Source organism: Malania oleifera, chromosome 3 (assembly GCF_029873635.1).
Source record: "Malania oleifera isolate guangnan ecotype guangnan chromosome 3, ASM2987363v1, whole genome shotgun sequence".
Taxonomy (NCBI): domain Eukaryota; kingdom Viridiplantae; phylum Streptophyta; class Magnoliopsida; order Santalales; family Ximeniaceae; genus Malania; species Malania oleifera.
In genome coordinates, this window is record NC_080419.1 from 45,683,204 (window position 1) to 45,743,655 (window position 60,452).

Genomic DNA, 60,452 nt, shown 5'->3' on the forward strand with positions numbered 1-60,452 from the left:
AATGTCCTCATTGACTTATACAAGGTGCTCAATCACAAATCAATAATTTTGAGTATAAGCACAATGGTCCTCCTTATCCAACACTGTTTTGAAAGAGGGTTTTCTTGAGGGCATTATGCTGAGGTTTCTAGTGACTTCCAAATTTTCTGTGTTAGTTGACTAATGAGGGTGTTAGGGTGAGCATTGATGCATGGCCGAGGTTACTCCAGAGTGACTTGCAGGTCCGGATGTTTCCTCAATCTTCATGCATCCTATGTTTCAGATAACGGTGGTGACATCTTAATTCTGTATCATTACACCTTTTAGGTGGACTTACTTTTTTATTTAAAACTAGATTGGACAACATTTGCTATATTTTATTAATTTTTTTTAAATTAAAATCTTCTGGATAATTTCTCCCCAAATTGGTAAAAAAGTAAAATCTTAAAATATATATATATATATATATATATATATATATATATATTTCATGATTTGTTTGTTTGCCTAGAAGACAATTTTATGAAAGCCATGCTGGAACCTTGCAGCAATTTATTTACAGCTAGTTTTAGTTTTAGACTCTCGTCCTTTTCTGTGTTTCTCCACATAACAATGACAAAACAGGGCACGGATATTAAAAGCCTCAAATTTGTTTTCACGCGCATTTTTTTTCATGTTTACTTAATTATTCCATTGACAAAACAGGGCACGAATATTCTAGCTATTGTTTCATTTTTCTTTTACTGGGAGCGAAGGGTTTTCTGCCTTCTATTGATATTAACCTTTCTCATAATAACAATAATGTATTTGACAGAAGTGCGGGAGGGTAAATGACCAGATTGAGCTACTGAAGCAGAAGCTCCGTATGATTTACCAAGGGGAGGTCTTTAATGGGAAGCCTACCAAGACAGCTCGGTCTCACGGAAGGAAATTTCAAGTCACCATCAAGCAGGAGACCTCAAGAATACTGGTACTCAAATCACATGAATTAATTATATATCTTGGCTAAATAACTGCATGCTTTTTAGTTCTCAAGCATGATAAGGCTTTAGACACTGACATGTGTTGTCAAGCTAATTTATTTTAGCTTACTTGTAATCGGCAGGGCAATCTGGGATGGGCCTATATGCAGCAAACAAACTATGTGGCAGCCGAAGTGGTATATCGCAAAGCCCAGATGATAGACCCTGATGCCAACAAGGCCTGCAACTTGGGCCTGTGTCTGATCAAGCAAGCTCGATACCCCGAGGCGCAATCTATTCTCGAGGACATATTGCAAGGTAAGATTTGTGGCTCCAATGACCCGAAGTCAAGGAACCGTGCCCAAGAGCTGCTACAAAAACTAGAGCCGTGGCAATCTGCAGTCCCATTACCATCAATACCTTCTGGAGTCAGTTTAGAAGATGCTTTTATTGAGGGGCTGGACCGGTTGATCAAACAATGGACCCCCTATAGATCAAGGAGACTTCCCATCTTCGAAGAGATCTCTCCCTTCAGGAATCAGTTGGCTTGTTAATTAAGCTATGTGTTAGGGGTGACATTGTAATGGGGGTTAAATGGAGAAGAGAGTTGGCTTTACATGTATTCTTGAGGGATTTGTAAATGAATGTAAATTACTTGTGTTATGGCTTGTATGGTTATTCTCTTGAATAAAATAAGTAATCTTATTTATCATTGAATATGATTGTCTCTTGCATTTATGATCTATTGGTCTCTATATTAATATTTCATGATTATGAGTGGTTGCCGAGACTTATGTAGTGTTCATGTTTGCACGTTTGAACGTATAATTATTGGCCGACTCTGTTAAGGGTGAGCCTCGACAAGTGCCATGCGGCCCCTTAGTTGAGTCTAATATGGGGGTCCATGATAGTTGATATCAGAGCACAGTGGGTGTGAGCACCATGAGCGGCAAGCTGAGAACTTCAAAGTCTGCAAAGACAGAACGCGTTCAGGCGCTGGAGGCTGGAGTGACAGAACTTGAAACCTTGGAGATGAAATTCTTCGAACTCCAAGCATTTGTGACAAAATTGTCAAAAGAGATAAGCGTGCCAATAGAGCTTGAGGCCGCTCGAGAAAACACTAAAGGAAAACTCTATAGGGTATCTAAGCTTGAGATGAGAATTGCGAAACTTGATAAATTCATTCCACGTATAAAATCCCTAGAGAAAAGATTAATAGAACTTGAGGCCTCCTTACGAGAATTAACTGATAATTTTTATTTGCTTGCAGAAAATGTCAAAGAATCTATTAGCACTATGAAAGAGGATTGGAAGGAGGTGGGTAAGCTTCGGAGCCTAACGGACCAATTTCAAAATGACTTAGAGGAGGTTAGTACTAAGTTAAACGCAGCGGCCCAGATGTCTCAAAGGCCAATAATCGATACCTATGGTGGAACTCGAATTAGAGTGCCTAAACCTAAATGTTATAGGGGCGCTCAAGATGCAAAGGAGTTAAACAACTTCGTCTTCCACTTGGAACGCTACTTCAAGTGCTCAAGGATTGATCTAGAGGAGGACCGAGTTAACCTTGTCGCGGTATATCTTACTAAAGATGCTAAGTTATGGTGGAGAACCAAATGTGTAGACATGCAAAACAATAGGTATACCATCAGTACTTGGGAAGGGTTGAAAGAGGCCTTGAAGACACAGTTTTATCTAGGAAATAATTGACCGCCACTTGCTTGTTTTTTGTGCATGGGACCCCATCCCGTAGCAGAATGTCCAGAGCGAAAGGTCTTGAATGCCTTGAAAACATTCCAAGAGAGAACAAAAGTCATGAACACAGATTTGGGAGAAAAGAGGAGTACGGTGGGCACCCTGAGGCTTTTTAGGAGTTCCTAAGACCCTAAGTAGCAAAAGGTATGGGGGGGAATACTTGCAGATTTTGTGAAATTATGTTTCCTTATTGGATGTGTTAATTTTTCATTAATTTTATGAAATATGTTGCTACTAATCGTGTTTTGTTGAGATGGTGATAGAGGAACAACCAAAATCTGTGACACTTTTGATGGCTCCTAGGATGGACATTTGCTTAAAAGCCTACAAACTCACAAAGACCTATGTAAACAAAGAGCGATGACCATGATAGTTTGAAGCTAAAGACCTGGTAGTTAGAGAAGTACTACCCAGAAGACTTCTAAGATAATATGAAAGGCCAATCCATTCACTACTACTTCCTAGCAGTGATTTAAAGCAACCCCATGTCAATGAAGAAGATCAATGTTGTAGACTTTTGGAGTTTGATCCCTGTTTTGATTCTGACAAAGCACATGTATCTTATGTGTGTGCCTAGTGTTTTGAATAGATTTATAATTCAGAATATACACACAAAAGAGGAATATGGAAGCCAGAAAGCTCACATCAACTGACATTTTCCACGAAAGACAAAAGAGTAAAGAAGAAGACATTTGTTTTGTAATTGTATTGTATTTATTTTTTATTATTTGGTTTGTAATAATGCATGCATTTGCATGATATGACTTGAATGCTCAAATGATAATAGACTAACCTTAGGGCACCTAGAGTTTAACCAAAAACCCTTTTTCATAAAAACTAAAATCAAACAAGGTTTCGGAACAGTTTTATGTAACTTCGATTGATCGACGTCGGGTTTTTAGGCTTAACTCAAAAGTCTCGGTCGACCGAACCCTTTAGTACAAATCAGCTTGGTCAACCGAACCAACCCTAAGTCAAAGTTTGACGGTCTCGGTTGACCAAACCCTTGGGAGTGTAAATGCCAACGGTCGATTGAATCGTTTATAAGTCAACTTTTTGACTTTGGATGGTCCATCATTCTGTTTTGAACGTGTCTTCCTCGGTCCACCGAACCAACACGTGTCTGACACCCAATGTAACGACCCGAAAAATAATGATATTTAAATATTAAGAGAGAGGGAAATGGAAATAGAAACAGAAGGAGGCAGCAGGCTTCGTTGACGACATTGCATTTTGGAAAGAATAACCCAAAAGATTTTCCACAGGTCCTCGTCGACGAAGCTACGCCTCGTCAACGAGAAAATACCAAGAATGATTTTTGAGACAGTCTGAAATTCGTCGACAAGGGAGGAAGTTCGTCGACCAAATTATTGAAGGAGTCGTCGACAAGGTGACGTGTCTTGTCGACAAGGTGACGTGTCTTGTCGACGAATCTGGCCCTATAAATAGTGAAAAACCCAAATTTTAGACAAATTTTCAGCGCAAAATTCTTCTCTCTCTCTCCTACTACTCCCTCCTCTTCTCTCTTCGATTTCGGGCCCATTTCTCGCCAGATCAAAGATCTGAGGCCACCACGACGCCCCTAGCGAAGTTCTCTACAAGTCTGCTGGAGCTGATTGTTAGAAAAGTTGATTTGGATTTCGTCCCAATCTCAGGATAAGACATTTTATTCAGTATTTGTCTTTCTCTCAGTTATAGGAAATGCAACACACGAAAAAATACTAATGTTTTGTTCTGAGGGATGTGGTTTTTAGGTTATTGAGTGGAGAGCCCTGCGGGTGTTGGACTACAGTACAGTAAAGGCTTTTCAGAGATAAGGTAAGGGAAATATGCTATGTTAGGAGATTTATTTATGTTATTAGAAATTTATATATATGAATATGCATGAATACCAGATATTATACAGAATGTGAATTTTCAAAGTATGTGTGGCTTGAGTACATGTTATTGATATGCAGTTTTACAGTATTTCAAGTTATACAGCTATAGATAGATAATTGCAGATTTTATACAAACAGAATATGTACACATATACAGTTTTATTCGGGTGATTACATAGATATATATATATATATATATATATATATATTAGTATACATATATTTATTCAGAATAGTATATATAGTGTATATAGAAAGTTATGTTTTCCTAAATGCCATAACACTTAGATTATATAGAAAGAAAGTACAGATTGACTATACAGAAAGAAAGTACAGACAGATTACACATGTTATAGCATCAAGATGTTACAGATATTACAATATTTACAGTACAACAATATAGTGTTATGGTTATTTTGGAAATATAATGAAAACAGTATAAAGAGTATCGTACATATATATATATAGTATCAGATCCCTGTAGAAAGATTACAGACAGATACAGTACAGACACAGAATATTGAGCACGGTACCGTTGCTAGATATAGATAGAGTGCAACCACATATCTCAGATAGTGTGTGGGTACCGTCAGCCGTGCTTGGAGAGTATGCAGTTCCCCAATTCATTGGGTTGAGGGGGCCGATTTGACAAGGTAGCAGCCAGTCCCGAGCTTAGGAGCGTATGCAGTTCGGCTGGGCTAGAGTAGTGTAGAGTATACTGACTTATTTGGAGGGCCGACCAGATTAAGTCCCGCCTACGGGTTGTACAACCCTGTTATAAGGGGTTAAATCATGACATACAGAGTCCTAGAGAAATAACACAGTTATGTATGTGTATACAACTTTACAGCTTTTATTGTATATAGTATGATGTAGCACTATGAATGATAGAAAGTTCAGATGATACAAATGTTTTAAGTTATTATACATGTGTTGTACATAATTGCTAGATTATACAGTTTTTAAATATTATTATTATAATTTTATGACTTGGTCGCCACACCCTAATAATAGTATATTTCCACTTACTGAACGTCGACTCACCCCATTACATTACCATTTTTCAGGTGAGACAGCTGGGCAAGCAGATAAGGCTCACAAGTAGAGAATATATTGATTATCCTAGTTCAGAGGGTACGTTTTGTGTAGGGTTTTGTATTTTTGGGTTGTTGACATTGGAGAGAAAGAGAGATATATTATGTAGCTATGGTTGAAAATATTGAATTCTGGTATTGTATATACATGTACATGTGGTTATGTGATTTATGTTTTTCCACTGCATAGGGATGCCCATTACATGCAAGTATTAGAGTAATTTATTATTATAAAAAAAATGGTGAAAATTTTGAGAATGTTACACCTAACTACTTGGTCGACCGAACCTTGTAGTTCATTTTTACCACGGTCGACTGAACCTAAAGGAATGGTCGACCGAACTTGCAGTTCAAATTATCCATGGTCAACCGAACTCAATGATAAGGTGACCGAATCTTTAATATGGTCGACCAAACCTCTCGGGTTAGAAATTTTTTAAAGGCTAAAATGTCATAAATTTTTTAATTAAACTTTTCCAAAATACCAAGCGTGTCCCCAACGATCATTATTTTTGGAAAATCTATAAATATCCCCTCCATAACTCAGATTAGCAACTTTGATTAGCCTAAATTTTCTCTCAAACCCCTTGTTAATCAAAGTTCCCCCAAATCATTTTTATTATCAAAATCATTCTTTTGGGGCAAAATATTTTATACAAATCTCTCCAACTCTCTTTCATGCATCTACTTTAAAATCATTTTTGAGGAGGGTATTTTATTTAGGACATTTTATTTGTATATACTTTCACTTAGCACTTAATCTTTAAAAAATAATTTTGAGAGTATTGATTAGGTTTTCTCCCGATTATTTCTTCGATAAATATTTTTAGGAGAAAATTATTTGCAGCACAAATATTTTCTTGAGTTTAAATTCCTAGATTCTCCAAATATTCTTCATTTACAAAAATATTTATAGGAGAACAATATTACTCATTTTTCATATATTTTATTTGTGCAAAATTATTTGATAGTTGTAACGACCTGAAATTTCATACCATTTTTTTCTTTAAATATAGACTATAAATTACCTTACTCTGATACCCCTGTAATGACTAGTGGAAAATACCTATGTAGCGGAAAATACAAAACTGTACAACCATATACACAATACCAGAATTCAGTATCTCCCCAAAATATACATACATAGTTACACATCATCCCAGCATCTTCTACCCAAAAACTCCTGAATGCTACTCAAAAATACAATCCCCTGATAACATTTACCCTATAGACATGGTAGTGTAGACGACTTCTCTACCTGCGAGTTTGATCTACTCGTCTAGTTGGATCACCTGAAAAATATTAAATTATTGGGATGAGACAACTCTCAATAAAAAGAAATATGCTATTACTAGTATGTGACAACTAAGTTTACATAAATAATTTACTAATAAATAACTGAACTGAGATATCATATAAAATATAATATTGTGTAACTCACACCTATGTGGCTTAAAATACATCTGTAATATCTGAGTTTTCTATTTAATGATACTATTAGTATTATAATATATCGGCTATACTATATTAATCCTCAGTCTGACCTTACTGTAATCCCTCCAAAGGCTCGGTATTGGCATCTCCCTCGTCAAACTAACCACCTTTACCCCAAATACTATGGAGGCTGCAATCCCTCCAAGGCACGGTTGACGGAAATCCACACACTATCAAAGATATGTGGTTGCACTTTGATCAGAAATAGCTACGGTATCGTACTCTGCTAACTGAATCTGACTAAAATAATTTATCAGGGTCTAATACTATATAATACTAATATATATTATCTTACTGTTTCATCATGATTCCAAAATAACCATAACACTATAAATCTAATCTGTAAATACAGTAATATCTGATTGAAATAACTGTATATCTGATCTATATTATCTGACTGAATAAACTATAATATCTAAGTGTTATGGTTTTGTAATTCTGAAAATCATGGTGTTTTGTAAATACTATAAAATATCTATCTGTAAAATATCTGTCTGTATAATATTTATCTGTAAAATGTTTTTCTGTAAAATATTTGTCTGTATAACATCTATCTGTATATACACTGTAATTTATAATTCTATAAAATCTGGTAAAACATATTTCTGTGCCAAAAAAAACTGTAAATCATGGTATTTTGAAAAATTGTATAAACTCTGTACTGAACAAATATCTACTCAGACCACACAATTAATAAAAGTCATGTTCTGAAATTTGTAAAACTGTATAATTTATACCCTTTATCTTAATAAATAAATACTATAATTTATTGATAAAATTTCTGAATTTACTAGCATAGCATATTTCTCTTACCTAGCAAACTAAGTTTGTTTGCTAACTTGCTAACTTACGCCCATGGCGTTCATAATTTCATATTCTTGAAATTATATACACACACACACACTCGCACACGCACACACACGCACGCACATATATATATATATATATATATATATATATATATATATTTCCCTGTCAATCAACTAAATTTCCCTGAATAGTTTCATGCTCACATTTCCTAAATCATAAACTACTTATCATTTAACTGGGTCCTTGAGGAAAAACACCCACTGAAAACCTAGCTTGCTTGCTGTGTATATACCAACCCTGAATTATACAACATCCCAATTTCTTAATTTAACCTCAGAAATACATTCACATCGAAACTTATACCTTCAATAATTAAATAATCAACCCAAAACACTCAAATAACACTCTTACCTCAATATTGGGATGGTGCCCTAAAACCCCCAAATTGAAATTCTACTCCGCCTATGTTGTAGAGAATCTTCCCAAGAATCCCATGGTGGTTCCTGATCATTGAAATAAGGCTTATTGGAGTAAAAATTGTAGAGAGAAAGGAGAGGGGTCGTGGGTTCTGAAGAGAGAGAGAGAGAGAGAGAGAGAGAGAGTTTGATTTATTTTAAAAAATATAAAGTTCTCGGTTCTTTATAAGTTTCAGCACTAGCAAGAAAACCGTCGCCAATTTTCTTCTAGCTTACCCAAAAATCCATTTTTCCATTTTCTTTTATTATTATAATTTCTGGGTCACTATATTCTCCCCTCCTTATAAAATTTCGTCCTCGAAATTTACTATTTGTGCTATACACCATCCCCTGAGGAAAAATTGACTACTTATTTTATTAATTACCCTCATTTATGGTGGAGGAATATCATGATTACATATACAGTTCTGGGAGATTACAAATATATATATATATATATATATAAAAGAAAATTCTCCCAAAACCTATATATATATATATAAAATAAAATTCTCCCAAAACCCAAAAAAACTACCTATCTTATGACCTAATATACAACTTGTACATACATGATTCTGCTCCACATAAAATAAAACCAAACTACATAAACTGAATTTAACTTACTTGAATTGCTATTGTTCTTTCTGTCTAATACTGGTCCCCACTGAATAGATATGGGTATCTCTGTCGTATTTCCTCCTCTAACTCTTATGAGACCTCCTAAACCGCATGGTTTCTCCATAGGACTTTTATTAGTGGAATGCTCTTAGTATGCAACTCCTGTGTTTTTCTATCTAAGATCTACACTAGCGTCTCTTCATATGCTAGTGTATCTCTGAGCTTTATTTCTTCATAACTGATTACATGAGAGGTATCCGGGAAGTATTTCCTTAGCATGGAAACATGTATTACGTCATGAATTCTAAATAACGCTAGTGGTAAAGTTAGCCTGTTGGCAATTGGACCCACTCTCTTAAGTATTAAACCTAGGGTTCTACTTACCCTTCCTCCCAAATCTCATAGCCCCTCTCAGCAGTGCTACCTTCAAAAACATCTGATCTTCTACTTCAAATTCTAGTTTTCAGTAATGAGTATCTGCGTAGCTTTTCTACCAACTCTGAGTTGCACTGATTGTATCTTTAATAAGTCAGACTTTATCATACGCCTGCTACACTAATTCTAGTCCTAAAACTCACCTCTCACTCATTTCATCCCAATACAATGGAAAACTGCACCTCCTACCATACAATGCCTCGTAAGGTGTCATCCCAATGCTGGCCTAATAGCTATTATTATACGCAAACTCAACCAGCAGCATATACTGGGTCCAACTACGCCTGAAATCTAGCACACACGCTCGAAGCATATCCTCAAGTATCTGGATCATCCTCTCTATCTGTCCATCACTCTAAGGATGAAAATCGATGTTGAATGATAATTAAGACCCCAACGCCTTATGTAAACTCCTACAAAACCGTGATATGAAACGTGGGTTTTGGTTTGAAACTATAGATACTGGCATTCCATAAGGTCAAACTATCTCTTGAATATATATATTTGCCAGTTTGTTTAGAGGGTAGCTGATTTTAATAGGTTAGAAGTGGGTAGTCTTCGTCATCTGGTTTACAATGACCCAAATAGCACTCTGGCCATGTAGCACTGGCGATAATCTTATAACGAAGTCCATGGATATATGGTCTCACTTCCACTCGGGAATGTGGAGTGGCTACAACTATCCTACTGGCCCTTAGTGCTCAGTCTTTCTCTGCTAGCACATCAAACACTGCTCCACGAATTCCTCTATCTCTCTCTTCATGCCGCTCCACCAGAAGGATTCTCAGAGATCTCGATACATTTTAGTACTATCGGGATGAATTGTGTATAGGGATCTATGTGCCTTCTCTAAGATAGCTCTCCTAATCTCAGCATCTGTAGGAACGCACAATTTGGTACGAAACCGTAGAGCTCCATCATCTGATATACTGAACTCCTCACCCTGACCGTCCCACACTTTCTCTATTAACTCTACCAACTCTACATCATTTATCTGAGCAACTTTAATTCTTTCTTTTAAGGTAGGTTGTATCACCAGGTTAGCAATAAATGCCTGGTGACCAGCCTCTACTAACTCTATACCAAGCCTCTCTAGGTCCATCCAAATTGGATGCTGAATCTCCACTGCTGACAATGTAGCTCCCACTGACTTTCGGCTCAGTGCATCAGCCACTACATTTGCTTTTCCTAGATGGTAGCTGATCATACAATCATAATCTTTAATGAGCTCTAGCCATCTTCTTTGCCTCATATTCAATTCTTTTTGGGTGAAGAAATACTTCAAACTTTTATGATTAGTGAAGATCTCACATTTCCCACCATAAAGATAGTGTCTCCAGATCTTTAAAGCATACACCACTGCCACTAACTCTAGATCGTGCACAGGGTAATTCTTTTCATACTCCTTAAGCTATTGAGATGCATAGGCAATAACTTTTCCATGCTACATTAACACACATCCGAGTTCCTTCAAATATGCATCAATGTATATAACAAATTCATCCTCCCCTAATGGAATAGATAGTACTGTTGTAGTAACCAACCGCCACTTTAACTTTTGGAAACTCAACTCACAATCATTTGTCCATTCAAATCTTACATTTTTCCTCATGAGTCATGTCAGTGGACTAGATAATCTAGAGAAACCATCCACAAAATGCCGATAATACCCTGCCAGACCCTGAAAGCTCCTAACCTTTTGAACATTCACTAGTCTCACCCAACTCACTACTACTTCTATTTTACTCAGATCAACTATCATCCCCGGAGATCACATGCTTGAGGAAAGTGACCTGACTCAACCAGAATTCACATTTCTTGAATTTTGCATATAATTTCTTCTCCCTCAACACCTGCAACACTAGCCTCAGATAATCCTCGTGTTCTTTAAAAATCTTCATTTATAGGCAGGGCTTCGTCAACGAGACACGTGGGTTTGTATTTATAGGCAGGGCTTCGTTGACGAGACACATAGGTTCGTCAACAAACCACTAAAGAGACTTCGTCAACAAGAAGATACATTCGTCAACGAAATTAAGAGTTTAAAATTAATTTTTCAAGATTCCTTCATCGACGAGGACCTGCAGTTCGTCCACAATCTCTAGAAGGACACTCGTCGATGAAGACAAAAGATTCGTCAACGAGGCTTGCTATTCCTTCCTCTAAAATCTTTCCTTTTTCCTTATTATCCGTTAATCCATTTCATTTATTATACTTTGTTATTATTTTAATAGTTTTAATTTCCGGGTCATTACATTCTCCCCTCCTTAAGAAATTTCGTCCTCGAAATTTTACTAACTAATCATCCTTTCACATTACTTGAATTCATTTGCTAACTACAACTATAAGGACTTAGCATACATATCATCATATGAATCATTCAATCACTCTTCATTAAATTAAATCATCATTATCTTAAATATAATCTTATACTTGCTTCTCTGATGGCATCCTCCTTAGCTTGAAGTGTGTATAGTCGGGGTGGAGCACTCCTTTCTAATGGTACCTGTTGTTTTCACCGATCCTGATTCTGCACAGATACCATAGACAACGGCTCTTGGCAATCTTTCTTGACATGCTATGGCTTACCACACCTGTAACAATTCGGAGTGCCAAACCAACATTCACTCCTATGTCTCTTATTACACTTTGGGAACATTGAGCCCACTGCTTCTTTTCCTTTCTTCGCTGATCCTTGACTGGCCTCAGACTAAAAACTAGATGGTGCAGGTGTTTTCTTCTGCTCTGAAGACTCAATGCTGCTCTGGATACTCTTCTCCAACACCGAGGCCTTATCAACTAGTTCTGAAAAACTTTGGACCTGAAACCTGACCACCAGCTCGTAGATTTTGCACCTCACGTATTTCCTTACCTCATTTGGGATCAAAAATGGAGCAAAACGTGACAATTCCACAAATTTAGCCGTATACTCCGCAACTGTCATATCCCCCTGGGTCAAATTAGTAAACTCATCAATATTTTCCTCTCTGACAAATGAAGAAAAATACCTATCGAAGAACGGCTCCTTGAATCTCTCCCAGGTAAGAGCTATCTTTACCACCCTCTGATCCTCTAGCAGCTTCATAGAAAGCCACCAACGCTTCGCCTCTCCAGTCATCTTGAATGCAGCATAACGGACCATCTGTTTGTCCGTGCAGTTGAGTTCAACCATAATCTCTTCTATTTCCTGCACCCAATTCTCTACAGCCACTAGATCAGGTCCTCCTGTAAATGCTGGAGGGTTGATCCTCATAAATTCCTTAATGTTGCAGCACTGTCCTGCAGGTGGACATTTCTATTCTTTTGGATCCTTCTTCATCTCTGCTTTAACCTGACGGGTGATACCTCACAGCACCTTTGAGGTATCTATTTCTTCTTCACTAGAAGTCACTAAATCCTCTCTTCCTTCAACCTTTACATTCTCATCTCTAGAATCCATCCTGAAAATATGATAGAAAAGAGATAAAAATTCCATATCATAACCCCAAACAACATAATCATTAAATTGAATCTAATAAAAATCCAAAATTTCCATATAAGAACCAATCTCACAGCTAGGAAACATCACCGTTGATGGATTTACCGTGGTTTTCTAAGACCGTCGACTGAATTAGAAAATCATAGAAGTCCGCCAAGGGATTTCTGCTTTCAAGCTATAATACAAAATCCTATACTTATCAACACCTGCCTATCCACCTAGTATCCTTATCCTAACTGTTTCCTATACTCTGGTGTAAATCATTTCTAAAATCATTACTCTGATACCAAAATGTAACGCCCCGAACCCTTAAACTCGGGTCCGGTGCGTTATACTTGATAAAATCCTGATAATCCATAATCTATAATATACGCAGAGTGGAAAACATAAACATAATCTCTGAAAACCAAGGTGAAGTCCCAAGAGGGGGGGTGAATTGGTTTATTAAAATTTCTTTCAAATCTTTTAATGAATATTTAAGCCTTTTAATTCTTTCAAAAATTTATCGACTTCTTGTTGATTTACACAAAAACTTAAATGAATAATCAATCCACAAATCAACCTCAACTTAAGTAATCAAAACTTCAACCAACCAATCAAACCAATCAACCACTAGATGCCAAACCAAGATATACAATACAACTTCTTTTGGCAATTCTCAGCTTTTCAAGAATTCAAGATATTTGTTTGTTTGCAACCCTGTATATAATTATTATTTGACTCAAGCCCTGTAGAGAATGAAATTGGTCGTTCAAGGTGATAAGTAATATAACATCCACACTCTTCCAAAATTCAGATTTTAAATAAATTTTCAATTAAAGAGTCTTTGGGTGTTAACCAATCAACGTACTCCCTTACGGTTTTCGCAAAGTATTGATCAACCAACATACTCCCTTTTGGTTTTCACAAGCCTAAAAACAAATTAATCTTTAAGTTTATTTAATATCCAAACTTCATAGTATTTATGAAATTAAAACATCCACGCAGTTTATATGTGTACTGGAAATTAAAGAGAGTAAAGGAAAGAGAGAGTGAGACTGAGATTTTTACGAGGTTCGACTTATACCCAGCCTACGTCCTCACCTTTTGCAAACCACCAAAGGATTCGCTAAAATCAGTTCCTTTTCTGGGCAGAACAACACCGTTACAAGTGATACCCCACGCTCAAATACTCCTTCACTAGGCTAGAGCAACGCCTCTCCAAGTGATACCCCACACTCGGCCAACGATCCAACAACCTAGAATCGTTAAAGAACAATAAGAAACAAGAGAAAATCTTTGCGTACAAGAACACTCTCTTAAAGAGCATATTAGTATAAGTTAAATCTATATACTTCAATCAAATTCATAATATGAAAATATGAAGCTCAAGAAGATATCACCGTAAGCCTTCTTTCTAGGTTGAAAGAATTAAGAGTAGGCTTCAGAATTTTCTTGATAAATTAATAGCAAATCTTAGTAGTGAAACTTGGAAATTGATTGCACAAGAAAGCTTTGAGAGAATTGGGAGATTTGAGAGCAAGAAAGCTTGTTTGCTATATTTTTGTGGTGTGATTAATCCTTAGCCTTGGGAGGTTATTTATAGATGAGAAATCAAGTCTATTTCGTGTTCCGCAAGTGACTTGGAGTGTTTCCCAAGTTTATAGAAAGTTTGGGGCACAAGAAATATAAGTTTGAATTTAAAAACTTTTAAAAAAATATGTCCGTTAACAGTGCTCTGACAACTGAACTATTGGGTTCAGTCTTCTAAAGTTGCTTAAAACATTGAAAAATTTAGTCTAGAAACAAGGTCAAAAGACTAAAGTGGAGTTCAGTCTTCTGAAGTGCTGGGTTCAGACATCTGAACTTGAAGTTCAATCTTCTGAGTGTACACTGCCTCTTCAGGAAAAAAAAAAAAAAAAAAACAAAAACCTAACAACTTCGACCCCCCTTCAATATTTTTGTCATAACTTTTTCTATACAACTCTAAATTAGTTGTTCTTGGTATAAAAATAAAGGTAAGAGAAAATACTACAATTTTCATATTAAACATATTTTAAAATAATGAGTTTTAGATAGAGAAAAATGCACTTCAATGCGGATATAGAAAAAATGACAGCATTTAGAAAAACCTCTTTTTGGTGCTTTTCATTTCAAAAATAATTTTAACCTTTTTGAAATATTTTTTGACCTTATAAAAATATTTTCCAAGTATTTTAAAAGATATCTAGGTACAAGAAATTAACCTAAGAGCTTCTTGTATCTATACTAAAATCAAATGAAGTACTTACATAAAGACTTCTTAGATTTTTGACATTCTTAAACACTTAAGTCTTCATGCTTTGTCTTGGCTCTTTCTTCTAACTTTAATATCAAGTTCATCCTCTCATAGTCATCAAGCTTTAATAGAACATCCATGCCTTTAAGTATTTTTTAAGCTTCATATGATCATGTTCCTTTGGAATATAAGCTTCAATTGATCCTTGTGAGCACTTTGACCTTACTTTCACATATGTAATCCTTGTGAGTTCTAAAATATCACCACTCAACCAAAAATGTTAAGTTTCACTTGTTTGTTAGCATCAAAACAAGATTTTAAGCCTTGTAAGGCCAACAATCTCCATAAATATAATACTAGAGTTTACTATTTCTATCTATAATCTATATTATCCATACATCCACTTATATTCACAAATCTACATACCTCCAAAAACTCAATCCACAAAACCAATATTCACAATCATTCCTTTCTCAACAAACTTAAAACATAAAAACATAAACTTATACTTTATACATCCCAACAGTAATATCAAAATATACCCTTTCTTTTTATAATCCTCAAAATGCTATAAACCCTCAAGCTCTCTAAGCTTGACCTCGAGGATGTCCTGAAAAAGAAATAGTCATATTCGGGTGAGACACATCTTAGTAAGAGAAGAAACAATATATTAAAATAGTGTGTGGCTAACATGAGGTTTATAAATATAATTTTAATAAAATTTGCAAAACGTTACCATAAACACTGAAATCATTCTCTGAACCTAATCAATCACAGGCAAAAGATTTAACTCACAAGATTACCTAAGGATACGGGTGATTACCCGCCCATATAAGTAGCACCCCTCTGCTTTGATACTTACGCAACCCTACGATTGCGGCTGAAGCATACCAGGGCACTCGCCTTACTTAGTAAGCCCTCAAGTATTAGATTGATCTCGTACTCACATAGTTCAAATAAAAGGTTTACCAGCGAAGGCCCCAAGGATAGGGAAATCTACCTGCCCATACAAGTAGGTTCCCTCTGCCCTAGTACGTTATGTAGCTATTGCCACATCTGAAGTTACTAGTGCACTTGCTTTTCTCAGCAAGCTCTTAGGCGAAGAGTATGCCCCGCCCAATCGTAACATGTTCTACAAGCATAGATACTTCTAATATCATAATACATTATTCTTTCTCTCATTATTCAACCATTCACATCTGTTCATGTTCATAACTTAAACATTGCATGGCATTTCACTTTAAGTGACTCTTTCCCATTTACATCGTTCACATTTCACATTTCATTCCATTTTCATTTCATTCATTTGTACTACAGCCGCTCTTTAGCCATCATCAATTAATCCACATATAAATGAGCTAGAATTTGCTAACACAACTCCTTTTCGCTGTCATCAGTTAGTTCACATAGAAATGCGCTAGAATCTGCTAACACAACTTTCAGCTGTCATACATTTACATGGTTGCATTAACATACACAAACAACATAGTTCATTTCATATTTTATTCTCAATGCATTACTTACTTAGCCTGCATCTTATACATATAGCGTACATTTACATAGAACTTACATGTACTCATGCCACACAATTTAGCAGTAAAATTCATTCATATTCCTGTAAAAAAGTCAAATCAACTTTTAATGTTCATATACTCAAAATATACCTTTCATTTCTTACATAATTATCTTGAAAATATTATACACTTTCATTGGTTCATTTTCACATATACATAGCTAAATAAGCAGCCCTAAGTTTAGAAAACATAATTTAATTGATTAGCATTTTACACCCACATGAAAACTCATATACATATATAACACAATCCATTTTTATTTAATTCATAAAAACCTGATTTAATATATAATTTCTCCTTACCTGACTTTTGAACTACACCGGCAAGATCCCCGAACCAGTACCCACGGCGTTCACTTGGACCCTAAATCAAAAATCTTATTTTAATTAAATAAACCCTAACTAACTCAAATCTTAGGAAAAATACTTATTTAATACTTCCTAGGCTCCAAATAAAAATATTCGTTAAGAAAATTCCCAAAAATAACTCACTTACCCTGATTTTGGGATGTTTCCCAAACCTCTCAAACCAACGATCAGCTCCTGTAGCCTTGTAAAGAATGATCCTACGAACCTCATGGTGGTTCTAGATCATCCAACTAGGTCAAATCCAACCTGAAATCGAAGAGAGAAGGTTGGGGGTCCATTTTTTGGAGAGAGAGAAAAAAAATCCCAAAGTTTCTCGCTGAAAATGAAAGAAACTTTATTTATAGGCAGGACTTTGTCGATGAGACACGTGGGTTCGTCAATGAACAACTGAAGAGACTTCGTCGACGAGAAGATACATTCGTTGACGAAATTTAGAGTTTAAAATCACTCTCTCGAGATTCCTTCGTCAACGAGGAACTGGAGTTCGTCCACGATCTCTAGAAGGATACTCGTCGACGAAGACAAAACATTCATCGACGAGGCCTACAATTCCTTCCTCTAAAATCTTTCCTTTTTCCTTATTATCTGTTAATCCATTTCATTTATTACTTCCTAATTATTTTAATATTTTTAATTTCTGGGTCATTACAGGAATAATTCAACCTATTAAATCATAACACCATACCAGTGTCTATACAAAACTAGGATCTAGTCCCATAATAAAACACATACCCCCGGGCGCCTACATAACCCAAAAAATGACAACCCGGCTAAAGATCAGTACTTACACAAGTACTTAGACAATGCTAACCAACAACCATGCTCTTGAAACGCTAGGAAGCTAGTGTCGGCTACTCGAAGGACCTGAAAAATATTTGTATGATAGGGGTGAGACACCTCTCAATAAGGGAGAAACAGGTTATATCGGTGTGTGGGCACATGAGTGTTATTTCAACAGTAAACATAAACATATCACAATTCCAATATTTTCACAATACAATTCTAGTATACCTCAAAAAACACCTCGGTCTAGTGTCGTCTCACTCTTCAGCCTAAACCAGCCGCATTACACGGCGCCCCTGGTAACCTAGCATAGTATAAGCCCCCACACTGTTAAACCAGTGCAAACATGGTGTCTCATACCCTTCGGTGACCAACCGGATCATATGTGATATTTCACACCCTCGGCCTCAAGCCAGATATATGAGCCAACGGTAGTTAACCGACTTGACTGCCAACGGTATTATTTTGTTTCGGTTCAATATCTAAGCCTACGGCATTTTAATCCACCCTGCTTTGATATATCCTCTACGATATTATTCCGACTCAGCATTTTCACAAAACTTGGAATATTTTGGAACTCTTGTTCCTATGTCTCATTTCAACATATCACAACTCAAATCATTTAAATACACAAGCTCATTCCACACTTGTTTGGGTAAATAAACAATTACATCATAATTACGTCAAGAATACAATTTAATATAAATAAAGATATGGTCATCCCTATAATACAATTTATTCAAAATATGATTTTCCAATAGAAACTGAGATAATATCCGAAACCCCAATTTTTTCAAAAACCATAAACCTAAAAATCCTGTAATTTCACCTGATAGATTTTCCCAAGTAAGTAACCAAAACATCTATAGCATCGCAAACCACAGTTTTACCGATTCAAATTTCACAAATAACTGATATAAATAGAATCCCCTTACCTTTCCCCGAAAACTGAAATACGAACTAAACAACACCAAAAGTGCGAACCGAGTTCCCAAAACCTAAAAACCAAAGAACAATACTTTAATACAATCCTATTTACTACATATCTACCGGACCAAAAACGAACTTAGACCCTTACCTCGATTTCAGGATAAAACTTAGAAATCCTCGAAATGAAGATCCGATCTGCTATAATTGTAGAGATCCCCCCTGATCCACGCAGTGACGTCGAATCATTGATTTAGGTAAAAGGTGGCCCAAAACCTTAGAGAGAGAGAGAGAGAAAGAAAGAGAGAGAGGATTTTTATATTTCTTAACCATTAAGCAAATGAAAATTCAACTTATAGAACTTTGACCCGGTTAGCCTCGTCGAAGAATTGGAGCACTTGTTGATGAGTAGAAGAGGGGCATTCGTTGACAATGGAGTGGCCTCGTCGACGAGTCTGAGATTTCATAATTCCCAAAATCTCTCGGTATTCACTCGTCAATGAACCTCTGAATTTTATCGCCGAACTGTAGAAGGGACTTCGTCGACGAGAGAAGGAGCCTTGTCGACGAGCCCCTACTATTTTCACCTTTTTTAATTCCTTCCCCTTTTCACATTTATTTAATCCAAAATTCTCAAGTTGGGTTCTTATAGTACAGAGTACAGACACGGATGTATCGGTAACTGGGGAAACTTATGAGCTAGATATGGAAATGAAAATGAAAAGGGAATGGAAATGAAATGAAAATGGAAATGAAATGAGAATGGAAACGAGAATGAAAATGTGAAAAGAAATAGTGTGAGTTAATAAATAACTAAAGCGAAGTAAAACACACCGCCTGAGGGCTTGCTGAGTAAGGTGAGTGTTCTGGTAAGTATCAGTTGTAACTGAACCGGAGTTAATCGGGCTAGGATGCAAACAATATCAAGACAGAGGGAAGCTACTTGTATGGACGGGTAAACTTTCCTATTCTTGGGAACTTCGTTGGTAAACTTGTGTTACAAATGAATGATTTTGGAAATAGAAGTAAAAATTTTTTGAAAGCTTGCGTTTTATACCTATATGATTATGAAGGTGGAAATGGTATATTTCCTCAGAAAATATTATTATTGAAATGAATATGTGTTATGATATAATAAATCTCATACTGCCACACACTGTAGATAATTTATTCCATCTTACTGAGATGTGTCTCACTCAATCATTTAAATATTTCAGGAAATCGAGATAGACCTGGTGATAAAGCTCCGAGATAGAGGGGAGTAGATACCCTGGGTAGATAGGATAAGTATTTTGAGTTAGGGAGGTTTGTTTCCTCTAGAGTTGTTGTAATTGACTTGTATATATGGATGGTAGTACTATGGTATGTGTATTCGCTGTGGTATGTATATGTATATATGTATATATATATAATGACTTCCATTGTTAGAGTTGTGTATTTGAGTATGATTGTATAACTGGTACCCACTTTTGGGTCGGGTTATGTTTTATGGTATCAATGGTTAACGTGGCTGATATGTGGATATATATGTTGTTTATAAAAAAAATGGTATGAAAATTGGGGTGTTACAGTTTGGTATCAGAGTCTAGGTTTGTTAAGTTTTGCAGACTTTAGTAAATAGTGGATTACAATACTAGAGTATAGGAATAATTTTGATGAGGTATGAGTCAGCTGTTATTAGAGGATGAGATTAGAATTTAGGGTTCTATCTTGTGACTTGCAAGCAAGAGTTCCGTGGTTGTTTCTGTGTTTTTCCCGAGGTGACGACTTCTGGAAAACCATAGATACTATCCTTGGATCATGTTTCTATGTGGTAAGATTGGATCTCAAATGGGGATTAAGAGTGATAAGAGAAATTTCTGTAGCGTAATATTTTTTGAATTTTAGTATGTTGGGTGTGTTAGTGAGTTATGATAGTAGAGTTCTAAAACAATTTTATTCCATTTGCAGGATGGATCTAGGGAGTAGTAGTGCACAGGCTAGGGGTGATGAGGCGGGGCCTTCTGGTATGGGTGGAGGAGACCCTGATGCTGTATTACATAGCGTCACCCAGTAGGTGATGTCAGAGATGGCCAGGAGTTTGGGAGAGTGGAGCTACACGATTGAGCAGTTCACACAGATAAGACCTCCATCATTTTCTAGAGGAGCTGACCCACTTGTGGCTGAGAACTGGGTCCAAGACATAGAGGATATGATGGCAGTTCTTCCATGTATGGATAAGTATAAAGTTTTATTTGTGACATTTAAGCTGATGGAGGAGGCAAAGCGCTGGTGGAGATCAACGAGATTGTTGGAGGAACAGAGACCATACCCTGTAGTGGTGACGTGGAGCCGCTTTAGGGAGATTTTTTTCGAGAGGTACTTTCCTCCTACTGTCAGGAGTGCAAAGGCGACAGAGTTTCTACATCTGATTCAGGGACCGATGACAGTACAACAGTATGTAGCCAAATTTATTGAACTGTCTCGGTTTGCTTCGTATTTGGTACCTAATGAGGAGATGAAGGCGAGGAAATTTGAGGAGACTCTGAGGTAGAGTCTATTTGAGCAAGTTATTGGCTTCCAAGCTCAGACATTCGCAGAGGTTGTAGACAAAGCTGCCATGATTGAGGGTGACCTTCAGAGAGGCACCGCAGCACAGAGTCGGGGGAAGAGGCCCATGCCTTCAGATGTTTAGACAAGGTCTAAGCAAAGGCCATGGAGGAGGCATGATAGTAGAGGTGGCCAGAGATAGATAGTGAGAGATCAAGTTGTATAGGGCAATCAGACGCTTCCTTCTTGTCTCATCCGCTTCAAGAGACACCTGGGAGAATGTCGGGTCAGGGAAGTGATATGTTATCGGTGCTATCAGCTTGGGCATATGGCGAAGGATTGTCGTGCACCGCTAATTGTTGTGCCAGATTATAGACCATACCGAGGAGGTCATTAGGCACCTCGAGGCAGATAATAGAGGAATATTACCCTAACTCGAGTCTACGCACTGACACCGTGGGATGCACAGGCAGTAGGAGATGTTGTGACAGGTATAGTTTCAATTCTGTCATTTATAGCTACTACTTTATTTGATTCAGGGGTGACTTATTCTGTTATCATTCGAGATTTTGTTAAGTTTTATGGGTTGGAAACACAGCAATTGGGTGCCAATTTGTCAGTGGCTATGCTGACAGAGGCTGTGGGGATATGTGATAAAGTACTTAGTAACTGTCCAATATGCATTCAGGGGAGGATTTTATTAGCTGATCTGGTGGTCTTGGACATGCATTGGTTGAGGTGATATTGGGTTTGGATTGGCTAGTTGCTCACTATGCCAGTATAGATTGTCATCAGAGGGAGGTAGTGTTCAGACCTCCAGGGGGACAGGAGTACAGGTTTGTGCGGTCTTGTGTGCGTACCCCACCACAGTTGTTCTCCACCATTCAGGTGAGATGGTTGTTATCTGAGGGTTGTCATGGTTATGTGGCCTACGTAAAGGCGGTATCAGAAGGAGAATTGAGGATAAATGATATCTCAGTAGTGAGGGATTTTCCTTATATTTTTCCTGAGGATTTACTAGGACTACTTCCTGATTATGAGGTAGAGTTTTCTATTGATCTAGTACCGAGGATAGCATCGTATAGAATGGCACCGGTAGAATTAAAAGAATTAAAGGAACAATTGCAAGAATTGTTAGACAGGGATTTTATTCAGCCTAGTATGTCTCCCTGGGGAGCATTGGTATTATTTGTGAAAAATAAAGATGGGTCGATAAGAATGTGCGTTGACTACTGAGAAATTAACAAAGTGACTATCAAGAATAAATACCCGCTTCCCCACATCAATGATTTGTTTAATCGGCTACAGGGGACATAGGTTTTCTTAAAGATAGATTTACTATCTGGGTATCATCAGGTAAAGGTCAGAGTAAAGAATATTTCAAAGACAACATTCAAGACTCGGTATGGTCATTACAAATTCTTGGTTATGTCATTTGGATTAACAAATGCTCCTGCAAAGTTTATGGATTTGATGAATCGAGTATTCCACCAGTATTTAGATCAGTTTGTGATGGTATTCATTGATGATATACTGGTATATTCAAAGAGCCCAGAGGAGCATGAAGAACATCTAAGGATAGTACTTTAGGTATTGAGGGAAAGGAAACTGTTTGCGAAATTCAAAAAGTGCGAGTTCTGGCTAGAGCAGGTTACCTTCCTTAGACATGTGACATCTAGGGGTGGTATATGAGTAGATCCGAGTAAGATTGAGGCGGTAGTAGATTGGGTGCGATCGAAGAATGTGCAGGAAATTACAAGTTTCCTGAGTTTGGCTTGATACTACTACAGACTTGTTGATCATTTTTATAAATTATCGGGTTTGTTGACTAGATTGACTAGGAAAGGGGTGAAATTTGAATGGTCTGATGAATGTGAGCAGAGCTTCCAGGAGTTGAAGCAACAGATCATCACTGCACCGGTGTTGACGATTCCTTAAAGTGAAGAGGGTTTCGTGATTTACAGTGATACATCGCATAAAAATCTTGATTGTGTTTTGATGCAGCAGAGGAGAGTTATAACGTATGCCTCATGACAGTTGAAAGAATATGAGAAGAGTTACCCTACCCATGATCTGGAGTTAGTAGTAGTGGTATACGCACTAAAGATTTGGAGACATTATCTTTATGGGGGTTGGTGTGAGATTTTTATTAACCACAAGAATTTGACATACTTTTTCATGTAGAAAGAATTGAATATGAGGCAGAGAAGGTAGTTGGAGTTGATAAAATATTACGACTGCACCATCAGTTACCACCTGGGAAAGGCTAATGTGGTGGCTAATGCTTTGAGTCGGAAATCAGTGGGTGCATCAGTGTATGCAGTGGCAATACAACATCCAATATAAATGGATCTGGAGAGACTGGGGATAGAACTTGTAGAGGGTGATCATCAAACATTTATTGCCAGTATGTTGTTGCAACTAACTCTACTGGAAAGAATTAAAGCGGTACAGAGGAATGATGTAGAGCTGGTAGAGCTTATAGAGAAAGTACAAGATGGTCTGGAGGAGGATTTCATCATCTTAGAGGATAGAGCCTTGAGGTTTCATACCAAGTTGTGTGTACCTGCCGATCCTGAGATTAAGAAAGTGATTCTGGAGGAAGCGTACCGATCCTTGTATATAGTACATCGTGGTAGCACTAAAATGTATAGGGATCTTCGAGAATCTTTTTGGTGAAGTGGAATGAAAAGAGAGATTGCCGAATTTGTAGCATAGTGTTTGACATGCCTGCAAGTGAAGGTTGAGCATCAGAGACCGGCGGGGTCTATGCAGCCGCTGTATATTCCTGAGTGGAAGTGGGAGCATATAGCGATGGATTTTATCACCGGGCTAGCACCGACATTACATGGACAGGACGCCATTTGGGTAGTGGTAGATCGACTTACGAAGACTGCCCATTTTCTGCCTATCAGAGTTAACTACTCCTCAAACAAATTGGTAGAGTTATATATTCAGAAGATAGTGAGAATGCATGGTGTGCCAGTGTCCATAGTTTCAAACTAAGATCCACGGTTCACATCCCGTTTCTAGAGGATTTTACAAGAGGTCATGGGTTCTCAGTTGACATTTAACACAATGTTTCATCCTTAGACAGATGGGTAGATGGAGAGGATGATACAGATATAAGATGATATGCTATGTGCATGCGTATTGGATTTTAGAGGTCGTTGGTTACGGTTTATACCCTTAGTCGAGTTTACGTATAATAACAACTATTATGCCAACATTGGGATGACACCATTTGATGCATTATATGGTAGGAAATGTCGATCCCCATTGTACTGGGATGAGATTGGTGAGAGACATATATTGGGGTCAGAGCTAATACAACAAACTCAGGATAATGTCAGACTCGTTAGGGACAGGATCAGAACAGCACAGAGTCGGCAGAAGAGTTATGCTGATACTCACAGATGAGAGTCAGAGTTTGACATTGGGAATCACGTGTTTCTGTGAGTGGCACCGTTAAAAAGAGTTATGAGATTTGAGAGGAAGGGTAAATTGAGCCCTAAGTATATTGGACCATTCCAGATTCTTAAAAAAGTGGGTCTAGTTGCCTACAGGTTGGCGTTACCACCAGTTTTGTCAAGAATTCACGATGTATTCATGTTTATATGTTAAGAAAATACGTTCTAGACCCTTCCCATGTGATCAGATATAAGGCACTAAAGCTTAGTGATGTATTGTCTTATGAGGAAATGCCAGTGTGAATTTTGGATCAGAAAGAACAAGAACTGCGTACGAAAACCATACCGCTAGTAAAAGTTATGTGGCGCAACCACACAGTAGAAGAAGCTTCTTGGGAGTTAGAGGAGCTGATGCGCCAGAAATACCCACAACTGTTTAATGGGAACCAAGATTAAGTTATGTAATTGAATTTGTATAGTATAAGTAGTATTTTGGTTTTAATGATTTTGGGGAGAATTTTTCTTTCAATGGTTGTAATCTCCCAGAACCCTATGTAACCATAGTATTCCTCTGCCATAAGTGAGGGTGATTAATAAAATGGTGGTGTTATTCTTTAAGAATGAAAATGTGGTGAATGACAAATTTCGATGACGAAATTTTATAAGGAGAAGAGAATGTAGAGACCAAAAATACAAAATAATAAAAGAAATGAAAGAGAAGGAAAAAGGGAATTTTTTAAAAGGGAGAAAATAGGGCTCGTCGATGAACCCAAGGTCTTCGTCGATGAATGTACCATAGATTTCGGTGACGAGGTACATGTGTCTCGTCAACGAGAGATTACTGAGAGTTTGGGGAATTTCAGGTTCGTCGACGAAATAAACCCCTCGTCGACGAAGTGTCTTCATGGGCTCTTTGATGAACCACTTGAATTCGTTGATGAATGTTGGGTTATAAAGGTTGGAAACCCTCATCTCAGCATACGATTTTTCTCTCTAACTTTCTCTCTCTAGAACCACGGCCTTCTCCTTCTCTCTTCGTTTTCGGCTTCGTTAAAGTCCGGATTGATGATCGGGAACTGCCACGAGGTTCCTAGGAAGATTCTCTGCAACATAGGCAGAGTAAATTTTTAGTTTGGAGTTCTAGGGCATCATCCTAAAATCAAGGTAAGTAAAAGATTTAAGGGTATTATGGTTTGTTTGTAGTATTTGAAATCTATGAAGTATTATACTGAAATTGTTGTGGGAAATTAGTTAACTGAGATAGACCATGTGATAGAGCTCCGAGATAAAGGGGAGCAGATATCCTGGGTAGATAGGGTAACTATTTTGAGCTAGGGTGGTTTGTTTCCCCTAGAGTTGTTGTGGTTGACTTGTATATACGGATGGTAGTACTATGGTATGTGCATTCGCCATGGTATGTATATGTGTGTGTATATATATATATATATATATATAATGACTTCTGCTGTTAGAGTTGTGTATTTGAGAATGATTGTATACCCGATACCCACTTTTAGGTCGGGTTATGTTTTATGGTTTCAGTGGTTGACATGACCGATATGTGGATATATATGTTGTTTATAAAAAAAAATGGTATGAAAATCAGGGTGTTACAATATTACTTAACCACGGTGTCATAGGTTTGGCCATATGATCCTTGTCTAAAATTTCCTGATATCTTTAAGATTTACATGGTTATTTTTCTGGTCATATCTTTTTGAAATATGCTTTTAAATGTTAAATTAGAAAAACATTGCTTGCTTGGTCTTTTAATTAAAGTTTCTTTTTTAACAAGCATAGCCCCTAGTGTTTATAGAAAATCATAAGGGGATATATATTTTTATACATACATATTTATTTATATTTACATTTTTAAAAGCAAAAATTGAACTTATATAGAATATTTTTTATATCTTGTTTGTGTGCTTAAATGCCTTTATGACTGTGCTTTTCTTGTATTAAAATCTTATGTCGTGAAGATTTATTGTTTATAAATTTTTAAAAGGGTGTTGCATAACTGGTTCATGGATTTTTCTTGAAATGAATGTGAACTAGTTAGACAATTTTTCTACTCAAACCTACTTTTTTATATGTCGCATGTTCTTAAATTTCAATCTTTGCGGGGACTTACATAATGATTAAATCGAAATGGTTTGTGTATAATTCTGGTCTGACCATGTTTGTCATTTCATTTTAAACTTAAATGACCAGTTTAACTATTTTGTGTGCGATATTGCCAAAAAAATTTTATGCCCAAATCCTATACCAAAAGGGAGAGAGTTTTCTAAGAAAAAAATTTTTTTTTCTCGAAAAGGGGGAGTTCTCTTTGTTAAGTCTATTTTAAATGATAAAATTATTTTATAATTAGCCTAACCCTTTTTTTTAATGCCAAAAGGGGGAGAATTTTTTTTTTAGCAAAATGATAATGACCGAAAGGGAAAATTTTAGGGGTAAAAACATTGGGGCAAATATTTGAACTTGTGCTTTAATGCAAAAATTAAAATGCATGATCCTTGTAATGTCTTCTTTCGTGAATATGCTTGAGCGTTAATGTCTATATTTTATATTTTGCATATTCTTAGGGGGGAGCCTTTTTAGGTTGTAGTTATTTTACTTTAGTGCATTTGTTATCATAAAAAATGGGGAGATTGTTGACTTTTTGAGTCCGATCCTTGTTTTGATGCGAACAAAACACATGTATCTTATGTGTGTGCCTAGTGTTTTGAACAGGTTTACAATTCAAAATGCACACACAGAAGAGGAAGATGGAAACCAGAAAACTCACATCAACTAGTGTTTTTCCACGAAAGACAGAAGAGCAAAAAAGAAGACATTTGTTTTGTAATTGTATGACATTTATTTTTTATTATTTGGTTTGTAATAATGCATGCATCTGCATGATATAATTTGAATGCTTAGATGACTGTAAAGTGACCTTAGGGCACTTAGAGTTTAACCAAAAACCCTTTTCATAAAAACTAACATCAAACAAAGGTTTTGGAACAATTTTAGATAACTTCGGTTAACTGACGTCGAGTTTTAAGCTTAATTCAAAAGCCTCACTCGACTGAACCCTTTAGTACAAATCAATTTGGTCGATCGAACCCGCCCTGAGTCAAAGTTTGACTGTCTCAGTCAATCGAACCCTTGGCAGTGTAAATGCCATGGTCGACCGAACCGTTCGGAAGTCAACTTTTTTGACTTTGGACGGTTGATCGTTCTATTTTGAACGTATCTTCTTTGGTCAACCGAACCAACACATGTTTGACACCTAACTACTTGGTTGATCGAACCTTGTAGTTCATTTTTGCCACGACTGATCGAACCTAGAGGAATGGTTAACCAAAGCTTGCCTTGGTCAACCGAACCTACGAAGGGTTCAAAATCGTCCTAATATGGTCGACCGAACTTGTTGTTCAAATTATTCACGGTCGACCGAACTCAACGATATGGTCGACCAAACCTTTAATATGGTCAACCGAATCTCTCGGGTTGAAAATTTTTCAAGGGTAAAATGTCATTAATTGTTTAATTAAACTTTTCCAAAATACTAAGCGTGTCTCCAACGGTCATAATTTTCAAAAAATCTATAAATACCCCCTCCATAACTCAGATTAGCAACTTTGATTAGCTTAAATTTTTTCTCAAACCCCTTGTTAATCAAAGTTCCCCCAAATCATTTTTATTGTCAGAATCATTCTTTTGGGGCAAAATATTTTATACAAATCTCTCTAACTCTCTTTCATACATTTACTTCAAAATCATTTTTGAGGAGATTATTTTATTTAGGACATTTTATTTGCATATACTCTCACTTAACACTTAATCTTTGAAAAATATTTTTGAGATTATTGATTATGTTTTCTTTCGGTTATTTCTTTGATAAATATTTTTGGAAGAAAATTATTTACATCACAAATATTTTCTTGAGCTTAAATTCCTAAATTCTCCAAATATTCTTTATTTGTAAAACTATTTATAGGAGAGCAATAATACTCATTTTTCATATATTTTATTTGTGTAAAATTATTTGATAGCACCCTTACTCTACTGAGCATAATGCATATCATTAGAGAGTGCATATATCTTATAAGCTTAAATGTGTACATCTCATCTTATTGTTTGAAGTATGTAATATGTACAAAAATGTTTTTATTATACCGATTGGGTTCATCCCATTAATTGAACTGGAGAGTCTCAGCCTTGTAAGTGAGACCGGTTGGTTCAGCTTGAAATTTGAATTGAGGAGTCTCAGCCCCGTAAGTGAGACAAGTTGAGCTCAGTCTTGTAATTGAGTTGAAGTTTTTCTCGCCCTTTAAGGAGAGGATATAAATAACTTTTGCTCCGTCGTTTAAGTAAGCAAGTTTAGTGTAATCCTTGGGGGGTATGCCCAAGGAGGGGACGTAGGCTGGTTTGGCCGAACCTCGATAACAAATATCGTGTATGTCTCTCTCTCTATCTCATTTATATTTCTGCACTTAAATTTTTGCATGTGTATTGTCTCATTTATTGTTATAATTATTTGCATACACACTTCTATTTTAAATGAGTTATGTTTCACATGTATGTCTGCATTCATCGTTTTATTAATTTACATAAACACGTGAAAATAGAATATGATATGTGGTGAATCGGCATAAATGTTTAATTTAGTTAAAATGTTTTAAAACCCAATTCATCCCCTCTCTCGGGATCACACCAATTCCAATAAATTCAGATAGAAGTGCAAGAGCTCAACTATTTCTAAAACAAAGATGGTAGCCGGAGATGTAGCAAAGAGACAGTAGCCAGAGACATTGTTGTGAATGAACCCGGAATCGTATAGCAGAAATTAAACGTAGCAATAATGAAAAGCAAATATGGAACACACACACATACACACACACACGGAGTATATATGAAAACAAAAACAACAACGTAAATATATACGTGATTCGGCAATGCCTACATCTGCGGGAGTACTCCGCATAGGTTTTCATTAAACTTTATGACTTTTTTTTATTAGGAATGGTCCATTTTATATAGGGTCCAAAATAAAACTAATTTGTATTAGTCGATGTAAAACAAGTGGGCACAACTGAAAGTAAGTAGATGTCATAGTTGACATTGAGTTAATGGAGAGTGAAGAAAAAGATTAAAGACCAACAGATCGAGGTTTGGACAACAATTAAGAAAATAATGCATGTCTGTAATAAGATTAGAGGCGTAAAGGAAGGAAAATTTTATTTAGGAGCTAAATGAAATATAAACATAAATAAAAATTTATTAGCACAAAAAATTGGAGATACATCTATTTAATAAAAAAAATGAAATTCAAAATTAAGAAAAATCTTAAATGAAAGGTCAACATGAAATTTCATTGCTAGTTAAATTAGGAAACAGAAGATGAAATATTCAAAACTCAGTTTAAAATGTCACAAATCAAATCATCAACATGCCCAAATCGATTAAAAAACCAGTTACACTCCAAATAAAATTAAACACTCTAAATGAAAGCCATGAAACCAATAAAATCATCCAAAAGTTAGACAACTATTCACACTTAAGGAGTTTCTCAACATCTTCACATTTAAGAAGGAGTTTCTCAACATCTTCACGTTGCCTGTCTCGACACCTATTTGCAATTGGGTGGTTTGAGTAAGTTTTAAAATATGATAAAGCTGAAGCATCAAATAGTGTCGAGATTAACTTGTCTCACTACGATTTGGACAACACAGTGACGACTCACTTTATGACCACCATTGTCTTCATTTTTGCCTCATCTTCTTCCTTCTCATCCTCTTCTATTGTTGTCTTTGCATAGTGTGCTTCCTTCAAATTATTGTAGATAGTGCAATAATTATGATTTTATTATTTCGTTCCATAATCTCACAATCAAAATCATATGATCATAAAAATAATCTGTAAAAAATATCAACAATTAATTCACTTATATTAATCTTAATATCATAAGAACAAGTGAAAAAATGATATTTCAAACTTATTTCTATTAGCAATGATTGAAAGTAGGGAAATTATGAGTTTAATTATTATCAAGACCAAAAAATCAATATAAATAAAAATCCTTATTTCTAGTATTAAATCAATGATAAATTATGAATGTTGGAAAGAAGATTATGAATTTATTATCAAAATCTTGATATTACTTATGGGAAAAAAATAAATACATCAAACAAATTGAAAGTTTGATTCATGATAGTTGCACTATAAGAATAATCATGAAAAAGATAAAACCAAAGAGACAAGAAATTTACTTTTATGAAAGAAAAAAAAGTTACGAAAAGAGAGGAATTACATACATGAGATTTCATAGATTAGAGTGAGAGATTCATTGTAACTTATGCATACTTTATGTTTTTGATAAGCTATATTTATAGTGAAATATTTGAGAGAAGTAAACTATTTGATGAAAGAAATTAATTAATTATATAATTAGTAATTAATAAGTGTTTGGGAGTTGAACAATCAATATATATATATATATATATATATATATATATATATCTTTTAATATTATAGGATAGATTACTCAAACCAAACATTATCATTTGGACACAAACAATAGGGAATTGTTGGTTCCACGAACCAAGCACCCTATCATATTCCTGTGCTCTGCCCTTAAGGGTGAACATAATTCAGTTTTAACCTAATTGACTGAATTAACCGACCAAGTTCGGTCAGTTCGGTTCAACTCGGGTAATTTATAATTCAGTTCGATTCTATTTTAGAATAGGGTAATTTTGGGTACTCGGTTTCGGTTCAGTTATGGGTAATTTGTATTACTGTTCACCAAATTATCAAAATTTTTAATTAATTAATAATTAAATATAAATTATTAAATTATATTATTTATGATTTTAATTTTTAGGCTAGGTTGCCCGCTAGGCTACCATTAGGGATTCCGCCATTCCTAAATCCCAATTTTCCATTTGCCTATTCCACTCGTCTTCTGAGTCTGCTCTACCCAAGTTCCCTTCCCAAGTTCGCAGTTCGCAAGTCGCAACTTCGCCGGCAGCCGGCACTCCCTGACTCCCAGTCCTAGTTCCCTACCCACTTCGCAGTTCGCACACAATCGGCGACGGCGAGTTCGAAGCTCCTGTTCCAGATCGGCAGATCCAGTCTTCCCCTCCGGACTTCGGCTTCCACCTTCCAACTTCGCAGCTCGCAGACTCGCAGTACTCCTTTGGACCTTCCGCCCTTCAGGTTTTTCATTTTTCCGTTGTGTTCAAAACTCAAAAGTCTTTGCAGTTTGATGTTTATTGAAATTTTAGAATACCCTAGATGAGCACAATGTGTTTGATTAAATGTATGAGAGAATATTTCCTTCAAATTATTATATTGATGTTGATCAGTCCCCCTCTTTAAAATGGGTTTCTTTGTGTTACTTGTTTATATTTGTTTGAATGTTCATTGAATCTGAGTTTTGTCCCTTTTTAATTTTTTTATATTTGTGTTTTCTTACTTTTGTTGTACCCAAAGTCCAGTGCCCTGTTCTCTTCTTCTTTGGTTCTTCCCTGCTCTTACCAATAACCCTTGTTTGCGTATCATGGGAAAGTTTTTTGGTGTTGAGAATTTGTCTGATGAGTTGTTTTCATTAGTGGATGCAAAGCTCTCTTTGAGTACAAAAGCATAAAATAAAGGGCAGAAAGAACTAAAGAAGATAAAAGGATGGAGGATGAATTTTTTTTGAGAATTACTTGGTTGTTTTAAGGGAGAATTACTCATAATTAATTTTATTTTTATTTGGTTAAATTCGGTCCGCCGGATTACCCGACAATTTGGTTCGGTCGGGTATGGTTCGGTTAAATAGACCAATTTGGTCGGTTTGGTTATGGGGTGGAGTTAACTGAAATAATTTGATTAATTCGGTTAATTGGTTGAATTGGCTGAACCGACCAATTGCACACCCCTACCCTGGCCTCAGGCCCTGTGTCATTACGCACTGCCACAGAAACGACTTGAGCTGCCTCAAAGCCAATCCAGCAAAGCCCTAGTTTCAGTTCCTCTGCTTTCTTCACTCTAGAGTTGCAAGACACGTACCTCCATTCGCCATCGTTGGATGCTCCGAGCCACCGTTAGGTAAATTCTCTCTCTTACGGATGGTGTTTTTGCAATGCAGTCTACTTTTCTTGTTCGTAGGTTCATTTGACATCTTCCTTCAATAGCTCTCCCTAATCTTGATGCTGAATCTGCTATCTCATTGCAATGGCGGCGTCTTTGTGTTTGTTTCGGGTTAGGATTCTGTGCCTTGAAATCTGTGAGTTTCGTTTGGTTGCTGAGGAAGCTCTGGAAAGAAAATGACGAGAAAATTTTTGAACTTTTCTCGATAGGGGTTTGTTGGTGTCAGTTTGGTTTAGGTTTTATATAATTTTTTTTTTTTTTTTTTGCTTTCCTTTTCTCAGCAGCCATGCAGAGCATTAGGTGGGTTGATTTAATCGTTGGTATGTAGTAGCTGAAATGGGCAAAATTCGTTTATTTTTATTTTTTAAATTTTTTATGATTTATATGAAATTATCAAATGTTCAAATGCGACTCTCTTCCACTATTGTTGGCTCCTAATGTGGGATTCCTACTTCCTACTTTGTCTGATTATTGTTCTCAAATTGTTGTATCGAGGAAAATGGATCTATAGTGTCATTCCATTTGCTATTGTTTGGGGAAGTTTGGAAGATTGTATGCACTTCTATTACATTTTTTGGATGAATAGTTCCTAATTGCATGGTCTCATAGATTGTGTGCTCCTAATACTAGCCAGCCATTTCCTTTTTTTTTTTTCCTCTTAATATTGTCTTGCTAATAATTTATTTCATCATGCATCGATTCAAATAATTGTTCACTTTTTTGTGTAGATGGTGTGATATTTCTAGCTCAAGCTCTTTTGCTAGTTTAGTCCTTTGGAATCATGGTTGGCTGGCAGAGACATATACAGTCTGTACTCCGTCACATTGGGAAAAGAGTGGAGTGCAGTTACAATTTACCTGCTAACTACTCTTGTTTTCCTGCCAAGTCTTCTTTAGTACTAGGTAAATTGATCTCTCACTTTTTTCTTCTAGATAAATTTATTTGCATCCATTGCAAAGCATGTCACAGAATTACCTCATTCCTATTTGTTTATCATAATCTGGATGACGGACTTGATATTTACCAAGTTGTTGAGGGCACAATTGTCAAATTGAGGTTTGAATTGCGAATCAAAATACTGATTTTGTGAATATTGTTGCAAAAATATTCCAAAAATCAGTTATAAGTTGCAGGTCTATATGTAAAACAAACAAATTATTTAAAAAAAGAAAATATTTTCATTAAAATTGAATGCCCTAATAATTTTCAATTCTATTCTACCCATCTTAATATGCTGGAATTTTCTGATAATATTTTATGCCAGAGCAAGGTTTCTAAAATGGGAGGATATCTTGACCTTTAACTCATTGGGAGCGAGAGGGGCATTCATGACCTACAAGAACTCCTTGAGCATATGGGTGTGAAGGTAGCGGATTTGATGCAGGGGCTACATCAAGGATCTGCTGCCATGGGATAGATTAGAAGAAATTGAAGAGAGGAAGGAAGGGGAAGAGAGGAGAGAGGAGATCCAAGAGGGAAACTAATGTTCACTTCAAATTCAACATCTGCCTACAACATGGATTTTACTCACATAAGGAAGCCTCTTCACATGAAAGTACACGTAAAACTCAAAAACTACATTACATTACAAACATACCCCTAGAATACGCAAATATTACAAACAATCCCCCAACTTACATAATCCTAATGCTGGCAAACTTAAACACGCATAATTAAACAACTAACTGACTAAGCACATTTGGGTTTAGGACCCAATAAACCATTGACCCTATTCTTCAACATAGGCCCCCAAATTGGGTCAAAATGATCTATCCAAATACTCGCTTCTCGTCCTACATCAATTCCCACCTTCAATAAAGAACTTGTTCCCGTCAAGTTGGGGAAAGTTCCAAGGAGTCCATTACCATGAATAGAATCATCTCGTTTTCATAAGAAAGGAATTGGTAGTACGCCTCAACTTGGTGAGTGGGAGAGCTTGAGATGGCATCAACTTATGCTTCTTGTTGTCAATGGAGAGGCAATAAGAATTCTCATATCCATCATGCTTCACCGTCCTATCTAATAATCATAAACAACCCAAAAGGATATGACAAATTTTGAGAGGAAGGATATCACATTGCATTGTTTCCACAATGGAACCAATCTTAAAATAAAGTAAGCAACAATCATGGGCCTTCAAGTTGGTATCATTCACCCAAGCAATTTTGTATGGTTGGAAATGATGCTCAACTTACAAATTTAATTTCTTCATTGTTTCTTCATAAACCACATTTGTGCGACTACCAAGATCAGCAACCAAAGTGCAAAGATGCTCTTGGCATAACACTTGAGTTTGAAAGATGTTGGTCCGCCTCCAATCTTCTTTGTTTTTAATCTTGTGGGAAGAGAGCATATATTGAAGCACTAAGTAGATTTCACATTGCCATAATCATCTAAGTCACTTCGGATTTTTGTTTCAGCTTCAACTACTTGAGTGCCATCATCATCATCAATCTTATTTTTCCACAAGAGCCATGACATGTTTAGGACATTGTGCAGCTTGATGCCCAAATCCTTGATATTTAAAGCATTTAAGTGATGGTTGGCTCTTAGAAGTTGTTCCAGAATGCTCGAGTCTTCCAAGCGGTATTAGTTTAGACTCCTTTACCCAATTGCTCAACTATCTTCTCTTGTACAACCCCATTAGTATTCTTCCGAAATCAAAGGGTAGATGTAGCTTTAGGAGGATTACATTGCATATCCTCCTCAATTTTAGTGGCAACGTGTACTGCATCCTCAACTGCAATGAAATGACATGTAGCAAGTTTGGAGGCAATAGCTAGCTTCAATATTTTTCTGTACAAAGCTATCATCACATCCTCTTTTCATTCTATGTTGGCATGAGTAGCTAAATGATAGAATCTAGTAGTATAGTCTGTCATTATCTATTCTCTTTCTTCAAATTGTAGAGATGGAGATGAACATATTGCTGATAATTGGGAGGCACAAACTACTCCTGCATGGCTTGCTTTGTCTCATCCCATGTTATGGTCTCACCTAATCTCCTTCTTCTAAATATTTTTGTCGTTTAATCCAATGAATTTGAGCAATTCTCTTCAATTTTGATTCAACCGAGTACAACTTCTAGCATCATTCATGTCATACCATTGGAAATAGTACTCCAGAGAATACGGCCAATCATCAAATTCATTAGGAGAACCATCACCATTAAAATATGAGAATTCTAGTTTAGTTCCCTGACTTAAATGATTATTTTGACCATCACACAACTTAAAAGTATGAGTAACAGAAGCTATTCCACTATCTTGTTTGGTAGGAAATTCCATGGGTCTTTTACCTAAGGATGCAACTTCAGTTGTTAAGCCAATTCAAAGCATTGGTAATTGTCTCCAAGGCATCTTCCATGTTTTGTTCCCTGCTGAACAACTATTCTACATTTGCAAACAATTCAACATTGGTCACCATGATGCAATTATATATCACCAAGGATTCTTAAACAATTTGCAAACAAGTCCTATTGATTCAAGCAAACCACAATCTTCGCTCTCAATTATTTAAGAACAATCTTCAAGTCACCTTTAATCTTGAGTATCACGAAGAAATGAAATGAATTCACTTAGAAAACTCACAAATGCAGCAATAGAACCTGATTTCCAATGCTGGTAGCGACAATTTCTTGCTTTCCATAGCAAATTATTGCACTTTCTTGGAAAATAGAAGATGCACAATCAAAATATCATGCTGTAGATGAAAATATCTTGGAAGAAACCCAAAATATCATGGTGAAAGGCAATTCTTGCAAAATTGGCAGCAAGATGAGACTTTGGCAGGTTCTCAATTGCAGTTGTTGGAGCATGGGGTGCATGCGTTGTTGACAAGGGTCCTCTAGTCATGAAAATTGGTTGCAAAAGCCTAAGACCATGACAATTTTCCTTACTCCATCTTGTCAAGGTCCTTGTTAATGAAAAAGTGCAATCTAACTGTTAGTAAGACTTTGAGAATCACAAAGTAGGAGGCTTCATAACCAACCTCAATCCAAAGATCTAACTCTTCACAGCAGCCGGACTTCTCTCTGATCCCATTGCACACTTGATACCAATTTGATTCAGTGATGCTTGTGGCACATATCTCTAAACACCAGCTCTTCAACCCAAACTCATTTCCAAAACTAAATGTATCTTCTTTTGAGAACCACACTCTGATCTTTGATTCTCCCTGAGATTTCTCATGTCCCAAGGTCACAACGTCGCTGAAAGCCAACAACCAACCAACATATTGCTAGTTCTGAAGGTAGCAACATTCTTCCTAGAACTCAAACTCACAAATCCTTGAAATAGATCCTTATTACAACCTCATCTCTCAAAACTCAAAAGAGTGAAGATACATCCGTTGAATCACCGATGCAAGATCCTTCCCAACATTAACTCACTCTAGAAATCAACTCAACCTCAAATCAGTACCTCTCACGGCGCAACGCACACGAAATCTCCTTCTGGTCATATTCCCTCATAACTAGTTTTGGCACCCAAAATGAACCACCAAGGTTCCATTCCAACCTAACATTTGAAGGATGGTCTCCATCTTGAAGGCTCTCCAAGTATAATTGTTTGAAAGCTTAGTAGACAACCAGCCAAGAGAACATCAAAGTTCAAATCCGACAATCTGTTTCCAAAGTAAGTCCCTGCCCAAGAGTCTTACAAGACACAACTCCAAAGATGGATCCACACCTTGGAGTATCCACAAGTCAACTGATCTCAAAACCATGGGGTTTCCATGTCCAACAATATATCCAAGCTAGTTTCTGCCATATTGTTCCAAAGCGGTCTCCCACCCTCAGAGTTTCGCGAGACAGAACTCCAAGGAGGAGTCCACATTAAGGAATAAAGGGAATTGGAACAAACTCACCATCCAAGGTTTTTAACCCAGTTCCTCGGGGCATACCCAACATACACATGAATCCCATGGTTCTGAAGTTAGCCGTCCAGTCTAACATCCATCACCCGATGACCACGAAAACTTCCACTAGTCTAACATCAAAGCTTAAGCTCAGATCACACCTTTGATGACTATCTTTGATATTGTTACCAATTTCTCCATAGTATTCAGACATCAAAATCTCAACCCAAATCAAAGCTTCCTAGGATTTCCAATCACTTTTCATTTGACAATAGGGTCTCAACCACAATCCATCATGCCTAACTTTCTGATTTACTACCCTCTGGCTTAGACTCAAAATTTTCAAGTGAAAAGGGGCCCTTTGGTTCAATTGTGTTGCACGAACCTGCTTAACAAGAACAAACAAAAAAGGATTTTTGGCCATCATGACTCATGTGCTTGCTAGCAACATGGCTTACATGTCCTCTTGCGAAACCGGGCCCATTGCTTGCGGGCATAGATCACAATAAAACTAAATGGCCAACAGCGCAAGTGCGTTCTTGTCAATCCCACAATTGCAGTCTTCAACCACATTCCCACTGGAACTTAAATAATAAAACATCTTAGCGTTCCAATGAAGTCCAATGGGCAATTTTTGTGGTTCCCTTCGAGTCCATACCTCATTGGGTATACGTCACCAACGTGACCAACACATATTGCACTTGTTTGGCTCTCAAGGACTATCTATCTAGGGTGTTAACAACTCATTCTTTCCTATAGATCTAAGAATGTGACTTCTCTTTATGAGTTCAAACTTCCCAAGTTTTGTGAAAGACACCCTTGGCCAAACTCCTACCATTGTCCTATTCCATCGGACCCAAGAATATCACCTCTGCCTGTGGAATAAGGAGTCAAGGACACCACAAAGTCTCACTGGATTAACATCCAAGCTCCAATAGGACAGTTCTCAAACTATGGCCTCAATACTAGCCTCAAGGGCATTGGGTATTCTCATCCTAGTTCCCCTCAATCTATCCTTGTCTCTTATCAAGGGTACAGGGCACAATCAAGCATCTTGATGTTGGCAAGATAATCATTGGAGGCCAACTTTTGCTACATTGATCACGATGGGTCACATGACAAGAGGGGAGCAAGAGATAAGAACCTACTCAAAGGTAACTTGAACCTTTCCTTACTCAAAGTCACAACCGAATTCCCATAATCGAGTTGATGCCCACTATATCAATCTCATTTTTCATTCACAATCGAGAGATATGCTTTGACCCTTTGATACCAACTGTCACGAGCATGAAGATCTCAAAGGCCAAAAGGAAATCACACTTGCCTAGATTTGCCAAAATATCAAGCAGTCATGCCCGTGCAGTAGCAAGACTACACTAAGTCTAGCCCAACCGTACTCATCCTCATCCAAGGAAACACTCAAATAACCTAGACATCAAGTCTCTTAGCTCGAAGGCCCTTGATCCAACTAAGGTTGTCACTAAAGAGCCTGGACTCGAATTGTAAGGGAGTTAAACTCACATTCCACTAGCATTGCGGGTAACTCTCATCCTCACAGCGCAATCCTCGTGTTAGCATATCCATCACTTACCACCCACTAGCCAGGATTAGGGGAAGTGACATTATACACTACTCAAGCAGGGAACAAGAAGGATTAACACCTCGTGATACTACAACCGGATCTAGAATGACTGTGCCTAATAGTATAGGCAATGTGGACAAAAAGGGACGAACATCAAACCTCTAGGGTGAGAGTACTGCGCAACCACATTCTTAAATGGATCATCCATAGGGCTCCTAATCTCGTATGGAAGCCCAAGGCGCCCCTTGAAGATATCAAGAACTTCCCCCTGACTGCTCCTTAGGGTGCTCACTTAGTACCCAATAGGGGTACTGAGGGTGATAAACCGCTCACTTGGTGTTCCTTCAAATGTCAAGTCACCGAAGAATTCTCGTTCAAATTTGAGTAACCACCAGGGATTTAATGATTATATCTTAGGTTTGAGAACACCACCAGTAGTACTAGTTGGATCCACCACAATATCACAAGGGCATATTGAAACCATCGCCGTAACATCTCCATGGATGAAGCCACGTTAACCAAGTTCCCTCCAGCATCATTCGCCAAAACCTTGTGTCACGCATGCAAGACTCTAAGACCGTGGCACTAGGCTTTTTTTGGAATTGTAGATTGTTTGCTGTGTTGTGGGGTATTTGAATGGAACAAAACAGTTGCATTTTTAAGGGGAAGAAGACTTCTTGGGTTTGGGTTTGGGATAAGATTCAGCATTTGGCTTCCTGATGGGCTTGTTGCTGCTTGCTGTTTCAAGGGAATTTCTTCTGAAGATGATTAGCATGATTGGTTGGCTGTTTTTTATTAATTGTTTTGTGTTTGTGTGTGTGTGTTTTTTTGAGGGATTTCTTATTCTCTGTTTTGTTCATTATTCTTCTGTTAATATACTTCATTTCTGATAAAAAAAACATCTGACCTAATAATAAATATGCATTGATGCATACCTATGTATAAATGAAAAGCGTGTATTATTTTTAGAAGAAAATTAAGAGTAAAAATACCTATCTTGAAATATAAAAATCTTCCAAGAACTTTTACTGCATAAACTGGCCTTGTTGAGAATCTAATGAATGAAGACCATATGGGATTTGCATTGATGCATATCTATGTATAAATGAAAAGCATATATTATTTAGAAAATTGAAATTAAAAATACCTATCTTGAAATATAAAAATCTTCATATCCAAGCACTTGTACTGAGTAAACTGTTCTTGTGGAGAATTTAATAAATGAAGACCTTAGGGATTTTCAATTTCTTGAGAAAAAGTTTAGGAATGTTGAAAAAACAATTCAAAAGGTGGATAAAAGTCGCAAGGTCTTCATTTATTAGATTCTCCACAAGAACAGTTTATTCAGTACAAGTGCTTGGATATGAAGATTTTTATATTTCAAGATGGGTATTTTTACCAAGGATTCAGGTTAGAGCTAGATCGTATTGATCCAATTGGCTCATAGTCAAAATGGACAAATCAATTTACTTTTATCCACCTTTTGAATTGTTTTTTCTACATTCCTAAATTTTTTCTAAAGAGTTCAAAAATCCCTAAGGTCTTCATTTATTAGATTCTCCACAAGAACAGTTTATTCAGTACAAGTGCTTGGAACTGAACTACGAATTGTAAATTTGAATCAGGAATCACATTCATGGTCAATTCTAGCTTACTTTGATTTGCCTACTAGGTTCAAATCAGGGCTAGTTAATTGAATCAAAATCTAAGACTCTTAAGTGGGAATCATATGTTACTGACAGCTGCAGTTTTTTTTTTGGTTTTATAATAAAAACATGCCATGGGATTGAAGTGCCTCATTCTGCTACTTAATTAACTCCTCCCCCCTGCATTTCTTGGCCTTGTGGCTGTTATTATGTGCGTACATATGCGCGCCCATGCCTTTTTGTGTGCATAGGACTGTAGATAGAAGCAAGAAAAGAAGCTAAACCAAACATTAAAGGGAGAAAAAAAGATTGCTGATATGTTATATTCCTTTCCATGCTTAGCTGTGGCTGTTGGTCATGTAGATTTGATGATTGAGTGACACTGATATTTTTGCAGGTGAGTCATGCTATTTACAGAGATTCTGGAAGTCACCATCTGCAAATATCTCCAGACCTTTTTATGATTACTTACAGCAGCTGGTAATGCTTAGATGTCCCTTCTCTCAATTAAGTTTATTTTACTTTCTTTGAGTTTGAACATGTTTAGTTGTGCATGAAATCCATTCTCAAAAAGCTTGAGTTTCTGGTGCAATTGGTTCTTAGACCTGGTATCAGAGTGGGAGGTCTAGCGTTTGAACCACCATACGTCCTAGAAATTTTTGGTTTGGCTGACCCAAAGAGGGACCACATGCAAGGAGTAAAAAATAAATAAAAATAAATGACAAATACCACACTTCTCTACAAGCCTAAGCTTTTAGGGTAAGTGGCCAATTCTTCAATCTCATGCTTTGCTTCAGAATTGCTTTAGAAAATTTAATAGCTATACCAGAATGTTACCAAGAGAGAAGAGTTATTATCATTTCACTGCTGTAATTTTTTTTTTTGATCTTTGGTGGTTCAGGGCATTTCTAGTTCAAGAGAGTTACAGGCAAGTTCTGATGATTTAGCACCTGTCTCTTCTCTGTTGACACCTGTTTCGGCATCAAATGCTGAAGCAACTGAAAACAAAAAGGCTGTTTCCAAGCCTGAAAAGGTTCAAGCAGTTCTAAAGGGAATAAAACAGGTATGATGTGCACAGATTCTTCTTGTTACAATCATCATCAGAGCTATATTTTCTTTTGAGAACATGGGAGGTAAAGGCGTACCTTCCCCGTACCACACACACACAAATCTTGATATATGACATTTAATTAAAGCCTGTTTGAGAGCTTATGAAAGGAATTTGACCAAACACTCTTAGGGATTAAATTTCTATTTGGTTCAGAAGAGTATTTAGGTAGTAGCAGGACGTTTTTCAAAATATTTTCGTGATGATAATCACGTCCAGGCTTGGGCAAAGAGCATATAGGAGAATATGAATATTTTTTAACAATGCTCTTTGGAGATTGGAATGTATCCTTCGAATATGATCACAATTTTTGAAATAAGGATGCGAACCAATGAAAGGATGGATCTTTACCTGATGCGATCATGGTTTGAGAAAGATTTTTTTGTGGATGAGATAAACCAAAATTAGAGGATTTATAATTTAGGCTCAAAGGAAATCTTTTGATTTAACAGTGAAACTTGAATCCCCTAGTGGATGCCTCTAGTTTTGATTACAATGAGGATGACTTGTTATTAGCACTAGAAATATTTGGAATTTATGATCATTTGTGTTTATATATAGAGTGATGTCTACGTTTTGATCCAGGCCTTTATGTTTAAAGATAAGCTTAGGGATAAAGGATATATAGTGAGACGAAACCCTAAACCTCTACTTTGTGAAATGGACAAAGTATGCTTAACTTAAGATGTTTTGTGTTTAAGTGTGGGTTAAGCATTTTGAATTATATACCAGCCGTAGAAGCCTTGTCCATTTGGAAGTGGATGTGTATACAAAACTTCTACATTTTAAACCTAAGCCACTTCCCAAGCCTTTAGTCATCACAACCCTTAAATCTAGGAACTAACGAATGATTAATCATTTTATTTGATTCCAATTGGAATTAGTTCTTCCTTAGGTCCTACAGGGTTTGCTTTCATGATAAGCTACATCATTATGTTACCCAAGCCACGGGCATCTCTAGATGAACAATTATGTTTAGTGTGCCCTTTTCTTTTGCAGTGTAAGCAAGTTATGTATGTGCGTGACAGAGTATGCTTTCTGATTTTTGTTTGCACGAAGAAGCATGATTGTGGGATTTATAATATGAACCCTTTTTGAAAAATTTATTTCTTTTGAATCTTAAGGGTTTATTATGATTATTCTTTCCATATTCTACTTTGGGTGAAACTCTAGAATAATCACTTCTTTCCTTAAGCAGATAATTTTCAATATCTTTTCAATCTTTTTCTTCTCTAAGGCGGCATGGTATTTTGTTAAATTTTTTAATTGTTTTGCCAACCTTTTATTTTCATTTTAAAAAAATATTCCCTGTTAAGACATCCTAACTAGAACCTTATGTATTTTAAATGAAGCATTTTCTAGTTCTTCATACACATGCATGTTTTCATTATTGAATTCAACACATGATTCATCACAAAATTTAATACAATCATTGTTACCAGAATTCGTGCTTTATAATCGGCCAATATATCACAAGTTTTAGTAGATGATTCATCACAAGTTATATCACAAAATTCTTCACGAGAATCATCGTATGCATTAACAACAGAACTATGATTATATTCAATAGATAATTCGGCATTAAGTGTATCACAGAATTCAGCAAATGGATCATCTATAGAGGCTGAGATAGGATCATATACCTCATGTTCTGTAAATGCACTATTCCTGTGATTTACCACATCCATATCATTAGAGCTTGGAGCTTCTGAAGTGGCATTACCTTTTTCCTGTGTCACTCCATATTTCCTTTCCTGCTCCATCCTGATTTCCTGTGCACTTTTACAAGCCATGATCTCATGAAAAACATTAGTCTTTAAAGCACAATATAGTATATCCTTGGCATTAGAATTAATCGTATTAAAATCATTTTCATTTATTTGTGCACATCTTCCCTTAGCAGTCACAAGCTATACCCTCCAGTCCATAGATTTTATAAATATGCTCATTCTAATTTTTTAATGGGTGTAATTTACACCACAAAACAATGGAGGACTAGAAGGTGATTGTCCCTCTCCTAATGGGGATACACCAATGAGAGCCATTGCGATCTTTTACATAAGCTGTTAAGCCAAGTGTAACGAGGCTCTGATACCAATTGTTGGAATTGGTGTATTCCCAAGAAGGGGGGTGAATTGGAAATTTAAACTTTCTTCCTAGGTGAAACCAGATAACAGTATAACTCAACCTAGGGTCTTACTAATCAATCATACCCAATTGTGCAGATAATGATATGCAGAAATTAAGTCATGCGCAGCATTCACCATGTATTAAATAGAACATTCATGTGCAGTAAATATAAAGTGCTAAAATGTAAAGTGCACACAATATGTTATCGGGGTTCGGCCAATATTGCCTACGCCTCTAGCTCGCAAGTTCGAGGATTCTACTAATGCTCACTTAATGGGTTGAGCGGCACCGTTTATAACCAGGTCTATTAACGGGACTGACCTTAATCTACAACTGCACCTTATTAGGATAGTGCACCTAACTTTCCTAACCGGGTGTAAGCCAATCCGGGACTATTCAATAGGGCTAGTCTCCCTCTTCAGGCCCACGCGTGAAATACGATAGATATAAAAATTTGCGTACAAACAGATGCTTCTTACACAAGCAGATATGTACCACTACACATAAGCACTAATCAATGCACCTCAAACCAATAGGAATTATAAGTTCTGTGCTATACGTGTGCTAAACACTCAATCTTATGTCAATATTCAATCAATTACAAGAGTGTATAATCTAAGCAGTCTTTGAAACAAATACTCAATGTAAATCAATCACCTCAAGTTTCAAAGTGTTTTAACAAGATTATTCAAAATATCTCAACTATGATTTTCTCTCAAATAATAGCTCAAGAGATATTTAAGAATATGTAAGCTTGTGAAAAATATTTTTGCAAATAAAAAACACACAAGCTTGATGAGTCTTGCAACGATGATGTAAAGACTCACTAGCTATGAAGATTTTTCCCACACAAAGATTTATTAAATAAAATTGGAGGAAAAATCTTTGCTTAACCCTTAATAGAAAATCACATGCACAAAAGCAAGTAAGGGTTTCCAGCAATATAGAACAATGAATAAAACGCTTACAATGCTAGATTTCTCAAAGGAATGAAAGTATTTGAGTGTATAAGATTGGTATACGGAAATAGGACTCTCAAAAATTTAGAGAAAGTTTTGCTAATTAAAATCCCTAATCCATCTCTAATCAAGGCAAATGAGGAGCTACATATAGATATCCTCAAAAATATTACCGTTGGGGACATAGGAGGAATTTTGGAAAATGTTTAATGAGGGTTAATAAAATTAATAGCGTTTTAACCTCGATAAAATTCGAGCAACTTGAGAGGGTCAGTCGATCATTTTCATGGTTCGGTCGACCAGGGTGCTCAGTTCGGTTGACCAGGACAATTTTGAACTGAGAAGATGGTCGACCAGTCTTGAGGCGGATTCCAAAACTTCGAGGTTCGGTCAACCAGACTAAGTTCGGTTGACCAAACCTGGGTGTTCGGTCGACCAGGTAAATTTCCATATATAAGTTCGGTCGTCCTGATAGTTGGGATCTCCCCACGTGTTAGTTTGGTTGACCAGAGTGTTGCAGCTTATTTTAAGGTTGGTCGACTGAAGGGTCAAACTCTTGACCCCGGGGAAGTTCAATCGACCGAACATGCGAACTTTGGGCATTTCGGGCCTATTCCTCTTATGTGGTTGCCCCTATTCATATGCTAATCAATTCTAGGATTATGGGGGACTTTTTCATGCAATATAGTGTGTCCTATGACTAGTCTAAGGTTTTTGAGCTTATTTCCTATCATGCATGCAGATGCATTATTACAGACCTTTCCTACTTTACTATTACGGACCTTTGAAATTATTAATATTACAGACCCAGAATGAAATATAAATTACAAGACATAAACATGTTGGGTCTTCATTTTCTTCAAGTCCATGGGCATCATATGATACTGCTAATTTATTCTGCACACAAACTAGATCACACATAAGATCCTTGTGTTTCGTTAGCATCAAAACCAGATATCAGACTCAAAAAGTCAACAATCTCTCCTTTTTTGATGATGACAAACACGCATGAGAAATATGAGGTTTAGCCTAAAAAGGCTCCCCATAAGAATATGCATGCTATTTAGTTTATGAGAGTATGAAAGATATAAAAGATATGCAATCATTTTGTTCAAACAAGTCTCCCCTTTTGGCAACAGTAAAAAGGGCATGAAAACAAATATAACTGGTTTTGAAAAATATGACAATTAAGCACACAAGCAGTATAACTGGTCATTAAAAATTAAAATGACATAACAAACATGATTAGACCAGAATTATCCACAAACCATAACAATTTAAATTATATCATAAGACTCGTAAAAGATTTGATCTTAAAACATACGGCATATGATAACAGGTAGAAGATTTGAGCATAAAACAGTCTAACTAGTTCGTATACATTTTCATGTGTAGTTATCGAACCAGTTATGCAATATATATATATAAAATAATAAGGCAAGATATAAAGGGTTTTTGATTTGAGAGAATTTTTTGCCGAATAATAAAAATATATGTAAATAGATGTATATGTATATATAAAACTATATATCCCCTTTATGATGTTTGCAAAAAGTACTGGAAGTTGCTTGCAAAAAAAATTTAAATATCATGCAAGCAAGCAACATTATTTTGGTTAAACATTCAAGCACAATTTCATAATATAACTAGAATAGGATAACCATATAGATCCAAAAGAAAATTTAATCAATTAAATGTAAGATCATATGGCAACACATGTGATTGTGGCAAAATAACACATTTCAACTTAAGATTTTTAATGAAGTCAGTACATTTTAGCACATGCCACAATGATTTCAAAACACATGTAAGCCTAAAATACTGGTGAGCATAACAAGATAAGAGTTTAGTTTAAGATGCTCCCCCTTTCAAATTGACTTAGATGAAATAAACTGCTTATACTTAATATGGATTAATTTCATTAAGTATGCTAAGTAGTATAAGCAATCAATTTTTTTTTTTTAAAGTCTTTTAAAAACGAATATATTGGATTAAGATTTATTCATTTTACCATTCGACCAGTATAATTATCCCTGTAGGTCACATATGCATCAGAAATATATATTAAGGCATGAAATAAAACACATACCCGAGAACAATCCATATCAAAACATAGAGCTTTAAAAGCGGGATATGATGTTCAGGGTTCTTAGAAGAGCCTCAATATTAAAAAAGTAAAGCATGATGCATATGAATTCTTTATGCTCATTCTCTAGGGATGGAACTGAGCTCCTTTAACTATTTGATGATTATGCTAGGATGAAATTTAATATTCAATTAGTTTGCACTTATCCTTTAAAAAAAAATTTAACTTTTATTATTTCATAATCATCTTTGTACAGAGTTTTATTTGGGAAAAATCTACTGAAATTTCGGTAGTATGTCGTCTGTAAATTGGATATTTTCCCATAAAACCTGTACCTATTAGATTCAAGCAAGTAATATATTTTAGTTTAGGCATGCAAGAACCTATAACCACTACCAGCATGCAATACACATCACTGCATCCGCCATGCAGGAGGCTTTCAATAACAAGCATGCAATCCAGTAGTAATCAACAATTCATAAATAAAACCATCCATCAAGAAAATTTAATCATTCAGTACATTATGGATAGTAGTCTACAATGCTGATTTCATAAAGGCATATGAGCAAATAGGTATGATATCAATAGAGCATTTTAATTTATAGAACCATGAAGAATAAAAGCTCTCCCTGAGTTACGCACTCACTTATTTTATGCCTTTTCTTATTGTTCAAGTTCTTTAGCCAAGAGTTTTAAGTTTCTATGATTATATCTTGGCTTTATATGCTTTCGGCTTAGAGGACCAAAAAGTCACAATGAATATTCATCAAGATGATAGGCCTATGTCTGCCTCTTTTCTCATGAATTGGAATACGTGTAAAAGGCACAAGATTGAATGGCGTTGAATTTTAACTACATATGCATAGGTCTCTTTCAAATTTCATTTCATCATCTAGATTTGAAACCTAGTGCAATCATTTTAGCCATTCAACACATTTCAAAGGATTTGAAGCTCTAAAGGATTTGATTTAATGTTTGAGAGCTTATGAAAGGAATTTGACCAAATACTCTTAGGGATTAAATTTCTATTTGGTTTAGAATAGTATTTAGGTAGTAGCAGGACATTTTTCAAAATGTTTTCGTGATGATGATCACTTCCAGGCTTGGGCAAAGAGCATATAGGAGAATATGAATATTTTTTAACAATGCTCTTTGGGGATTGGAATGTATCCTTCGAATATGATCACAATTTTTGAAATAAGGATACGAACTAATGAAAGGATGGATCTTTACTTGATGTGATCGTGGTTTGGTAAAGATTTCTTGTGGATGAGATAAACCAAAATTAGAGGATTTATAATTTAGGCTCAAAGGAAATCTTTTGATTTAACAGTGAAACTTGAATCCCCTAGTGGATGGCTCTAGTTTTGATTACAATGCGGATGACTTTTTATTAACACTAGAAATATTTGGAATTTATGATCATCCGTGTTTATATATAGAGTGATGTCTACGTTTAATCCAGGCCTTTATGTTTAAAGATAAGCTCAGGGATAAAGGATATATAGTGAGATGAAACCCTATACCTCAACTTTGTGAGATGGACAAACTATGCTTAACTTAAGATGTTTTGTATTTAAGTGTGGGTTAAGCATTTTGAATTATATACCAGCCGTAGAAGCCTTGTCCATTTGGAAGTGGATGTGTATACAAAACTTCTACATTTTAAACCCAAGCCACTTCCCAAGCCTTTAGTCATCACAACCCTTAAATCTAGGAACTAACGAATGATTAATCATTTTATTTGATTCCAATTGGAATTAGTTCTTTCTTAGGTCCTACGGGGTTTGCTTTCATGATAAGTCATATCATTATCTTATCCAAGCCACGAGCATCTCTAGATGAACAATTATGTTTAGTGTGCCTCTCTCTTTTGTAGTGTAAGCAAGTTATGTATGTGCGTGATAGAGTATGCTTTTTGATTTTATGTTTGCACGAAGAAGCATGATTGTGGGATTTATAATATGAACCCTTTTTGAAAAATTTATTTCTTTTGAATCTTAAGGGTTTATTATGATTATTCTTTCCATATTCTACTTTGGGTGAAACTCTAGAATAATCACTTCTTTCCTTAAGCAGATAATTTTTAATATCTTTTCAATCTTTTTCTTCTCTAAGGTGGCATGATATTTTCTTAGATCTTTTAATTATTTTGCCAACCTTTTATTTTTATTTTTAAAAAATATTCCCTGTTTAGACATCCTAACTAGAACCTTATGTATTTTAAATGAAGCATTTTCTAGTTCTTCATACACATGCATGTTTTCATTATTGAATTCAACACATGATTCATTACAAAATTTAATACAATCATTGTTACCAGAATCAGTGCGTGCTTTATAATCGGCCAATATATTACAAGTTTTAGTAGATGATTCATCACAAGTTATATCACAAAATTCTTCACGAGAATCATCGTATGCATTAACAACAGAACTATGATTATATTCAATAGATAATTCGGCATAAAGTGTATCACAGAATTCAGCAAATGGATCATCTATAGAGGCTGAGATAGGATCATATACCTCATGTTCTGTAAATGCACTATTCCTGTGATTTACCACATCCAGATCATTAGAGCTTGGAGCTTTTGAAGTGGCATTACCCTTTTCTTGTGTCACTCCATATATCCTTTCCGGCTCCACCCAGATTTCCTGTGCACTTTTACAAGCCATGATCTCATGAAAAACATTAGTCTCTAAAGCACAGTATAGTATATCCTTGGCATTAGAATTAATTATATTAAAATCATTTTCATTTATTTGTGCACATCTTCCCTTAGCAGTCACAAGCCATACCCTCCAGTCCATAGATTTTATAAATATGCTCATTCTAATTTTTCAATGGGTGTAATTTACACCACAAAACAATGGAAGACTAGAAGGTGTTCGTCCCTCTCCTAATGGGGATACACCAATGAGAGCCATTGCGATCTTTTACATAAGCTGTTAAGCCAAGTGCAACGAGACTCTGATACCAATTGTTGGAATTGGTGTATTCCCAAGAGGAAGGGGGGGTGAATTGGAAATTTAAACTTTCTTCCTAGGTTAAATCAGATAACAATATAACTCAACCTAGGGTCTTATTAATCAATCATACACTAATTGCGCAGATAATGATATGCGGAAATTAAATCATGTGTAACATTCACCATATATTAAATATAACATTCATGTGCAGTAAATATAAAGTGCTGAAATGTTAAGTGCACACACGATATGTTATCGGGGTTCGGCCAATACTGCCTACGTCCCCGCCTCTAACTCGCAAGTTCGAGGATTCCACTAATGCTCACTTAACGGGTGGAACGGTACCGTTTACAATCAGGTCAATTAACGGTATTGACCTCAACCTACAACTGCACCTTACAAGGATGATGCATCTAACTTTCCTAATCGGGTCTAAGCCAATTCGGGACTATTCAACAGGGCTAGTCTCTCTCTTCAAGCCCAAGCCTGAAATACAACAGATATAAAAATTTGCATACAAATAGATGATTCTTACACAAGCAGATATGTACCACTACGCATAAGCACTAATCAATGTACCTTAAATAGATAGAAATTATAAGCTCCGTGCTATATGTGTGCTAAACACTCAATTTTATGTCAATATTCAATCAAGCACAAAAGTGTATAATCTAAGCAGTCTTTGAAACAAATATTCAATGTAAATCAATCACCTCAAGTTTCAAAGTGTTTTAACAAGATTATTCAAAATATCTCAAATATGATTTTCTCACAAATAATAGCTCAAGAGATATTTAAGAATATGTAAGCTTGTGAAAAATATTTTTGCAAATAAAAAACACACAAGCTTGATGAGTCTTGCAACGATGATGCAAAGACTTACTAGCTGTGAAGATTTTTCCCACACAAAGATTTATTAAATAAAATCGGGGGAAAAATCTTTGCTTAACCTTTAACAGAAAATCACATGCACAAAAGCAAGTGAGAGTTTCTAGCAATATAGAACAATGAATAAGACACTCACAATGTTAGATTTCTCATAGAAATGGAAGTATTTGAGTGTATGAGGTTGGTATAAGGAAATAGGGCTCTAAAAAATTTAGAGGAAATTTTGCTAATTAAAATCCCTAATCCATCTCTAATCAAGGTAAATGAGGAGCTATATATAGATATCCTCAAAAATATTACCGTTGGTGACATAGAAGGAATTTTGGAAAATGTTTAATGAGGATTAATAAAATTAACACCGTTTTAACTTCGGTAAAATCCGAGCAACCTGAAAGGGTCGGTCGACCATTTTCATAGTTCGGTTGACCGGGGTTCTTACTTCGGTCGACCAGGACAAATTTGAACTGAGAAGCTGGTCGATCAATCTTGAGGCGATTTCCAAAACTCTGAGGTTCGGTCGATCAGATTGAGTTCGGTTGATCGAACTTGGGTGTTCGGTCGACTAGGTAAATTTCCTTCTATAAGTTCGGTTGACTAGATTGTTGGGATCTCTCCACGTGTCGGTTCGGTTGACCAGAGCGTTGCAGCTCATTTTAAGGTCGATCGACCGAAGGGTCAAACTCTTGACCCTGGGGAAGTTCGGTCGACCGACGTCCTCTGTTTATTAGAGTTCGGTCGACCGAACATGCCAACTTTGGGCATTTTGGGCCTATTCCTTTTATGTAGTTACCCCTATTCATATGATAATCAATTCTAGGATTATGGGGGACTTTTTCATACAATATAGTTTCCTATGGCCAGTCTAAGGTTTTTGAGCTTATTTCCTATCATGCATGCAGATGCATTATTACAGACCTTTGAAATTATTATTATTACAAACCCATAATTAAATATAAATTACAAGGCATAAACATGTTGGGTCTTCATTTTCATCAAGTTCATGCGCATCATATGATACTGCTAATTTATCCTGCGCACAAACTAGATCATACATAAGATTCTTGTGTTTCATTAGTATCGAAATCAGAGATCAAACTCAAAAAGTCAACAACCATAAATATCTCTTCAACCCTCTGATGAAGCTTTCTCAAGGTGCATTCAAGAAGATCTTAAACCATAGCTTTGTTTGCTCATCCTATATCAGCTGGTTTATGATAGATGACTATTATCTCCTTAGAATAAGTACTCGTAATTCTCAATTCAATGCCTGCCTAATTTTTTTAGTTTACATCTTGTAATCCCCAACGGAGGTATACAGGAAGAGCCAGGGCCCTAGAGGAACAACAGGAGATATCCAATTGCAAACATTCACTCTTGGAAGAAATGCAGATAAAAGTCTTTGTGATCAACAATTCAACATAATCCTGGATGGCCAAAGAATATCAGCTTGCACATATATGCCAAGGCAGAATATTTGTATAAAAGTTTGCCTTTCATTCCCCCTCAAAAAAAGAATTGTTGAGGTTCTGGACCATAGTACAAGCCCCGTTTGGCTTATATAAACTCCCAAAAGTGATCTCCATCATGGTATAAAAATCCAAAGGAGCATAGCAATTTACTCTGCTCAAATTAAGCAAGCTTTGGGAAGAGGCCGCCGGACAGTACTTTGGATTCTCACCTCATTTTCACCTGCAATAGAGGAAGAGAGGATTTAGAGGCAATATGAAGTGTCTCATTTTTTCAGGGAACACTAACTGTACTGAGTGAAAGATAAAATTATGTCCCTGAAGTGGATTGACATGAAGCATGTCATTCTTTCAAGAATCATCAATACTTATCTGGAGTGGATGACCTGAACTCACTGGCTCATAGTTTTAAATTTAAAATCAACAGAGGTGTTTCCAATAACTTGAACATTTTGAAAGGAGTGAAGGGAATAACAAAAAATTGAAGGACAGTTATTCTTTTGGGCGCAACAATAATTGCAAAAAAAAAAAAAGAGTGAAAGAATTGTTGGGAGAATTTCTTAACAAAATGCATATATTGTGGAGAAAAGGATTTGATATAAATGATTAAAAGTTATATCATAAAAAAAGGCTTTGTTTTGATGCTATGTATGCAGAGGTTGCTTTTGCTCCACATAGGTATATTGCCCCCAAATTCATTTTAGTAGCTAAGAGCAGATTCCATGATTTTTGCACCAAGTTAGCTGTAAAATATTTTGCACTGAATAACTTTGCGCACTTGAGCTGATTAGAAGTGTGGATAAGTAGAAGCTTTAAATCAGGTTGTAATGTGCTGCTAATGTTACTGGTTTACCATAATGTTTAGCAGTCCAAGGATTTTGGACATTGCTGTTGCAGTCATGTTTGCTTTTGTGGTTGCTGGTGCAGTTCGCTGTTATAGTTTCTGTTGCTAAAATGTGGTGTAAACTGCTCTTGGAGGACCATCTAGGTGTAAAGTGTAAAGTGTAAAGTTACTGTCAACTGCCAAAAGCTCCAAATTGGAGTGTATGGCATTTTGGGCCCCAAGTCTCACTGTTCAGTGTTTGGCATTTGGGAGCGTGTTCAAGCAATAAGTGTTAGGGCAGTTGGTGATTGAGCCCAAAATATGTTATTGAGTAAGCAAACAGCGCCTGAGAAGTAGGTAGTGTTAATGAAGCTGTAAGTATTCCTTAGCACACTTATGATGGAGAATAATTTGGCAGGCCAATGCTGACACTCTACATTGATATCATGCATTCTGTGAAGGGCATACTTTGTGAGGCTAAAAAATATTGACGTATATAAAAGCATTCTTCATAAATTTTTATTCAATTTTAATTGTCCCATAAGAAACTCTTTATTTTTCCCTATGAATGTCTAGGTAGTTCGCAATGCACGTCAGTATTCTTTCCTAAGACTGTCAAGGCTTCATAGTTCATATATATATTATTGGTTCACAAGTCACAACATGACAGCATAGCCATTTAGGTCAATTGGTAATCTAACATGGTATCAGATAGGTGATTGGACTACCAACCTTATCGTAAGTTAATAAAAAATCATGTTTTTGACCGACCCAAAGAGGGGTTCTGGGTGAGTGAGGAGTGTGGGAATTATATAGAAGGAACAAAAACTGGTCTTCTTTATATGCTTGAGCTTTTAGAGTAACTGGTTGTTCAACATGGTATTAGAGCCATGGTTGCTAGGGGTTGTCCCGAGTTCTATAGCCTGCATTTATCATTTGTTTGTTAAAAATTATCTTATTCCTTGTTATGGGTGTCATTTGTTGTTTTTTAAATAGATAAAATCATTCATTGTTTGTTTCTCTCTCCATGTATGATCATGCTGCACGTATTTGGTCCATAACCTGCGATCTTTACTGTTTAGGTTGACAGCCCTCCTTGTCATTCTTGCTCCAAAGATGGCGAAAATCATGTATTCATTTGTTTGCCAAACTTTCAACTGAGAAGTGGATGATGAATTATTTAATTTTTAGAACAGCTGGCTAATACAAAGGACCTCTGATAATAAGTATTTAGATGTTTTTATGATTAGGCATCTCAATGGTTGAATCAGGTAAGATGGTGTTTGGTAATTGGGGATCAATTCTAGGAATCAAAGTTGGAATTGGAATGGTTAATTCCCATTCTTAGCGTTTGTTTTATGCTAAGTCTCATATTGATTCCCATTCCATGCAAGAATGGTATTCCCCCTTTTGCCTACTTTTTGATTCCCATCTTTTGTTCCATAATCAACCTGATTCCTGAAAATACAATATTTATTACCTTATTCCTTATAATGCATATACATATATAAATACACACGTGCCTATGTATAATGTCACATTAATTTAGAAAATAACATTAAAGATAAATATATATAATAATATAATTTAATATAAATATAAACCATCATTATTAATATTTTTTATTATATAAATAATATTATAACATATAAAAATCAATTGAATAATTTTAGATATTAAATTATTATGATATAATTGTGATATGATTATTGATTTATTATATTATCTTCATAATCTTAAAAATAATATAAAATATTTACTATTCTCAATTACTTATAAATTTATAATAATAAATTTTAATAATGAATATAATATAATATTAATATGATATTATTTATAATATAATATAATACATATTACATAAATCTAAAAAAAATATTAATATTACAATATCATTAAATATAAATATATAATTATACTTTTATAAAATATTATAACCATTATTATTAATATTTATGTTATATATAATAATATTATATCGCATAGAAAATAATAGAACATATTAAATTATAAAATGCTATGATATAACTGCGGTATGTTTATTTATTTATTAATATTATTATAAATAATCTTAAAGTAAGCTAAAATATTAATTATTAATATTGTCAATACAAATATATAATAGTAAATTTTAATAATGATATAAATATAAAAAATAATATAATACTATTGTGTAATAAAATATAAAATATAATGCTATGGTTGTTGTTTGATTATATTATTATTTTATATAAAATAATAAACTATAATGCTATGGTTGTTGTTTGATTATATTATTATTTTATATAAAATAATAAACTATGTTATAATATTTACATTTAATAAATTATATTTTAAAATATAGTAATTATAAAATATAAGATAAAATGTAATATTAATAATATAGTTAAAACAAAATACTAATAATAAAAAACATGATAAAATATCATATGTAAAGTATAATCAAGTATGTGACTATCAAAATGTTTTTACTCTTAACAATTATTTATTATATATCTTAATAAAATAATTTTATATAATAATTATATATTTATAACATTATTATTCTATATTAAATTAATTGAATAATTGTTTTTAAAAAAAAATTATAATCTCATAATTGATTAACTAGATCCATTTTCGATCCCTATATCTATTTATGCCAAATACTATAATACAACTTTGATTTGAGATTGTGTCTTGAACCAAACATGAGAGGAATTTGACATTCCGTTTCTGATTTGTGGATTCCAATTCCAATTCTGGTTCCAATCTCAACTATGAAGCAAATGCTACCTAAGTTAAAAAGATATTCCTTTTACCGCACAGCCTTTGATTATTCTCTGTTTTTTTTTGGTTTCAGAGTCCAAAGAAGCTCAACTTGGTTGCGGCTTTAGTTCGTGGCATGCGTGTTGAAGATGCGTTGCTGCAGTTGCAAGTGACAGTAAAACGAGCTGCAAAAACAGTTTATCAGGTGACATGATGGTTCATTACATTCTGTAGCCTGCTAAAATCACTGTCCAGAACACATCTAAAATCACTGTGCAGAACATATAAAGATATGTTTTGGTTAAACTTAGTTCTTATGTGCCTCCGAAATAATAGCAGCTTTTTAAAGGTGTTTTCTCCCCAAATATTTGTACTTCTATTTCTCATTGTGCAAGTCATGTATGGGTAGATCTGATATACCATTTTTGGTTTTAACTTTCACTACCATGTACAGTGTTGACATGTGCTCATTTCTGTGTTGGACTGAACAATGTTAACAAGAATTTGGAACATTGGTGGAACTGGAATTGGGTTATGGGATGGCACATGCTCTAAAATAGGGTATATTAGGGGTATATATGTACAGATATATTGGTGAAAAATGTGCAAGGCATGTGTTATTTTGGAGGGTGTTTTGAGGTGTTTCGGATCTTTTGTGAGCTATATTGACAATGACTGAAAATAGAATTATAATGTGATGGTTCTCCATATTTATTGAAAAACACATGTGGATGACACATGCTCTAAAATATGGTGCATTAGGGGTATATATGTACAGATATATTGGTGTAAAATGTGCATAGAACATGTATATTTTGAAGGGTGTTTTGAGGTGTTACCAAGTCTGGAAGAGATTTTTTTTTATTTTTGTGAAATATATTAATAGTGACTGAAAATAGAACTATAATGTGATAATTCTCCACTTTTACTGAATAAATACATGTGGAAAATATTGATTTAAAAATTTGGATTACGAGATTCAATGTTCTGGAATGAAAATGAAAAATGTTTCAGAATGTTTATAAGAACTGTTGAGTTGTGTTTGGGAGCATGGATTTCAATTTGCATGGATTTGGATGAAACTCTACACAGTTTTGTATTGTATTTTGTCCAAATCCACACAAATCCAATCCCAAAGCTTGAATCCAAGCTCCCAAACATGGGATTAATTTTTCTGTAACCATGACGCGAAGATATCAATTGTGTGATATAGTTCTTATTTTTGTAAGAGGAGAAATTCAGCACTGTTGCTAGTTAAAAAATTATAGAAGAATTTCAACACTATGGAAATCTTTGTATCACAGGTTATACACTCGGCCCGGGCAAATGCAACACATAATCACGGGTTGGATGCAGAACGGCTTCTTGTTGGTAAATATCGTCACTGAGAGCAGCTGCTTTCTTAATTTTATAAGGGTACTTCTTATTATGCATAGTCCCTTCATGCAGCTGAAGCATTTGTTGGAAAGGGTTTCTTTAAAAAGAGAATGAGTTACCATGCTAAAGGGAGATGTGGGATAATGGTGAGACCCGAGTGTAGACTCACAGTGATTGTGAGGGAGATAACTGCTGAAGAGGAGGCTGAGATAGCAAGGCTGAGGGTGTCTAATTTCTGCAAGCTCACTAAGCGGGAAAGACGTCTTGTTCCGCACAAACTTATTGAGACAACTTCAATTTGGAATCGAAAAGGCAAAGATAACTGTAAACCAAGTGCAATGGCTGCTTGACCTAACCGGGCTTCCATGTTTTCATGCTTTGGTATAGAAACAGTTAGTGGATGTGCTAAAAGCCAAGTGCAAAATTGAGAGTACTGCTCTTATAGCCTCAAAATATGGTTGGATGTGGACTTCAAAATGTACTATATCATTTTAAGATTTTCAATTTTGAACATTTTGTTGATTCCCCGTGATTACATTAACTCCTTGTGTCTTATCTGTTGGAGAGAGAGAGAGAGAGAGAGAGAGAGAGTTTTTTTCGTTTTTGATTTTATTTTTTAATAAAATATTAAATAACAGTTGGATTGGAATAAATTTTTTCATTTTGATGCGTCCCAAATCTTGCTAGATAGTCTAGCGAAATTTAAACAAAACTCGCTGGATGGTCTAGTGAGATTTAAACAAAACTCACTAGATCATTCAGCGAGTTTTGCTCGGGCGTTTTAAGTCTTCGTCCTCCATTTCTCGCAAACTTGCAAAGTGCAGAGGGCAGTGGCAGAGAGGAGAGGAGAGGACAGCAGCAGCAGACTAGAGATTGGACTCACAGCAGGTGACTGTTGGAGGGAGGGAGGGAGGAGGACCATAGCTCATAGCAGGTGACCGTTGGAGGGAGGAAGGTATAAAAAGGGGGAGATGAGGTATGTCAAAGCCGTAAACACTTCAGTTAATAATTCTTTCAATTGCAAGTTTCATTCAAGGATTCGGTAGTTTGACTGGAAGATTTATTATTTGCATTCATAATTAGTATTTGGTTTGGACGATTTATTATTTGGATTTTGCATCCGGAAACTCCCAATATGAGGTAAGGGTTTTATTTCTTATTTGTATTGGAATTTGAATTTGTTAATTTTCTATATATTATTTGTTATATATTTAATGTGTTAATTTTTTGTTATTTAATTTGAGGTTAATTTGGTTAATTTTCTGTTGTTTAATGAGGTTAGGGTTGAATCTGTTTATTGAATTTTACTTTATTATTCAACCACACAAATCCTCATTGTTTGAAATATTTTTTAATTGCTTAATTATATATACACATTAATAAATATATATATCAAGTGCATTGTACATACTTGTATGTGAATAATATTTATAATCTTAATGAAGTTTAGATATAAAATAATATACTGATATATTGTCATAATTTGGTTTTGAAATATTAAAATGTAACTATTCACAATTTTTTTTATATTATATTCTATTTCAAATTATGAAATAGAAACATAAATATGAGATGCTGAGACTAAATGAAGTAATAAGGAAGATCTTTTAAAATATAGGATATGATATATTCGAAATGCTCTAATTAAAGTTGTGTGAACTATTAAATTTTTAACATTAATATAACATTTTAAATACAAAGTTAATGAATAAATATATTTTTATTATTTTTTATTTTTTAAAAATCTCAACGTATGTTTTTCATGAGTATATTTATTTGATTCAATTTATATAAAATCTAGTTAATAATATGTTTAATATATTGTTTATATAGTAATATCTATTAAATTGAAATTTTGATCATTTACAATGTACATGCTTTTTTATTAAATAAAAAATAAAATTGGAAAGCCTGTCTTGGGTTTGAACTATATAATGAGAGATAACTCATTGTGGTATTTATGTTAATGAACGGTTTTGATTATTTTTTTAAATTAAATAATGGAGTTAATAAATTGATTTGGATTTATTAGATAAAAATATTGATTGAAAACAAAATTGTCATAGATGTTTATGTAAAATTAAAATATTTGGTTAATTTAACTTGGTTTTGTTTAAGTACCATTTCCATAAATATGTGTTTTCAATGCATTTTAAATGCAACTTTGTCGATATTAAATATGCCTAATTAATATTTCAATTAAATTGAAATTAGATAGTATGAAAGAACTTAATTGCCTTTTAAGTTGATGGATGAACGTGCACTCGATAGCGAGTGAGTTGTTGTTTTTGGTATAAAAAGAGATAAGGATAGACTTAATATAACTTAAAAGTAGATAGTAAGAAAGGACTAAATAGCATTTAAAATAATGAATGAAAGTGCATTCATTATGCCTCAACTTGACCCTACTGCACGAGAAGGTCGAGAGGCTCTAGTATAAGGAGGTCGATCAACTCCAATACGAGGACATGCTTCATATGCCTCTGGTCGTCCATTGAGTTACTCTGGTGAGCCGCTTGTTGTATAGGCAAAGTACGTGTTCGACTCGTCAGTGTTGTACGCACCTTCGCCAGGAGCTAATATTGTGGGATCGTCGAGTAGACAACCAGATGCCCCGTTCGACTTTGTTGTCACCCCATTCATGTCATACCTGTTGGACGACATTTTAGATGCGGAGGAGGAGGATGCACCTACCATGCCACCTCGTTCTCGTCCAGATTCATTATATGAGTCATCTCCCCATCCGCTTTGCATGAATGTTGATTATGCAGTACCTTTTGGCGGAGATGATAGGTATATAGGACGACGACGGGACAAGAAACCAAATGCAGATGACCAAGAAGGATATGGCAGACGCAAATGGCAGCCACCTCGACACCGG

General features: G+C 35.6%; 3 protein-coding genes across 5 annotated transcripts in view; 2 read left to right on the forward strand and 1 right to left on the reverse strand.

The window, feature by feature from the left end:
• LOC131151773 (protein SULFUR DEFICIENCY-INDUCED 2) overlaps window positions 1-1,658 on the forward strand; it is a 4,438-nt gene extending 2,780 nt beyond the window's left edge. Inside the window, exons 2-5 of one of the 3 annotated variants that reach the window (XM_058103176.1) lie at window positions 1-24; window positions 156-221; window positions 794-949; window positions 1,085-1,658. The exon at window positions 1-24 is cut by the window's left edge and continues 189 nt beyond it. In XM_058103176.1, the coding sequence (XP_057959159.1) occupies window positions 1-24; window positions 156-221; window positions 794-949; window positions 1,085-1,495 (657 nt within the window). In that variant the 3' untranslated portion in view covers window positions 1,496-1,658. The remainder of the gene's footprint in view (window positions 25-155; window positions 222-793; window positions 950-1,084) is intronic. The other 2 variants (XM_058103178.1, XM_058103177.1) reach the window with 2 other exon arrangements.
• Window positions 1,659-12,192: 10,534 nt separating this feature from the next.
• On the reverse strand, window positions 12,193-12,735 carry LOC131151297 (uncharacterized). The gene is made up of 2 exons (XM_058102552.1): window positions 12,544-12,735; window positions 12,193-12,432 (listed from the first exon to the last, which is right to left on the reverse strand). The coding sequence occupies exons 1-2, from the start codon at window positions 12,733-12,735 to the stop codon at window positions 12,193-12,195; spliced, it is 432 nt and encodes a 143-aa protein (XP_057958535.1).
• Window positions 12,736-31,670: 18,935 nt separating this feature from the next.
• On the forward strand, window positions 31,671-58,112 carry LOC131151774 (uncharacterized). The gene is made up of 7 exons (XM_058103179.1): window positions 31,671-32,011; window positions 33,658-33,831; window positions 41,412-41,494; window positions 41,916-42,077; window positions 56,289-56,399; window positions 57,499-57,565; window positions 57,644-58,112. Exons 2-7 carry the CDS (start codon window positions 33,711-33,713, stop codon window positions 57,919-57,921), a joined length of 822 nt encoding a protein of 273 aa, XP_057959162.1. The 5' UTR covers window positions 31,671-32,011; window positions 33,658-33,710; the 3' UTR covers window positions 57,922-58,112.
• Window positions 58,113-60,452: the final 2,340 nt, after the last annotated feature.

Bases quoted from the DNA above. Each gene is read 5' to 3' on its own strand.
- LOC131151297 (XM_058102552.1), bottom strand. From the start codon at position 12,735: ATGAGGATCAACCCTCCAGCATTTACAGGAGGACCTGATCTAGTGGCT. The intron at 12,433-12,543 runs GTGGTAAAGATA...AATTTGACCCAG, and splicing joins AGCTGCTAGAGGATCAGAGG to GGGGATATGACAGTTGCGGA.
- LOC131151774 (XM_058103179.1), top strand. From the start codon at position 33,711: ATGGTTGGCTGGCAGAGACATATACAGTCTGTACTCCGTCACATTGGG. The intron at 41,495-41,915 runs GTAATGCTTAGA...TTGGTGGTTCAG, and splicing joins ATGATTACTTACAGCAGCTG to GGCATTTCTAGTTCAAGAGA. The intron at 56,400-57,498 runs GTGACATGATGG...TTTGTATCACAG, and splicing joins CTGCAAAAACAGTTTATCAG to GTTATACACTCGGCCCGGGC.